The sequence below is a fragment of the Equus quagga genome, chromosome 5 (genome assembly GCF_021613505.1).
Source record: "Equus quagga isolate Etosha38 chromosome 5, UCLA_HA_Equagga_1.0, whole genome shotgun sequence".
Lineage (NCBI taxonomy): Eukaryota > Metazoa > Chordata > Mammalia > Perissodactyla > Equidae > Equus > Equus quagga.
In genome coordinates this window covers 29,218,834-29,287,889 of record NC_060271.1, presented here as the reverse complement: position 1 = coordinate 29,287,889, position 69,056 = coordinate 29,218,834, and the positions used below count along the sequence as shown (strand labels likewise).

Genomic DNA, 69,056 nt, shown 5'->3' with positions numbered 1-69,056 from the left:
AAATTTGAGAACCACTGGCACAGAGGTTAAGAACACGGGCTCTGGAATCAGAGAGATGTTGAATTCTGGCTCTTGTACTTGCTCTGGGCATCTTTTAACTTTCTAAGCCCCAGTTTGCTCTTCTGTAAAATGGGACTAATAACAGAATCTTCCTCAGAAAGTTGTGGTTAGGCAACGGCACCTGGCATACAGCCCATGCTCAGTAAACTTTAGCCATTGCTTTTAAATAAACCACTTGCAGCCAACAAGTATGGGCGAAGGTTTCCCCTGGAGATCTGAGGGTAACGGCCCCTCCCTGTCTTTTCTAGACCAACAGCAGCCACGCCCTTTATTCTCTGGAGGTGCAGCTTCTGCAGGTTCTCCCTGGCTTCACCAATACTGACTTGACGATGCTGTGCTTAAGCTGCACGTATCCTCTGGTGGTGAACGTCAGCCAGAGCGACCCTTACCCAGTGGTCTCCTTCCCGTCAGTTCTGCTCTATCTCCCTCTCAGGCTGGGCCCTGTGGAAACTCCTGAGTTCCTAGTGCTACCTCAAATCCAGGCAAAAGTGGTCAAAACCCTCAGGATGTTGGCCTCCCCATGCTCACCCCACTAATCATAGGTACCTCTTAGACTGAGACTCAAAGCATTAGTGGAAGAAAAAAGATGTTTCTATGACACAATTCATTATGGATTGCTTATATAAATGGAGTAGGATGGCTTGGATGGCTTCAAGGGCGCTAGGTCTGGGGATCAGTGAGGTGGGCCCTCACTTTTTAGGAGGTCCCGGAGGCAGGTTAGCAGATTTGCTCCTCTCCTCCCCTTATTCTCTATGGCTACCAGTGCTCGTGACCTTGGGTGCAAGGCAGAAGGTGAGTGAGTGTCCCTCCCTCTAGGGTGTTGTGGTGAGGGTCTAACTCCTATCCCTTTCCAGATATATCACCATCCATGTTCCAGGCACTGGGGACACCATCGTCATCCTGGGCATCTTCACGGACCCTCAGCTCTCATCTCCACTTGGGAACAGACCAGCTCCCCTTGGCAAGCCTCTCTACGTGGTCCTCAGAGCCACAAGCAGTGATCCAGACAGATTTGCCCTTGTGGCCAATGAGGTCTTTGCCAGCTCCAACATCTCCAGGATGGGTACTGTTAAGGACACCTACCACTTTGTGAAGGAGAGGTAAGTATCTATAAGGCCTCAGTAACATCCTGCCAGTGCCATATTATCTTTTGGACTGTGGCTTGTGCCAGGTGCTTTTGTACCCATGTGCACGAATCCTGTCACTCTTCTCTGTATCTGTGGTACCTAAGCACTGGGAGAAGGTATGTGCTGGGTGAATGTTTATTGAATTAATGCAAGTATTATTATCACTCCCATTTTGCAGATGAGTAAATTAAGGTACAGGGGGATTAACACCTGTCCAAGATTACAGCCAATAAATGACATTCATTCCTTTTTTTCTTTCCTCAAACAATTATTGAGGGTCTACAATGATAAAAGTAAAAAACAAAAACTAACATTTCTGAGTGCTATACACTATGTTATACATTTGACATGCATTACATTTAATAGCTAATCACAGCTAATTCCGACATAGCATTTACTCCATGCATGGCACTGTTCGAATCACTTCACATATATTAACTCATTTAAGCCTCACAACACACTGTATGAGTGTTATATGTTTGTTCCCATTTTATAGATGGAGAAACTGAGGCTCAGTTCACATAGTTGGTAAGTGGCAAACCTTGCTAAGTGCCGGAGACATAGAAATAAGTAAGACTAAGTCCTTACCCTCAACAGCTCACCGTCTAAGGAAGTAGCTGGGTCTCCTGACTTCTAGGTTGTATTTGATTAATGTTAACAATAAGTCTTCACAGAGCACAGTGAATCATTAATTGCCTCATTTATTTTTGAAAACAACCTTCTGAAGTATTATTTCCTCCACTTTATAGATGAGGGGATTAAAGAGGGGTTCAGAGAGTGTAAATGACTTAACCAGACACGCTGTTGATCTATTCATGGTCCAGAGTCCAGGTTCTGAAACACCACCAAATCTGCCCTAGCATGTAATTTCTCCTCTGTCAGGAGGAAATAGAACCTACTGATTAAGGGTATGGAGCCAGGCTGCTACCTGAAGAAACTTGGGCACCTGACTTAACCTCTCTGAGCCTCAGTTTCCTCATTTTTAAAAAAGAAAGGGTCCATCAAGGGGGAAACTAGAATGGACTTATTGATGGTGAACTTGAGCCCTGGAATAAAGGCCCTGGGGTAAAAAGGCCAAATGGGATTTGAAGAGTACAAGAGGCAGAGATCAGAGAGGTAATTCCCTAATACCTACAGGAGGCAGCATCTGTGTGGACAGGTAACTTGGTGGGAAAGTAATTTGCTGTCCCTTAGGTTTTTGCATTGGCTGGTTTCTGTTCCCGGAACCCACAACTCCCTGACACTCACATGGAAAACTCTCATCTCCTTTAAGTCGTTGCTAAAATGTCACCATTTCAATGAAGCCCACCCCACCCATGCTATTTAAAATTGCAAACTATGTTCCATTCATCCACTCTAGATCCCGATTCCTTTCTTCTATGTACTTATCACCTCCTAACTGTATACTGTATCACACAAGATCATTTATTTTTAAGTTAGTTATTGTCCGTCTCCCCTCACCCACAAGAGAATAGGAGGTTTTGCTCTGTTTTATTCACTCATGTTCCCTAATTCTCCTAAGCACCTAGAAAGGAGCCTATGTAACAGTAAGAATCTCTTTCTGCCCGTGGACCCTACACCACAGGACTATCCAAATATTACCAGTTATAGTGAAAGAGTTACATTTAGGTTATTGTCATCTCAAAAAAAGTTACTGTGACAATAGTGTGGACAGTTCAGACCCTTAGCTCTGAATCCTTTAGCTCAGAATTTTCCATGTCTGTCACGGTTTGCCATCAATCCCTACATTGCCACCGGTAACTGAGTTTTCCTTTTTCAATTTGGAACAGTGATTGCTAATAAGGAATCACTGATAAACTAGGCTCAGTCAAGAAATAAACTTTAGGGACCAGGCCGGTGGCCAAGTGGTTAAGTTCATGTGCTCTGGTTCAGTGGCCCAGGGTTTCATCAGTTCAGATCCTGGGCGTGGACATGGCACTGCTCATCAAGCCATCCTGCGGCAGCATCCCTCATGCCACAACGAGAAGGACCAACAACTAAAAATACACAACTATGTACTGGGGGGCTTTGGGAGAAAAAAAGGAAAAATAAAATCTTAAAAAAAAAAAGGAAACAAACTTTATTGAAAGGAAAGAGACTTAGAAAAAGAAAAAAATAAAATGAAAGTGAAGAAAAATAAAAGGTCATCTCACCATGAATTTACTAGCACCACACTGTCAAAATAATAATAGTGAGGAGGAGGAGGGGAAGGAGAAGAAAGGAAAAGAAAGAGGAAGAGAAAAGATGTTAAAAGAAAAAAAAAAGGAAGAGAAGAAAGGGGAAAGAAGGGAGGGAAAGTATTGTCTTCCTTCTAGGATTGATCTGAGGATGAAATGAAATAATGCAAGTAAAGTTCCCAGGGCGAAACCCAGCATCTACACCCATACAGGACAAGCAAAAAGGGGGAAATCACTGTTTGTCCATCCACACCGTGGCCCCGAGCCGGGGCTCCTAACAGTTGACGACGCTGCCTCTCCCCACATCTGCCCAGTCAGCAGCCAGCTGCTCCAGGGCCTGGGGGCCAACGGGGTCTCTCTAGAGGTGACGCCGGCCTTCAACCTGTTCCGCTTCTTGACCAGCGATACGCTCTACCTGCACGGCCGAGTGACTCTGAGCGACAAGCGGGCGGGGCGCCCGTGCCAGCCGGTGAGCGGGCAGCCCCGGGGGCCCACGCCCGTCGCCGCAGCCTGTGCCTGCCGGGCAGCTCCGGGGTGCCTCGCAGGCGAGCCACCTCCCGGCAATGCCGGCATCTTGGGGGCGGGACTAAGGCGGTACCTGGAGGACAGCGGTGCGGGGGATTGGCCTAACCTGCCGGGGGCGTGGCTTGTGGGGGTGAGGAGGCTGGGGTTGACCTAAAGGGCGGGATCTTGGTGAACGGCCTGCATCTACCTGGGGCCTCCTGCATAGGCCCGCCCGAGGTCGGGGGTCTTGTTACCCTTATGCTCGTGTCCCCACAGACCTGTAGTCAGAAGAGTCCGCCCGGGAGGAATCGAGCCTGGGAGATCCGAGCGCCGGAGGGCCTGGAGAACAGAGCCCTCTGGATGGTGTTCGGGCCCATCCGAATAAGCGGTAACTGGATCATTTGGGGGCCTCCCTGACTTGTCTTCCAGAGCCTCCCACTGACCTGCTCAGAGACCCCGACCCTTCACTGAGCCCCCTCCTCCCTTCATGCCCTCACATTCTTTCCTAAATCCAAGTCTCCTCCCCAAGCCCATATCCTCCTCGGCTCCCCCTTGGCTTTCCCTGGACTACCCCGTCTGCTCAGGAGAGGTCCCCTCCCCTCACCCGGTCCTTTTCTGACTTATTAAACTTCTGGTCTGAGTTGTCTCTGCTTCTCTCCTCCCAGTCTCACCTTTCCTGCCACACCAGCTCACTCTTCTCCCAGTCTGTTTGTCCCTTGTGACAGCCTGCCTTTGTAAATCCTCCTTGCTGGTCTGAACAGTCTCTCCCTTCTTTCTTCCATGACAGTCCTCCAAAACTCCAACCCTCACGGGAAAACCTATCTCCTTAGTAAGTCCATTCTTATTAGAGGCAGAAGGTTCGTCATCACACCCTTCTGAGTCCCAGCTTCAACAAGTGGTCAGCGCTTTTGCCCAATCTTGAAATGATGGGAGCATGCTGGCCTTGTCCTGTCAGGATGGCTCCTCAAGCTCAATTTTTCTTTCTATGTGGTTTTAGAGTCCAATGCCTCCAGCAGCAGGAGTTTGGCAGGTTGGTACACAGGATCGGTGTGATGAAGTTCTGGTGGTTGCTCCAGGGTCTGCAGGTGCACATTGGGTTCTGGCAGGTGCTGGTCTTGGATCCTGTCTCTGCTCAACTCTATGACTTAGGAGAAGTCAGTTACCCTCTCAGAGTCTCAGCTTCCTTGGCAGTACACGGCAGAGTTGTCATTGTGGAGTGGTTGTCAGTCATAGAGTTTTACACCTCATCAGAACCTGAGACTATCCAGAAATAAATTAGAGTAGGGACTGAAATTTCAAGATACAGGCCAGGCAGGTAACAGCAAGTGAGGGGGATTGAGTGGGGTCCACATTGAGCTAGAGAGTGCATTTCTTTTTTTTTTTTTTTAACATTTTATTTTATTTTATTTTTTCGAGGAAGATTAGCCCTGAGCTAACATCTGCCAATCCTCACCTTTTTGCTGAGGAAGACTGGCCCTGAGCTCACATCCGTGCCCATCTTCCTCTACTTTCTATGTGGGATGCCTACCAGAGCATGGCTTGTCAAGCGGTGCCATGTCTGCACCCGGGATCCAAACTGGCGTGGAACGTGTGCACTTAACCGCTGTGCCACTGGGCCAGCCCCTAGAGAGTGCATTTCATCTCTGTATCTCCATCTGCCTCGCCCCTAATCTAACGGAGGGACTGGCACAGTCAGTCCCAGGATAGCTTTGTTGAAGGAATGCAGGAATGGATTACTAAATAATCCCCCAAAGTGGAATATCTAAGCCTAAAAAGTTTCCCAGGCTCCCAGAGCCTCCTAATCCTGTTTTATAATGATTTCTTTCTTTCCTGCAGGAATCTGGATTCCTATATTTCTTCTGATGGTGATAGGCTGGATGCTGGGTTAAATCCTACCCAGACACCTCTCCCAACTCTAGCCCTTGGCCTCTAGTTTAGATGCCTGAGGGAAGGGTGGGTTGGAGGAAGAGTTAGGGAGAGGCAAGTAGTCTGTCCTCTTGTTAGGGACCAGAGAGGCTGGAGGTGAAGATGGAACCCATGTAGGACACAGCTACTGTCTGGAAGGAGTGTGGCCACTGAGCCTGGAGCTCTGCGTCCTCATCCCACCTTCTCTTCCCATCTCTGAAGCTCTTCCAAGGGATTGGGCCCCTTGATATGGTTGGGGGCAGGGCAGAAGGTATGGCCAATAAACAGGAGGGAATTCTCCTACTTTGTCTGACTCCTTTCCTGTGTAATCTGACTCCAAAGCTTCATTGCTTTGAGAAATGGGGTATGTGTGGGAGTGTATGTGTGAGAAGTCACTTTATTCTCTATGCGTTCAGTTCCCCCATAGGTAAAATGAAAGAGTTTGACCAGATGATCCCTGCTTCAACATGGGGACTCTGTGACTCTTGTTTCAGGGACAGTTCCTGGGCTTTGGCCAGCTGGTCCTAAGTCTCCTTCCTTCTGCAGAATGGGAAAGAGCTATTCAATTTCAGAATTAAGATTAAATGTATCCATATAATATTATCCTGACCATTAATTTTTTCTAATCTCATTAACTCCCCCCCTTCCTAGCAGAGGGTGGATTTAGGCAGCAGTGTTTTTGCTACTATCATTTATTCATTCAAAAAATGGGTTGGGGGGCTGGCTCCATGGTCAAGTGGTTAAGTTCGGGTGCTCCGCTTTACCAGCCCAGGGTTTCACCAGTTTGGATCCTGGGCGCAGACGTAGCACCGCTCATCAAGCCATGCTGAGGCAGCATCCCATAAAGCAGAAATGGAAGGACCTACAACTAGAAAATACAACTATGTACTGGGGGGCTTTGGGGAGAAGAAGAAAAAAAAGCTTGGGAACAGATGTTAGGTCAGGGCCAATCTTCACACACACACAAAAGGGTTGGAATCTACTATGTACCAGTTCCTGTGTTAGGCCGTGATGATTCAACAGTACACAAGACACAGTCTTTGACCATACTGAGAGGACAGTTGAGTGTAGGAAGTAGGTGGTATGGACCAGGAAGCAGGACAAGCTTTATAAACTGGCAGAGGTGGCACTTTCACAAAATCACAACAAGGCCCTGTGCCTCTTTTTGTTGTCTCATTTTTGAAATACTACTTTTTTTTTCCTGAAGAAGAGTCACCTTGAGCTAACATCGGTTGCCAATCTGCCTCTTTTTTTCCTCGAGGAAGATTAACCCTGAGCTAACATCTGTGCCAATCTTCCTTTATTTTGTATATGGGTTGCCACAACAGCATGGCTGACACCACGTAGGTCCACGCCCTGGGATCCAGGCCCACGAACCCAGGTGGCCAAGGCAGAGCATGCCGAACTTAACCACTAAGCCATGGGGCTGGCCCTGAAATACTACTTTTTATTGATATCTATGACCATTTTAGAAATCAATTTCTTGGGAAAATATGTTGGTACAAGCAACAAAATTAAAGTTAAATTTAACAGCCTTAATGTTTCATTTACAAAGTTTTCTTGTCATTTAATGGTTTAGCAGCTCCTGAAAAAAGTCAAATGTTAATCCATATTATTTTTTCATATACATCAAAGTCACACATTTATTAAATCAGCATACAATTAATTGCATTTCACTGATAATTCATACTAAATGTATAGGTCTGGACTGTTCAAAGAGTCGTGATGGCAAAGGCATTAACCCTTGCCTTTATTCAAAATATATCCTGAAGGATAAAGGACAAAATATTATTGATGATACAATGCTTAAATATCTCAAAAAGAAAACAGAAGGAAACAAAATTAAGTAAACAAGGAAGTTATTGAACTCACACAGCCTCTGTGCTGTAACAATAGATGTTTATAAAATAAGCTGCCAGACAACACTTAATGCATGTGAAAGCGGTACCTCTCATTATATGATTATAACTGAGATACAGTTAGTTTCTCGTTTCTTTGATGAAATTGGGGTGGGACATATCTGGCTAACTCTAGTCCTTTTTCATTCATGTCAGATGATACTTCCGTTGATATATTTTACTAAAATATGCAGCAAGTCTTTTTAAAATAATAAAGTAACTGAAGATTTAAGAATATCTCATATCTAGGGGCTGGCCCCGTGGCCGAGTGGCTAAGTTCGCGCGCTCCGCTGCAGGCGGCCCAGTGTTTCGTTGGTTCGAATCCTGGGCGTGGACATGGCACTACTCATCAAACCACGCTGAGGCAGCGTCCCACATGCCACAACTAGATGGACCCACAACGAAGAATATATGTACTGGGGGGCTTTGGGGAGAAAAAGGAAAAAAATAAAATCTTTAAAAAAAAAAAAAAGAATATCTCATATCTAAAAATTGATTGTATTTGAAATTAGTGCCAAAAGTCTTTGTTAAAATATAAATGAAGAGTCATTCACATTTGGAAATTGGCAGTATCATAATGGAGTTACTTTTAACATACAGATATCCATTGGAGAAAACTGTACAAACGTACTGTTTGCCGCTTGTAAATTTAAATCTCAGCACTTTCACTATGTTTCCAGTCAGATTTCTCTTTCATTCTCTGTATCAGCTCTTCAAATCCTCCCCATTCTTCTCAGTCCTGTTTATGCCCCTGTTCCCTCCCTCCTCACAGGTGCTTCTCCCAAAAGAAATAGAAGCCAGCAAGTGGATGTTTCCACCACCCACCAGTCTACTTCCTACCCGCCAGCCCACAAATTTAATCATTTAGACACCTATTCTTACCATTTATATTTTAACAAAGGCTTCTGGTCCCAATGTCAGAGAATACCCCCTAAATTCATCTATCATATGATACCTAGATTAGATTCAGTATCCATTAAATTTGCTGTTTTATGCCTTCTCTTTTCTTACCTTAAAATGTTATGAGATGGTGGGGGGTAGAACTTTGGGCACACCTCCAGAGTCTTTCCTCTAGAGTAAATTTGATCCAGTAATTAACTCTCTTTATATCCGGTTCTTCAAAGTTAAGAAATCACACAACTTTTTAATGCCTCTCCTTCCCAAGTCAGGTTTCCAAATGCCTGGCATTTCATTTCCTTTGGCTGATGGCTTTGTTCCTCCTTTTAAACAATTTCCCAGTCTGATTCTTAAGTATATATTAATGCAGAAAACTTAGTTCCTTTTCCGGGGGACCGAGTTTGAGTAGGGAGGCAAGACTGATCCGTTACTCTTCTACCTGAGTCCTGGTCACAGACTGACCACTGGCTCTAACCTGGCCCGAGCCCTAACCCTGACAAGGCAGTGACCCAGGCCACACCCTAACTCCTGGTCACAACTTGACCCATTCCTTCAGGTGGGAGAACTGATAGGTGATGGGGAACGGGAGGAAGGTGGGGCAGACTGGGAGGGATTCCCGAGTGACTTGCCCATGCCGCCAGCGTCTCCGTCTGCACAGGCCCGGCAAGCTGCTCCAGACCTGGGCGAGCAGGGCTCCGCCCAGAGGCGAGACCCGGTCAGCGGCCGTGGAGAAGGCTGCGAGAGACGGCGAGGCCATGCGCAGAGAGACCCGCCCGCTCTCGGCGCCGAAGGCAGCGTGCAGGGGCGGGACACCGGTGCGGCCCGACTCCTGATTGGTCGCAGGCGGGCAGAAAGGGGCGGGGCCTGGGCGGCGCGCGCTGCGAGGCGCGCGGCCTGGAGGGCGTGTAACGGCCGTTAGGCGAGCTGAGCGACGAAATCGCCGCTCGGGGCCAACGTGGAGGTCGCAGTCGGTGTGTCTGAGTGAGGCATTTCGCTGCCCGCTTTCATGCCCACGTAAGTCCTCCTTGCCTCGGGGTACCCCGTCGGACTGACAGACCCTGCCCCCCTTGGGGAGCCTTGGAGGAGCCTCAGGCGCTGACGACCTATCTCGGGGGGGCGTGGGGGGAGGGAGCGACGAGAGAGCGAAGCGCATGCGCAGAGCGACGCAGCCGTGCCCCCTCGGTCTCACGGTGTGGGCTTCCTGAAATAATGCTCCCTGCACGCCCGCTCGTGTCTCGGTCGCCTCCCGCCCTCACTGCCTTGCTTTTCCTTCCGACCCTCACTCCTCAGCGGTTGCTGGACGTGTGTGAAGGGGAGGCCTGTGCCGGGCGCCAGGGGCCGGCGGGAAGCACGGTCCCTGCCCTGGTGGAGCGCTGGATCCGGGGGAAAAGCAGACGCTCGGGGGCGCCTCCTCGGTCTCGCCCCGCATGTAGGGCGGAGAGGGACAAGGCGCGGACCAGGGCCCGGAGCAGCCCGGGAGCGCGGGGAGCCCCCCGAGGAAGGACGGGTGGAGACCGGAGCCCCTGTTAGGGCCCTCGGCTGGAGTTTCTGAGCTAGCCCCGTGTTTCTCCCCACGCGACATTTGACTGCGTCCGGAGATGTTTTGGGTTATCGCAACTCGGGGATTGCTCCCGGCCTCGCGTGGGTAGAAGTCAGGGGTGCTGCTAAACATCCTGCAGTGTGCAGGACGGCCCCACAACAAAGACTCACCTGACCCAAAGTGTCGGTAGTGCTGAGCTTGAGGAGCCCTGCTCCAGACAAGGAGGAACTGGGGCTCTGGATGGCCCGAAAGTTTACTGTGTTAAAGCCTGGTTGTTCCATAGAGGGTATTCAGTACCTACTTCATCACAGTAAACCGGGACGATCCGAACCCTGCTTGTGTTTTACACCAGTGTATTTCCACCACAGGGCACAGAGCCAGGAAAACAGGCACGCGGGCGTTAGATTTTGGTTGATGAACCGATTACTGTGTGCTAGGTGGGGATGAATGGTGGTACAAGGATGATTAAGGTAACCGAGCCTCATCACTTGCCCTTAGTTAGGCCTCGTCTGCCTTATGCAGGTCTCGTGGTGATGTATGTTCCAGGACTTGTTCTCTGTCAAGGCAACTTTGTGGCAAGGATTTGGCTTCTCTCTCTTTAGGTCTGATTTAATGAGTGATCAAGGCCATGAAAGTAGTGTGATGGCGTGAGACTCTTGATGTGTCTGTGTTAGCTGTCTGTGGGTTCCTTCAGATCCTCTCCTGTCTTGATGTGGTTCTCTCAACAGCTGCCGAGTGTGACATTCCACGCTAAGATTATAATTCTTCAAGGGGAGTATAATCAAAATCTAATTCTTGGGTAGCAATTTGCGAAATAGAGCCTGGGTGGTGACCAAGGGCAAAATGAAGAAATTATATGAGCTGTCCCTGCTACTGTTTTCGGGTTGCAGCTCTGGCTATGTCTGAGGCAGAAATTCCAACTTGTGGTGCCTTAGTAACTTCCTTTATTTCTCTGTCACACACAGAAAGCATGCTGGCTGGACTCATATAGCGTTAGAGCACAGTCCTGGCTTTGAAGCCCCTTCCTAGCTCTATGAGTTTCACCTCTCTAATCCTTTATTTTGTCATCTATGAAATGAGGACAGTAATAGTAACTGCCCTGCAGGTTTGATGTGAGCATTAAACACAAGACGTGATACCTGTAAAGTGTTTGTAGCACAGTGCTTGATGGTTAGTAAGAACGGAATACATGTTAAATTTGTTGAATGAATGAATATTTCTTTAGTTTAAAGGGCTTTGAAGATAGAAACCATCAATGTTAGGTGCTTTTTTTCTGTCTGCTTCCATGCATTCCTGTCTTTCTTGGCTGTATAATTGGTTGTTTATGTTTCTTGTACATTCATTTCTCTCACTTTTATTTCAAGAAATCTCTGTCTCCTACAAATGGTCCTAAAAATTTCCCCAGTAGCCCATCTACTTCTGAACTTAGTAGGAAAAAAGTAGGAGTTATTTATTCTTGACTGTTTTACTTTTTGTGGAATTTCTTTTTTTTAATTGAGATATAATTCACATACCATAAAATTCAGTTTTATGTGCATACAGTTCAGTGGTTTTAGTACATTCACAAGGTTGTGCAGCCATCACCACTGTCTGTTCTGAGGACATTTTGGTCACCCTGGAAAGAAGCCTTGTATCAATTAGCAGTCATTCGCCATTCCCCCACTGGCCTCCTCTTAGTTCCTTCCAATCCCTAATCTAAATGGCTTTGCCGTTTCTGGACATTTCGTATAAATGGAATTATATGTAGCCTTTTGTGTTTGGCTTCTTTCACTTACCATAATGTTTTAAATGTTCATCCATGTTGTAGCATGTATCAATACTGCATTCCTTTTTATTGCCCAATAATATTCCATCGTATGGATATACCACATTTAACTTATCTATTCATCAGTTGATGGACATTTGAGTTCTTTGTACTTTTTGTCTATTACGAATAATGCTGCTATGCAACATTCTTGTACAAGATTTTGTGTAGACTTATGTTTTTATTTCTCTTGAATATGTACCTAGGAGTGGAACTGCTGAGTCATAAGCATAATAAGGTAATTCTGTGTTTAACTGAGAGTTCTTTTGTCATCCTGTTTTCAACTCATCTGAATTTGGAAAGGTCTTAGAATCCAATGAGCCTACCATTTTGTTACACTTTTAAGAAAGGGTAAAGAAAAGGATTTTCATATCACTAATAGTCACTATTAGGTAGGTGATCTAATCCTTATGTGTCATCATTAACACACTGAATGATACTAACCGTAAATTGAAGCTTTTCTTACTGAATAAAGTATGTGAAGAGCTAGGATTTCATACTATTTCCACTGTAGATGCAGTGAATTAGTGAGAGTTTGGGTTGTTGTTACTAACAGAAAACTATAGATGTCAGTAAAGTACATTAGAGAAATAGTACCATATAGCCTTTTTTCCCCCTCCAAAGTTGAATTTCACTTCTAAGAATTGTGTTCTATTGATAGAGTTTGTCCCAAACTCTTTTGGGGCTCTTACAAATTCTGTTTCTAAATTCATACTTTATCTTCCAGGGACCTTACTGTGCCCCTTTTAATTGACATAATCTGCCAAGTAATAATAACGTTAATTGAGTACTTAATATGTGTCAGACACTGTTGTAAGTTAATTTTAAATGAATTAGCATGAATTAGGTTCTGTATTTATCTTCATTTTTATATGAAGGAACTGAAGCACAGAGATACATATTAAGAAATTTGCCCAAGGTTACACAGCTAATAAATTGCTAAGTCAGGCTTCAAACCCAAGCTGTCTGATCAAGAATCCATATTCTCAACCACTTCCCTGTAATGCCTCTCAAGTACTTTGCAAATATAAGATATTATTATTATATGCTATTAGTTACAGTTAATTAAAGCTTTTGCTTACACAGGTGGTAATCAGACTTCTGCTGAACTCTCAGCACCTACCATTAGAGTAAATATAATTGTTTTAAGGAGTGTGGAAATGAGAAGAAAACCTCATGTTCCCAGCTGGGGATTGGGGTTCTGCTTATGACCAAGAATTCTGTCCATCTTTATGCATCATATGACTGACTTTCATTACTAGAGAAATTGGAGAGTTCTTTTTATGTTAATCATAGTTGAAGCTATATTACTTCACTGTTGGTTTGGTTATTTAGTTCTTTCTCCACCCTACCCTCCCATCCTGTTCCCATGGCTAAGAAGATCCATAGCAAAATTGGTTAATTAAAAGTAATGTTATTTTTAATTTTTGTAACAATCAGAGGGGTTCGAGGACCATGTAGGAGCAGTATTGGGAATCTCTATTTGATTCTAGGTTTTCTTTCCTTGCTTTAGCAAGAGAAGTAGGGATGAGTATTGGGAGTTGCTTTGCCTTAAAAAATATCCTTAGACTAAGAACAGTTTAGTGGATACCAGGGGAAAGGTGGGGTGGGGGATGGGCACAAAGGGTGAAGTGGTGCACCTACAACATGACTGACAAACATTAATGTACAACTGAAATTTCACAAGATTGTAACCTATCATTAACTCAATTAAAAAAAAAAAAAAGATTCTTGAAAGCATAAAAAAAAAAATATCCTTAGGAGTAAAACATATAGAAGAGTACTTGAATACTCTGCGTCGTTTTGACAGTTTCGGTTGAATAGGAATGAGTTACAGGGAATTAAAAGATAGTGGAGAGATCTAATTGATTATTCCTTCTTTCTATAGTTGGCTCAGATAATTGTGTTGATGGCCATGCAAGAGAAATATCCAAGTGAGAGGATCTCTCATGCTACTTCACCAGGTGAGTAATCAAGATTTTCTGGGTTAAATTCTGACCTTTGTTCTGTTATTTCATAACAGAAATATCCTTTAAAGGAAATACTGAGCAAACAAGCATTCACTGAAATCCTGCTACTGAAGGAGCAAAAATAACATGGGGCTACATTGAACAGAAAAACAGGTCTCTCCCAGAGAACAACTCTCTGGTCCTACATGGATTCCAACAAGACCACATGATTGATTGGGAGGGGAGGACACATAAAAGATTGGAACAGAATGACTTGGGAACATAGTTCCATTTGAAATCAGAAAAACACAGCATAAATTATTGTGTTCTATGTTGTCTTTGTAGTCCTGTGGGTGGGTCAGTCATCTGCTAGCCCACAAAGATTGGAATTCTTCTTGGATGCCAACAGTCTCAGTTATGTTGTCACTAGAGACTCAGAAATTTATCTCTAGAATGGATTAAAAAGATTTTGAAAACTCAGTAATATATTAAGTGGCTATATTAAGTATATATATTAAATTTACATATGACTATATGCACACTCAATAGACATATTACGTAGATATGGTATATTCAAATAGAAAGTAGTGTTTTAGAAAAATAACTTTCTGAGTTCTGGGGTATTTGTGAAGAAAAGGGTACATTTTATTCAACCAGAGGTATGCTTTATTTAACTTTAGAATCCCACAGTGCCTTACAGCAGATGTTTGGTAGATATTTGTTGTATTCTCCTGGGCATACTGCCTTGCATATAGCAGGCACTTTGGTAAGCGTTTGTTGAATCACTTCAAGATTCATTCAGCAAATAATTTATTGAACATCTGCTGAGTGCCATGCATTGTCTTAGGGCTGCATTGTACAATTTCTTAGGACAATTATATGTATAATGCAAGTTTTTGGAATGTAGCAATTCCTGACAAAGCTCATTGCTTTTCTGATGGCTTTGTCTTTAGTAGTCTCTCACTCATTAAATAATGGTCTTAATATTTGATAAAGATGCTGCTGATAGGACATGTGATATAACACAAAAAAGTTGCACTTTCAAACTTGAATTTTGAAATAAGCATAAGCCTCTGTAATACCAAAACATGCTTTCATTTTAGTGAATATTTCTTTAGAATTGATGTGCGGAGTGGATGCATAGAAAAGAGATGGAAGAATGGAAGATTAGCAGTAGTAACGGAGTAGTTTCCAGTAGGAGGCCAAGAACATGGTAACATAGGCCCTCAATCAATTTTCAGTATTTTAGAAGGCCTGGCAAATTGTACACTGACTAGAGAGAGAACGCCATATAGACTCACCAAGAGGTCAGATTTCTTTGCTTCTGGCTAGAATTACACTAACTTAGTATAGTAACACTGGCTACTCTTATGCTGATCAGAAGCTCTGATTGTTGGCTATGTCTTCTATTAAAGATTATTATAGATTACTTTGTGTATATAGATTCTTTCAAATCAAGCAGTCCACTGTGACTCACACAATAAAAGGAGTTCTTGGGGAAAGTTAGGTTGCCTTCAGTAGAAAGCAGAAGTAAGGTTAGCAAAAAAAGGAGCAAAAGTAGAAAAAAGGAGGTTAAAAAGATGGGAGAAGCGCTAAATTTGGAAGAAGGGAATAAGGGGATTTATGTTCAAATATCATTTGCTTCCCACTAGATCAAAGAGTCTGTGGAACATTTTTTCTAATTTCAACGCAAACTCTGACATTTTAAATGAATGAGTAGCTGCCATTACCTTTTTGTTTGTTTACATGGATCATCAGTTACAATTTAGAAAAATCATAGTGCTTTTTAAAAAATAATTTGAATTTAAATGTTTGCTAGTATGTTAGTAAATCAGGTATTTATTGAAGACTTCCTACCTACTAGCCCTTGAACTGCAAGCTGATAAAGTCAAATAAATCTCATCAGCCTTGTTTTGTATTACCTGCTCAGTAATTTTAGTGATTTCTTTGCATTGCCCTCAAAATAAAGTCTTAAACTCTTCACATTGGCTTTCAAGACTCACCTTGATCTGAATTCACCCTGCTCATGACCTTGGTTCAGTCAAGCAATGATTTTCAACAGGGAATTGGACTGCCTCTTATCCTAGGGGGTATTTTCAGGTTTCACGGTGATGGTGGGATGGAGTGAGGGCTGCTACTGCCATTTAGTGGATGGGGACCAGGGATGCTAAACCATCCTGCAATGTATAGACTACACATTGAAGAATTGGCATGTCCAGTATGCCAAAAGCACTTGTTGAGAAACCCTGTAAGGGGAAAGAGTATAGACGTTTGAATCATAACAACCTGGGTTCAAATCTCAGTTCTATTCTCTGTGAAATAGGTGATAATACTTTTCAGTAGTAAGTAAATAAGATCATGTTTATAAAGTGCTGTGGCTTCTAGGTTTCAAAAAATGTAGCTGCTATTAAATATTACTGTTTTCTGTCCCAGTATTCCTGGATTCTTGGTAAGTCTTATTTCTATCTTTGAACATTCTCACCTCTCATGCTATTTCCATGTACAATTAACTAACTTAGAGTAGCTGAAATAGGCAGAGGAGAGAGAAAAGGGCAAGGTGCTGCTATTCTCTCATAGATTTAAGTGATTTTTTTTAAACAGTCTTGTGGGGTTACCTCAGCTGGTTCACACTAAAGGTGGGAAATGCCATTTGTTGCAGGTTCCAGTGTGATTCAGAAGGGCAGTTCCCTGGGGACAGAATGGCAGACCCCAGTTATCTCGGAGGCCTTTCGGAGCCGCTTCAGCCGTTGTTCCAGTGTAGCTGACAGTGGGGACACAGCCATTGGCACATCGTGCTCAGACATTGCGGAGGGTAAGTTTAGATTAATTACTTGATTACCAGTATGTGGTGTCATTTTCAGATTGTGTTCCAGGTGTATTGTCATTTCCGGAATATTTGTAAATCAATCCATTCAGTAAAGGAATCTGCTTGATCCTTCTTACCCCATGCTTCTCACTGCTGGTCCCTACCTCTCAATTCCTACTGTTTGTTCTATCTGAAACAACTTTCTAATAGATTTCTTGGCCTCAAGTCTTCCCCTCTACTGCCAGATTAATCTTTCTAAGAGCCTGATTTCATAGTTTTTATTTCCTGCAAATCCTCGATTATTTCCATTATTTGGAGGATAAAGTTCAGAGGCCTCAGTTCTTCTGTGATCTGGCCCTATCCCACCCACTCAAACATTTCTTACTGTCACCAGGTTTGTTGTCTTACTATGCCCTGAAAGTACAGAATTTTTCCTTTTATGCCTCAGCTGTTTCCTTCTTTAATCTGGGCCGATTTGTGCTGTTCCCACCTCCTCTTGCCCCTCCCAGCTACACGGGTCTTATTTTTCAAGATCTAGTGAAGAGTCTGACAAGACACTCCTCATCCCTTCCACCCATTACTGATCTTCCTTATTGCAGTCTTTTATCTTTATTATTTCTGCTACTTGTTTTTGCACTTAGCTAAATTAAGTAATAACTGCCAGGCAGTACTTTACAAGAGTATTTTGTTTTTTCATTTAGATGGTGAGTTCCTAGAGGGCAGAGGACCTAATGATAATAATTAATTACTATTTATTAAATACTTCATGATGGATTCGTGCTGAATTTTTCCATTAATGCCTTTAAGAACTCTGAAATATTTTATTTCCATTTTACAGATGAAAAAGCTGAATTTCAAAGTGATTAAATGAGTTGATTAAAAGTCACAAAACTAGTCACTTTAGTACTTTATCAGATGTCACACCCACTAGGATGGCTATAATCAAAAAGATAATGTAACGTGTTGGTGAGAATGTGGAGAAATTGGAACCTTTACACATTGCTGGTGGGAATATAAAATGTTGCAGTTGCTTTGGAAGGCAGTTTGGCAGTTCCTCAAAAGGTTAAACATGGAGTTACCTTATGACTCAGCAATTCTACTGCTAGGTACATACCCAAGAGAAATGAAAACAGATGTCCACACAGAAACTTAGCATAGCAGCGTTGTTCATAGTAGCCCCCAAAATGGAAACAATCCAGATGTCTATCAACTGATGAATGGATGAGTAAAATGTAGTATATATACACGATAGAATATTATTTGGCAATAAAAAGAAACGAAGTACTGATACATGCTATACAAAATGGATGAACTTTAAGAACATTTATGCTAAGTAAAAAAAAGCCAGACGCAGAAGACCACATATAGTATGATTCCACTTATATGAAATGTCCAGAAGAGGCCAGTCTATATAGAGAGAGAATGTAGATAGAGTTGTTGCGTAAGGCTAGGAAAGTTAAGGGAAATGGAGCGTGACTGCTAAAGGGCAAGAGGTTTCTTTTTAGGGTGATGAGAATGTTCTAAAATTGATTGTAGTGATGGTTACACAACTCTGTGAATATATTGAAAACCATTGCATTGTACACTTCAAGTGAGTGAATTGTATGATATGTGAATTATATCTCAGTAAAGCTGTTTAAAAACAAAAAGAATAGAAGTGCTTGGGAAAAAAAGAATGAAAAGAAAAAAAAAACATGTCTGCTAGTACTAACTCCTAGACACCTGCCATTTAATTCTAATAGTTTGATAGCTGTGTGTATATGGGCACAGTGCTTAGTATATGTTGAGTAGAATTGAATCAGATTTTGAGGTAGACAGGACTTTATTTTTTTATTTATTTATTTTTTGTGTGAGAAAGATTGTCGCTGAGCTAACATCTGTGCCAATCCTCCTCTACTTTATATGGGACGCCCGCCACAGCATAGGCTGACGAGCTGTGCTAGGTCTGTGCCCAGCATCCGAACCTGCCAACCCCGGGCCGCTGAAGCGGAGTGTATGAACTTAACCACTATGCCACCGGGCCAGCCCCTAGATAGGACTTTAAAAGTCACTTAATCCAGTTCCTTTTTGCTAGTGAGTAACAAAAATTCCCTTAGGGGTTAAGTAACCTGCCTAATGTCACACAATTAGTTATCAGATTTGGGTCTCCCGAGGGACAAGTGGCGTAATCAAAAGTGTTACTGTTAATTTAGTTATGCCTTGTTAAGGTTTTGTCTACATGTGCAGTCACGGGACCTTTTTCATTTTGACTAAATAAGTCTTTTTAAAATCAAACAATGGTCTAGATTTTTCCCCCTATTGAATTGACTGGCTGTGTTTAATTCTGTCGAAGTTTGACATAGAATTATGTGTGACTCTGTCTGCTTTTTATTCCTTTGGGGAAATATATGTATTTCCTTTGCAATGCATTCTTTTTAAATTGTAGTAGCCTTGATGTAGTGGCCAAAGCCATTTGTCTACAAGTTTCTTGCTAAAGGATCCAAGATGTCTTTTCTGCCTTCTTTGTTATATACCACTGTCTTAATTTTAATTTTTGCTCATTTTGTTCATGAATCGAGCTTGGTTTATTTGGAGCCCAGTTGACAAGAACACTTGTGACTGGTGTAAATGTCGTTCATTGGTGCATCTTTAATTGAATAGGCTTGCTTTTGATTCCATCCTTCGCTAAGTTGTTTTACCTGGATTCTCAAGGCACAGGGGTGTCAGGTGGTTACCAGAGAGCTCAGAAGGCTTTCACCTCTTTCCTAAGGACTGAAGTAGTCACTGGCTTAGTTCATACTCCCTTTCTCCATAAACCAGTAAGAGATGTAAACAGAAGCGATCAAGATTTAGCAATAGCTAAATCTACTGCTTACCAAGAAAGCAGGGTTGCTAGAAAGAATGAGTTGTTTTTTGGCAAGGTTAGGGGGCAGATGATATGGTTGAGGAGAGGAGAGATTTAGAAATATGTCCTTAAAGTGCCAAAACCCCAATGATTTTTGGGAATTGTAGACTTCTCTAAATAAAAATCATGTATCTCAACACTAAATTTTGAAAGCCTTTGAAAATTATAAAATATAGTGGCCCTTTTGAAAATGACTGTTGCTATTTTGTTTCACAATGTTCTGAAACACAAACCAGATGTAAAGGTGTTTAAACTTGACATTTTATAGCAATTTGTCAGAAACACATAGTTTCCTTAATATAAATAGATGAACCCAATAGACAAGTTACAAATGCTGACAAAGACCTCACTTTATTCTGTCATCCATAGATGAACCACACCCACTAGAGAATTAGGAAAACTATATTCTCCTGGGTCAGTTGATACCTTTTTTCTTGGCTTTGGTTTTGGCATTACTGCTCTGGGGATTATGGGCTCAAAACTGAATTCAGTGAATCTTGAGAGAGAATGGTGCTGTGGATGGAGAATGGAAGGAGGTGTTACTAAGTTCAGCATAGTAACTCCTTCATATGCCACAATCTTGCTGACTTCTGTTCCATAATTATACTTTGGGGGCAGGGATCCTTGGTGCCGTTTTGAAAGATTTCAAATAGAGAGCTTACTAGTCTTGGAAGTCTTCATCACCAGTAGTCTACCTTAACCCTGTTGACCAGTCCTATATTTAAGTTGTGGGACATCAGAAACTGTTTCCTTTGACTCTGAAATGTTCTTTTTCTTGGTCCTGAGAGGCTGATGCATGTTGTCAGAAATTACTGGGTTTTTTTGTTTTGTTTTTCATATGACCTTTTATATATCTCCAAGATCATCTAAGTATAGGAAATTAGATACTCTGCGTACATTATAAGGCATAACTTGGCTTGCCCATTTTTTTAAAGAGGTGCTTACAAACCCATTTGAGAAGATGGTAGCTGATCTATATCTATATAATTCTGGGAAAGGTTATAGTATCTGTCATTATCTGAGTATGTTCTATGTTGGTTGATGGAAAGAAAAAAGAGGAAGAAATTGGTAGTCAGCTCTTTTCCATGGTAGATGTACTTGGTTTGGAAGAGTACTGGATATAGTTGTAAAAAAAAGACATTTATATTCATTGTCCCCTTACTCAGTTTTTGGCTTGCTGAAGGTAACAGGTGTGTTTCTTTACGTTCCTATCTTGTTTGTTTGCAGCCCACCACCCCGGCACATTAGTTCTGTGACCTTGTCATCCTCTTCAGAGTAGTCCTCTTCCAACTTGAAAGTTGGAAATATGTAGAAATGTGAATCTTCTGTGGCAGGGCTAATCAGAGAGTTGTCTCCCAAGACTAGGCAGGAGCTAAAGGAAAGGTAAATCCAGTCTGAAGGAAAAGTGAAAAATCGCAGTTGGATACAAATAAGGGGGTAAGTGGAAGGCAATATATAAGATAGAGGATTTTAGTGTGTACCCACTTGAGAGTGCTCACTGTGCTAGAATGAAACCTGAGAGTTACTAAGAATAACTTCACATATCCAGGCAGTCAGGTCTGGAGTGTGGGAGAGAGAACAGACTCCTGATTCAGATGCTGTATTCCCTGCCCTGGATACAGAGCAGCACTATCCGGTTCGTCTTATTCTTTGGATAGTTTAGATTCATTGCTCACCTTCGCTGGGGAGCTTTTGGAGGTCACAGAGGATTCTGGCAGCCCTTGCGAAGGATATTTCTACTAAATTGGATTATAGTTTAGAGTTGCCCAGCTCCCAGAAGAGTAGGACCTAATCCATTTCCCCTAAGTAAGTGATTATTTTTTTAAAGTTGTTTTCGGCTTCGTTTGTTAACTGGCAAGATTTTTTATTCAAATACAAAGGACAAAGTGTAAGTTAAAAGTGAAGCCAGTGTTGCCTTTTTTGGTTTACCTTGTGAATGGCATTCGAGATCCTAGAACACATAACTCCCAATTAGGCTGCCATGTCTTTCTGCCTGGTACTTGTGATGATAGTGCCCTCTCTGCCTGGTCTCAGGACAGGCAGAGAACGTCTGGCATAGCAGCCAAACTCAAGAAAGCTTGCTGCTTCAATTTTGACTTATGGAAGACTGTTCTGTCCGCAGATTTTTGCAGCTCAAGTAGCAGCCCGTCTTTCCAGCCCATCAAAAGCCACGTAGCGATTCCCACAGCCCATGTGATGCCTTCTACTTTGGGGACCTCTCCTGCCAAGCCAAATTCTACACCTGCTGGACCCTCTTCCTCTAAACTCCCTTTGTCAGGGTTGAGTGAAAGTGTGGGGATGACAAGAAATGGAGACCTCGGTGCAATGAAACGTTCTGCAGGCTTGTCTAGAGATTTTATGTATCTTTGTGGTGCTGCCGGAGACAATGGAATCGAGCAGTCCTGGTTTCCAGCAGTGGGCCATGAAAGAGAAGAAGAAGTGAGGAAGTTTGATATTCCCAGTATGGAGTCTACACTCAATCAGTCGGCAATGATGGAGACACTTTATACAGATCCTCACTACCGAGTCCACTTCCACAACCCAAGAACCGACGCAAACAAGGAGTTATACAAAGTGTTGCCTGAGACCAAGAAGGCACCAGGCAGTGGGGCAGTATGTGAGCGGAATGGACCACACCCTAGCAGCAGTGGGGTGCTCCCTTTGGGCCTCCAGCCTGCTCCTGGGCTCTCCAACCCTCTACCCTCTCAGGTGTGGCAGCCAAATCCTGACCCTTGGCATCCCCGTGAGCGATCTTGTGAGCTCAGCACTTGTCGGCAGCAGCTGGAGTTGATCCGTTTACAGATGGAGCAAATGCAGGTACGGGCCCTTCTTCCTTGGATTTTGCAGGTTCTGTGCAGGTCTTAGAACTGTATATATCTTAGAATTGTCCTATAAGTTTTGACTCTCAAGAAAACATTTGTAAGAAAGAGGGAAGATATTTGTAGATTGGAAATGAAGCCTTATGAAAATGCCATAGAATCTGTTCATGGTCTAATTAAACAGCAGATAGGTTCTCCAAAGTAGAGGGTTACAAGGGAAAACTCAAAAAGGTGGGACACTAACACTCATTGTGTACTTGTGTACCAGTCACTAGGCTAGGTACTCTCATATACAAAATCTTACTTAATCTTTATAGCACTCTGATGAGTTAAATGTAGGAATTTACCAGCTTCTTAGAATAAGTAAACTGTTCAGGGTCACAAAGCTGGTAAGTGCCAGAGCTAGCGTTTGAAAAACCATCTTTGAACTCCTGTGTTTTTTCTCCTGTACCACTTTTGCATTTAAGAAAAAAGTCCTTGTGCTGCTTAAGAGTGGGAAGGAAAGAAGCAGGACATATTCTCCTTTCTTGGTTGGTAAGGACATCTTAGCTCCTGGTTTGTCTCTGTTGCCAGATAATGAAAGATAACTGACCTTTTCTTAGAAACTAGAGCCTTTCTGAGCAGGGAGTGTCCAGTTGGCAGAAATCTCCTGGCAGGTTCTTTCCAGTCATGCATCAGAGCTAAAATTATTTCATAAACATTAGGCCTTCTCATGCTGAGCCAAAGTGAGCCTTGACTGCAGACGCAACTGGGTATTGCTCAGGTTTTCAGGTGCCTATGAGTCAAGATCGGGCCCCTCTGAGCCTCCTTGTCTTTCAGCTCCAGAATGGAGCCATCTGCCATCATCCCGCTGCTTTTGCTCCTTCACTGTCCACATTAGAACCAGCACAGTGGATCAGCATCCTGAACAGTAATGAACACCTTCTGAAGGAAAAGGAGCTCCTCATTGACAAGTAAGAGGGCCAGGGGTGCCATTGTACCAGCCCCTGCTCTCCCAACCCCCACTGAGGGAACCGTGAGGTTTCCCTAGGGCTGCACATCCCCCTTTGTTTAGACCCACACCTTGCCTCATGGTAGAGCTAGGTTCATAAGCTGCCTAGTCCTGTAACTGACTAATGTGATAGGCCAGTTGTGTCTATCTGCAGGGGCTCTGGGTAGTGCCTGGAAGGGGCAGCCGGTTCTTTGCAGCTCGTCTTTCCTCATTTCTCCTCAGCATTGCCCTTTCTTCTTCCTTCAGCAAAACACTACTGTCCAGAATCCAAAGTCTTTGCTTATATGGTATGGATTGTACCCATCTGAGGAAGGTGGGGGCTCATATTGCAGGTGAGTTAGTGTCAGGACCCTGGACCTCATTCTACTGGCTTTTGCAGGCAGAGAAAACACATCTCTCAGCTGGAGCAGAAAGTACGAGAGAGTGAACTACAAGTCCACAATGCCCTTTTGGGCCACCCTGCCCCCTTTGGAGATGTCTGCTTGCTGAGGCTACAGGTAAGCATTGGCAGCCAGGATGGCATTCTCCTCGTCATAACTCAGTAGCTTCCCTGTGCTTGGTACTTTTAGGTATCCAGGATATAGGAAAGGGACTAAGTGATGTAAAGTGTCCTTATCCTCAAAGAGTAAACATTCTAATTGTAAAGTATCCCTTGTTCTGCCCTTGTAGGGGCAGAAAAGTCTTGAAGGTAGAATCAGGTGGAAGTCCAGATGCCTTGGTGTCAAGACATTCTTGGGAGAAAAGGAAGGCAGAGCAAAGTACTAAAGTAGTAAAGTCCTAGAGTTGGGTGATACTCTGAGAAGTCTTAATCTATTACCAGCCCTGGCCAAATGGAGGGAGAGGCAGAGGTAATGGGGGAGTTTTTAGAGCCATTCTCATGTGTATTCTTCCATGTCTAGGAGCAACTGAAGGAAACCAGATTTTCATTGGGGTCAGTTGCTCTAAAAGAAGCCTGCTTTGTTGACCAAGCTTCTGCAGTTTGGACTTTTCAGTGATGAGTATTAGACAGGGTATAGTACTGGCTTTGCCAGCTAGTGGGCCTCTTAAGACAGTGTTCCATCTTGTAGAATCAGTGTTAGAGTGAGAAGAGCCCTTAGATAAAATCTAATTCAGTCCTCTGATTTACTGATTGAGGCCCAAGAAAGAGGAAGAACTTGCCGATGATCATATAGAGAATGATTGGAGGAGAACCAAGCCTTGAGCCCAGGCCTTCTGATGTCTTGTCCTGTATTCCTTCCATTGTACTACAGCTCCTCAGGTATTGCTTTAAGGCAGTGGTTCTGAAATGTGAGTGTGCATCAGAATCACCTGGAGGGCTTGCTAAAACACAGATTATTGAGACTCGTCCCCAGAGTTTCTGATTCAGTGGGCCTGGGAGTTGGGCTCAAGAATTTGTATTTCTAACAAATTCCCAGGTGATGCTGAAGCATCCTAGGACTACAGTTTAAGAAGCACTGGCTGAAGAAATTCTTTAAGAAAGGTGATATTTGATCACGAAGTATGCTGGGGATAAGTAAAGTACATGGGACTCTAAGGGTGAGGAACAGTTATATATCCAGAATCTTTCTGCAGGAATTGCAGCGAGAGAACACTTTCTTACGTGCGCAGTTTGCACAGAAGACAGAAGCCTTGAGCAAAGAAAAGATCGAGCTTGAAAAGAAACTCTCTGCTTCAGAAGTTGAAGTCCAGCTCATCAGAGAGTCACTCAAAGTGGCGTTGCAGAAGCATTCAGAGGAGGGGAAGAAACAGGAAGAAAGGGTGAGCTAAGGAGCTGATAGCTCTCTAATTCACAAAGGAGTTGGCAGTCAGCCGCCTTCTACCAAACCCTAAACTCTTTCTGGCCCCCTTCTTGGAACCAGGAGGAGCCAATTGGTGAGACCCTACATTGACTTCTCATGCAGGACTGATCTACTAGAAATGGAACTCCTCCCTTCTGCTTCATCTCCACAAAACTACTGCAGACAGGGAAAGTTTATAATCCCTCACTGCCCCAGGTTGTGATGGGCTGCCAGCTGGCCTGGGTAGAAAACCAGCCTGAGCAGTCAAACCAGATGGTACTGTTGCAAGATGTTTGAACACCTGTGATAGATTTACATCATTCAGCCTGGTTTCTCCTCACTCTACCTAAAAAGGTAGAGAAGAATTCCATGTGTGCATCCAGTTTGGAAGTTGTTACATTTTTGCTAGTACTCTTAGAAATGCCTTAGGGTGAGATTAGTCATTATAGAAGGAGCTGATTTAAAATCTTGGTTTTGTTCACCACTTGCTCTAATGCAGATGTTCTTGGGGGGCCAATGTACTAATGTTTAGTTCTGGACCACTTGCATCAAAATCACTAGAGCAGTGCTTCTTAAACTTTAATGTGCTTGAGAAACATTTGGATATCTTGTTAAAAATGCAGATCCAAATTCAGTTATGGGAGGAGGGAGGGCCTGAGAGCCTGCATTTCTATCAAGCTCCCAGGTGCTGTTGGTGTCACTAATATAACAACGACTTAGACAGAGGCTTGTTAAAAAAGAAACTTTTAATCAAAATAATACATGTATCTGAGGTGAATAATTAAATACCAACATGTTTATAATAAAAATTAGTTCTGTGTACAGCCCCACTCCACAAAAGTATCCATCCTCAACTCTTCTCTTTCTCCTGATATATACCCCTATGTTTCAGAATAGTATTCTTTCCTTGCTCTTTTTGTTTCACTAATGCAGTATCTTCTCTCTCCGATGATACTGACTTTACCTTTTGGGATGTCTACATCTGCTTGTAGTATTGTTTCTTGTTTCCTTCAGGTGCTTTTTATTTTGTTTTGGTATCTTTCATGTTAGAGTCTTGGTGATCCCTGAATGAACGGGCACTCCTATTTAAGAATGAAGTATTTAGGGGCTGGCCCCATGGCCAAGTGGTTAAGTTCGCGTGCTCCGCTTCAGCAGCCCAGAGTTCACCGGTTCAGATCCTGGGCATGGACATGGCACCACTCATCAAGCCATGCTGAGGTGGCGTCCCACATGCCACAACTAGAAGGACCCACAACTAAAATAGACAACTATGTACCGGGGCGCTTTGGGGAGAAAAAGGAAAAAATAAAATCTTAAAAAAAAAAAAGAACAAAGTATTTAAAAGCTGAGTGGAAACTCCGGGTTCATGGTAGTTGCCTGGTAGACTTCACTGAAAGCTGATCAGACTTAGACTGTCCTTTCACTTGGGGACCTTCAAATATCAGTATCTAAATGTCTTATCTTACCCTCTCTAGAAAAGAATCTTCAGTCTGCTGCCTGGTGGGAAGGCTAGGGGAGAGAATGCTTTTGGCCTTTAGGTTCCCAACACTGACAAGATTAAGCTTAGAGTCCCACAGTTCTGTACTTAGATTTTTACTTATACTTATTTTCAACCTAGTGCTTTGCTCTCTCTCTTTGCTATGACGCATATCCCTGAGTCTGGTATCTCTCTCATTTTATTTCTCCAGAGAATAAATCTGCATTGTCCTGTTGGGGGAACCTAGGGTGAGGCTAGTATCCAGCTAACTTGCATATAGACGTCTAGTAAGTCTCCCTGTTTTTCAGGTCTATAGCTGATAATTGCTTCAGAGGTACCTGGTGCTTCAAGTACAGAGATTCTTGGGGATAGTGAAGGGCACATCATTTTTCAAATTGTCTGTAACGTCCACTGTGGATTATAATTCCTCTGCTCCAAGTCATTTATTCCCTGTCCACTTTTGTCTTCTGAAAACACCTTGAAATCTTTTGTATACTTTTTGTCTCCTCTCTGTTGACTTTTTTAGATTAACACTTATTTCTTTCCTATCATTTTAGAAATATTTTGGAAAGAAGAAAAAATAAACATCTGTGGTCAGTCCACCATCTTTTTAATTGAAAGTTGGTTATCAGCATTTTCACTAAGCTTCCCGAGTGATTCTGATGCATATTAAAATGTGAGAATCACTGGTTCAGAGCTTGAAGGGGACAGATTGTACCTGGGGTAAAGCTTTTGGGTGATTTTCAGGGATCTCTCTTAGTACTATCTTATCTTTGGATTAAATTAGGCCTGTGCCTCCTCTTTGGCATCAGTAGATCTACCTTACTTTTTCTCTGCTTTCTCTTGCTTCCTCCAGCTTCCTTGTTCATAAGCTAAAGAAAAGGCCATAATAGTGAAGAAAAAGTCTCCATTCAGCAAATTTTGATTGAATGCCTGCTCTGTGCCAAGCATTATGCTGTGTGTTGGGAAGATGATAATGAGCAAAATGGACACAAACTCTCCTCTCAAGGAGTTTACAGTCTCATTAGCCCTTCCAGATGATTACTTAGCTTTATATCATGTGTGGTATTCAGGGAAGAATGTATTACCTATTTAATCAGAATGGACCAGACTGGTTGTATGTCTATAGAGAAGTTGTATGTACTTCTGCAATTCAGTTCTGATGCACACCACCCAGGGTTAGTGTCAGACCGAACAGGTTTAAAGGCACAGTGCCCAATAAGACTGCAGTTATTTCAGATGCCAGCTGCAAGTTCTAGGTTCCCCAGCCCACCATCCTTGGCTGCAAATCCATGGGTTCTCATGACACCACGAAGTTCAATAATTTACCAGAACAACTCAGAACTCAGGAAAGTGCTATACTTAGGCTTTCAGTTTTATTATGAAGGATACAAATCAAGACAAGCCAAATGAAGAGACACATAGGGTGAGGTCTGGGAAGGTCCTAAAAGCAGAGTCTCTGTGCCTTCCTGTGGAATCAGGGCATGTCACCCTACTAGCACATGCATGTGTTCACCAACCACGAAGCTCCACTGAGCTTCAGTGTTGTTTTTATTGGGGTTTTGTTATGTAGGCATGACTGAACTCAATCTCCTGCCTTCCTCCCCTCCTCACTGAAAGTTGCGCTCAACTCCATTGGTCTTTCTAGTGACCAGCCCCCAATCTGAGTCATCTCACTAGCAGAAATGCATTCATGGTGGGCTCTGGCCCACTATGAATGACAAAGACACTCCTTTTCTATTATTTGGGAAATTCTAAGAGTTTAGAAGTTACCTCTCAGGAACCTGGGACAAAGACCTGACAAATTTATGTTATACAGAAATGCTACCAATTTTTAAAAACTGCCCTTTTTCCTTGCCATTGATTGGAAAGTTCAGGTGTGTTAACTTTGCAGTTGATGCTCTGATGTCAAATGGCACATTTTGATCAGCTTCCTACCTTCATTGCAGTAGAATAACACTTACAGTCCTAAAGGCAAAGACAGTGGTCACTTCAAAAAAAGTTGATGTTTAGGATTCTAGAGGAGTCAATGAAGACAGATTCTTGACATTTCTTTACCTAGGTCAAGGGTCGTGATAAACATATCAATAATTTGAAAAAGAAATGTCAAAAGGAATCAGAGCAGAACCGGGAGAAGCAGCAGCGTATTGAGACCTTGGAGCGTTACCTGGCTGACCTCCCCACCCTGGAAGACCATCAAAAGCAGAGCCAGCAGGTAGCAGCAATGTCTGGGCATACCTGGGGCAAGCAGGGAATGGCCAAGCAGGGGGACTTTCTCAGCCTGTGCTGTATGCAGTTACCCTGTGACTTCCTGAAAGGAAAATCCCAAAGGAGTCATGTATAGACTCACATCTGTCAAATTTGCAACTGGACTGCAAATTCTTTGAGATACCCAGACAAAGTCTTCTTTGGCTTGTTGACCTAAGCCTGGGATCCTGTCTCTCAGCTTAAGGATTCTGAGTTGAAGAGCACAGAGCTGCAGGAGAGAGTGACTGAGCTGGAGAGTTTGCTGGAGGAGACGCAAGCAGCCTGCAGAGAGAAGGAGGTTCAACTGGAAAGCCTGAGACAGAGAGAAGCAGAATTCTCCTCCATTAGACTTAGGTAAATACCCCTGTGGGATTGAGGGAAAGGGTGGATAGGTAGGTTTGGTCCTGGCTACCCTACTCGCTACTTATGTGACCCAAGGCAAATCACTTTACTTCTCTGAGCTTCGTTTTCTCAGGATTGTGAGTAATAGAAAAGCTGCTTATGAGCAGGAATATGTCCTTGAGATGGATTGTGGGGCTGTGTAGTGGTGCACTGGGGGTTTCTCATTGTATCCTTTGGAAGGATCCAACCCAGTGCCTGGCATAATATATTACTGGATAATAATCCTTGAGTATGTATGTGTTGAATGAACAGAAGCACTTTATAAACTGGGAGATGAGTTATCTGTATATTTGCAAAAGTAGATTCTGGTGCTGAGGTCTAGGGGTTATCCACATTTCAAAACTTGTAAGCTAAAGGCTGCCAGGAGCATCTCTTTCTCCTCAGCCCTAGGGATTGCTCTCCATTGTCATGATAGGTTCTGAGAACAAAACAAGATGCCATAATGTACTCTCAGGGTGTCTTGGGAGCCTCCTCCATATTAATAGCAGTTTCTGAAAATATAATGGCTGTTTCAACAGCCACTTGGACCAAATCCAGTTTCTAATGGGATGGATTGGATTTCTGATCCTGTGTTCAACCATAGTGACCCTGTTGTTTATTCTGAGCAGATCGGCCATGATGAAAGTGATTGTGGAGATCCGTTGGAGGAGACTGTTGGTTGGAGTCAGAAGTCAGGTTAGGGGACAAAGTTGACTTTGCCCCAGACTGTATGTGCCAAGAAAAAAGGAGATTTTTTTCTGTTTTCCAGAATTTCTACAATATACATGTATGGCTTTTATAATCTAAATACATGCAATGAATGTTTATTTTTAAATATCAAAACAGAATAAAAGAGCTTTGGGCAGGTAGAGACTTGGTGGCACATCATATAGATACTGGTCTCTAGCGAAGGACACTCACATACACTGAGCAGCTTCTGTGTGGCATGAGCTAAGACATTATCCCCAGCCATGACGTGGAAGGGCCTGAGTCTCTTGCCCCAAAACGTTCAGTAAATAGCAGAATCAGGAGTCAAAGCCACATTTCTCTGACTTCAGAGTTCTTAAAGAGACCACTGTCTTTCAGCCTGCAAGATAAGCAGAGTGTGGAGGAGGCCAGTGGAGAAGGTCCAGCCCAACAGGGAGAAGGTCCAAAAGTAGAAATGGAGTCCTGGCAGAAGGAATGCAGCTCGCTCCGAAAGGTGACTGAAGGTGTCCAGGCTGTAAGGGGGTAGACTAAGAGGAAAGAGAAGATTGTATATTGGGAAGGAATCATGAATTTCTGGCCCTGGGCCACCTAGGGTCTGCTACCCTGAGTTTTTTTCTCTTTTCTGAGAAGTAACCCCTGCACAATAAGTTTGCATTTTAGATATTCATCCTTATGACAGGCAAGCAAAGTTAAGGGGGAACATGCCTCTGAATATCCAGACTAGATGCTCCAAAATGGTGTACTGAAGCTTGGTATACTTCCTTCATGGCTCAGACCCCATGTAAGAACCTCTTGCATTGGGCAGGTGAGCTGGCCCTAATTCAGCAGAGGAGAAGGAGCAAGGACCTGCTGGTGAGACTGATCACAGGCTGGCAAAAATGAAGACCCAGAAATGGTTCAGAGAATACCCAAGGTCTCAAAGGACAGGAAACTGGGCCTGTTTAGCTTCTCTTCTAGGACAGTCAGTGTGACCAAAGCTATAAGTAACAACAACCATCGCAGCCCTGGATAGAGCAGGCTTCATTAAAGTGAATTTTTAGTCATGTTGTTTACTAAAGAACCAGAATGTACAGTGGCTGTATATAAAGCTGATTCTGCTGGCCTACAGTCATCGGGGTGAGGGTCTCCGCCCTTCCACCCCAGTAGTGGTCATTGGGTCCACACTGCATTCCTGTTTAACTCTTTGTGACTGGAGCACAAGAGTGTGAAGCTAGTTAGCCAGGATAGGGAATTTGAGTTATAGTTCTGTAGGTAGAGCTAACTTGCCTTCACCCTGGTCTCTATTGACTGTCTGTAGCCAGTGGGGCTAATAGCCAGACCACTGATCCTAGCGCAGCGTCTTGCCCTATGGCTTTACCATCAGCCTATGCTTACAGCCTTTCTTGGTGACTTTGCCTTTCAGATTGTGGAGAAGCAACAGCAGAAGATGGATCAATTGCGTTCACAAGTACAGGTGATTTGGAGTCCTGGGACATGGTGGGCAGAACTTTAGTGATGAAATCTCTAGAATTCAGCCAACACTTTATTCTCTGCCATGCAATTTTCTTGGTGTTAGGAGTACAACAAGAATGAGACCTGATCAGTGCTTTTAGCCTACAGTCTTGTTGGGAAGGGCTTTCAGCACCGTACTGTGAGAGCAGTGTCCATGTTACCCTGAGAGAGCATGGAAGAGTCAGTGGGAGTCAGGGTCAAGGAAGGGTTTCTGGAGATCATGAGCCTTGAAGGAGGAGGAGGAGCCAGCCAGGCAAAGAAGAGGAGCTAGATAGGATGGTTTTGGAGTTCTAGATAGAAGGAACAGCACGGGTGGGAACATGGAGGCATGAAACAGGGTTTGAATCTGGAGCCGCAAGCAGTTTTTGTTGGAGTAAGGTGGTGAATGGAGATCTAGGCTATGGGAGGCTTTGTTTCTTCAACTAATGTAGCTTGTATTCTTTAGGGAAGTGATGAGAATCTACTATAGCATTTCATTGGGGTGTGATGTGGTCAGGTTTGCAACTCAGACTTGCTTGTGGAAGAAGATTCGCACTTGGAGTGAGGAAGGCTGGAGGCTAGTGGACGATTGCAGAAATCCTAGTGAGATGATGAAGGAACCTGGCATAAGGCAGCATAACAAGGAGGAGATGTGAGGGGATAGATGGAAGTGAATCTTAGGAGGTAAAATTGAGAGGAATCAGTGACTAATAAAGTGAAGGGAGTTGAAGAATAAGGAAAAATCAAAGATGACTCCTGGTTTCTATTTTAGGCCGGAGTGGGAGTGTCCCTAATTGAGTTCTCTGAGAAATTCTAGGTAAAGTAGGTTCACTTAGGTTCTCTTTGGATTCTAAAAGAGATTTTCACACCAAAATAGGTGAGATGCCCTCACTCTGAGTAGCAACTGACAGCTGAAGTCCTGCCTTTGCCATTTTGTGGGTCTGGCTCTGGCTGTTCGGTTCTCACCTGTTTCAAGTCCTGTAAGGAGATAGTCAAGCCTAGTGAGTGTTTTATATACCCATTTAGAATCCCAAGTTTTTAAGACTTTTTACTGGAGCTCAAAGTAGATTTCCTGGAACCCTGAGGTTCCACGAAAGTTGAAAAAGTGCAACATTTTAAATGGTACATTTACCCATGAAAGACTTCTTAGACAAATTAGAGTGTCATGAATTTACTGGAATTAGGTGGATTCAACATGGTTGCCTTGGGCATTTCATGGTGATGAGACGTTCTCCTTGGCAGTTACATTTTTTATTTATACAAAATGGGGAAATTCAGACATTTTTTTCATACTTTATTGGTTCAAGTCAGTTTCAGAATTGGGAGGAAATTGGAATGAATAGAGTGAGAGACAGGAGATAATAAACATAAATACCTCCTGCTCCCTGACCCTGACCACCCCTACACGCACATACACACACACTCTACACAGTGTTGTCAAGGCACTTAGCCGTGAGCTCCTCAAAGACAGGGACTGTTTGGTATTCTTTTCAGTATCCTCAGTGCCTGTCAAAGTAAGTGCTTAATAAATATTGAACTCAACTGAGTGGCATGTTCCCTGCCCTCGAGAAAGTTATGGTCTGGTGGAGGGAGGAATCGTGTGCCAGTCAACAAATGTACTCATGAGCTATGATGGGGCTAGAAGTAGCAGGGCAAGATTAATTGGATCTGATTTGCAGATTAAGGAAGGCTAAGGTGGGCCTTGAAGGTTTCCTTGGTGACAGGCAGAGCAGAAGAGGAGGCTGAGCAAAGGGGAAGAGGAGTGAGCAACAGCATTGGAGCTGGAGCCCTCAGGGATAACAGCCAGTCAATAATGCTGTGTGGTTGGAGTGGAAGCTGTGTGGAGGGTAAAAAGAGATATGGCTAGAAAAGTAGGTAGGGGCCAGACTGGCCTGGAATGCTCTGCTGAATAGCTGGCCTCTATTTGGAACATGGTCAGGGGCTATAGGAGGGTTTCAGTGGAAAGTCACAGATCAGGGCTGTTATACGATAATCTCTTAGCATCAGTGTTTGCATAGGCTGGGGCTTTACTATGTAATCCAGGCCAGAGGTGATATGGTCTGAACCAGACTTGTCACCCCTGCTGTGTTCTCCCACCACTGCTTGATGTGGGATTCAGAGCCTAGAGCAGGAAGTGGCTCAAGAAGAAGGAACAAGCCAGGCCCTGAAGGAGGAGGCCCAGCGGAGGGAGACAGCCCTGCAGCAGCTGCGCACAGCTGTGAAAGAGGTGAGTAACATGAACTAGGCTTCTTGGTACTGCCTCCACAAACCTGATTTCTCTGTGTACCCTCCCCATCCCTGCTCCCACAAGAACCCCCACAGTTGAGAGGTCCCTGCTGAGCTTTTTTTGGCAGAGGAATCAGAAGCAACATTGCACCATCCTTTGTATTAAAGGTCCTAAGCCTGTCTTAGAGTGGCCATAATTACCCAGGAGTGCTCTTTGGATGTGGAAAGTCATTCTCTCTCCTCTTGTCTTCCTGCAGCCACACATTAGTATGGTTGGGGAGGAGCGGTTCAAGAAGACTGAGGGTTTGGTTGTCCTCATGGAGTAAACAAAGCTGTCAGCAGGGGGCAACCAAGTTCGCTGGCCAAGTACCTAGGAAGGAGTCTCCCAGAGCTAGGACTGTCACGTGGCCCAGAGTGGGTGTAAAGGGCTGGGACTGGAGGAGGAACTCTCTTCAGTGTCTTTAAAAGAGAATAGAGGAAGGGAGGGAAGGAGAGTGGGTTAAGCTGTTCAGGGAGAGGTGGGAAGGAAAGAGACAGATGTACATGAATAGCTGGTCTATGTAGTAACTCCACTGAGGGGAAGCTTTGAAAAGGCAGGATACATTCCAGCTCTGTGTTTTCCAGGTCCCCAGTTTCTCCAGCCCCCTGTCTAGTGGCCACTACCTGTCATGTTGTCTTTCTTGCCCCCTTTATCTGTCTGATACACTCTAATCAGGCTGGCTGGTGGCCACTTTTGTCCGGGTGGCAAGGAGAGATTGAAACCAGTGTCTCCTCAGATTTCATGGTTCACGTTAAGCCTTCTCTAATAGCCTGGCTAACAGAGTTGGCTGAGGGACTGGCTTCAGATAGAGTTCTGAGGGGCGGGAGTATCTTCTCTGGTTCCTGAACAGAAACCTGAAGGCTGATGACTCAGTCTGCTGGGGAATGGTTTCCTCTCCAGTGCTGGAGCCCTGAGGGCCCAACCTACCTGCAGGAGAGACTAGGCCTGATATTGTTGGGGGTGGGTGGGGAACGTCGCCTGTGACTCATAGCCTCCCCACCATACACACATATATACACACTCATGCACAGATAGTCGGTCTTTCCCTGGGGCTGGGTTAATGTGCTTGTCTGTCTATTCAGCTTTCAGTGCAGAACCAGGACCTGATTGAGAAGAATCTGACGCTCCAGGAACACCTACGCCAGGCCCAACTAGGGTCTCCATCTTCACCAGATACTGCCCAGCTGGCATTTGAGCTGCATCAGGAGTTATCCAGTTGCCTTCAAGATCTGCAGGCAGTCTGTAGCATTGTGACCCAGAGGGCCCAGGGCCGTGATCCCAATCTCTCCCTACTCCTGGGCATTCACTGTGAGTCCTCAGGCCACTGCAGGACCCAGGAGAGAGTGGTTTTCATTCTCTTCACACCCCCATCCAACTCTCCCGTCTTTAGGGTAACGTGTGAACAGAGCTGTGTAGGCCTGGCCACTGCCCTCTTTGGAGTTCATGTGTTTTGCGAAGGATGTTCAGTAAATCTGTTTTGGAAACAGGCATCCTTGAGGGGTACCTGGGTGCAGGACAAACAAAAAGTGGCTCTTAGGCAGCAAGTTTTCAGCCCACTGTCCCCAGCTGCTTTTTTAAAAGTGTCATATCCCAAGATCATGGGCCCCAGGGTACTGCCTATCCGTACTGCCCCCTCCATGTGAAAGCGTCTCCTAGCACACTTACTAACATTCTCTCAATACTCTCCTCCCCAGCTGCACAGCACCCAGGGACTCAGCTAGATTTGCAGAAGCCGGATGTGATCAGGAGGAAACTAGAAGAGGTTCAACAGCTGCGCCGTGACATCGAGGACTTAAGGACCACCATGTCAGACAGATATGCACAGGACATGGGAGAAAACTGTGTCACACAGTGAGGAATGCTGGGGGTGGGATAGGCTGTATTCCTTCAGGGAGGATCTGGTTTGCTGAGAGCCCAGTCTGGCAGGTCCTGCCCTGACAGTCTCCTGCCTCCTGTCTGCTGCTGTTCCCAGAGAGGAGGTGAAGGGGAGGTAAGAGCCTACATCTGGGGCCAAGGGCTGATTAGGGAACTGTGCCTGCCCTGCTCCACACTGGCTTTGCCTTGTTGGGTTGCATTTGTTCTCTCATCTTGATTTACCCTTTGAGGGGGAGTTACTAATTAACTTTTGCAGGTCGACTGATAAGTCCTCACAGACTGTTCCCAGCTCCAGGCAGACATCAAAGGCAAACAGGCTGCTCACATCCCTTCTCCATCCTCTGGGATGGATCCACATTCATTCCCACTCCATGCCTTGGTCCTGCTGATGCCCAGAGTTCATTAGAGGGGCCTGGAAAGGCTGAGTACCAGTAACAGTGGCCATTTGAGAATTCTAAGGCCCCATATGCCAGCCTGCCTGGGAGCTGAGCTGGCTTTCTGGGTTTTCTTAGGCCCAGTTTCACTGCTGCTTCCTCAGGGCTCTTGTTCTCATAGACGCCTCAGGGTGATCTCTTCATTAGCAAAGCACTCACTAGAATGGGAGGCCTGGGGGTTATAGCCAGGGCTCCTTCATCTGTACTATCAAGTCTATCACAGGAAACCCTACTCTCCAGGTGCCCTGTCCCCTTAGGACCCTAGCCATGTGGTTAACACAGCCCCTTTGCCTTTGTTCTCAGGCTGTCCATGTAGCCCTTTTCTTGGGCTTTGAGTGCAAAGTCTTCTCTATGGTTCTGGGTTTGGGCAAGATTTTCCCCCAGAATACCACAGGGCATCTGTCAAGCTGCTCAACCCCTCCCCTTGGGCTCGGGCCGGCGCCCAGCCCTCTCATTTGTGCCTCTCTTGTGTTTGGAGATGGAGGTCCTTTCCCTTTCCTGCTCTGGGCTCTTTGAGAGTTCAGAGTACCCAGTACGGGCTGGCTTTAAGGTACAACAGCTTTTAGTGTTTTCAGTGGAGGAGGGCGTTGTTTGTTTCTTCGGGCCTGTGGACCCTCTGCTTTCTGGTTTCTCTTGCCTCCTCGATTGGGGAGCATCTCACAATTGTTTGTATCTGGTTGTTGGGGTGACTGCAGGCCTCCTCTGGATCTGGAACCAGGCCAAGCTGGGCTGTGTGGGGATGGGGAAGCCCAGAGTCAGCCACTACTCGATTCTTGCTAAGCTTAGGGCTATCAGGGCAGCATCCTGGACCTCACTCCTAGGCCTGAATGAGACTCCTTATTAAGTGTTTTTAAAGTTTGTGTTTTATTTATGGAGTGACTTATTCCTTCCATTCAGAACAGCCCCACCCAGCCATCCCCTCAGCCTCTGGGCTCCTGCCTCCTAAAAGCAGAGCTGCCTGGTTGGTCTCCACCCGAGTTGGGAGCCCAGCCACCATGCTCACGGGTATTTTTCCTCATAAAGTTTATAAGCAGTTATTTATATGAATCTTTGTTATGTCAACTGGTTTGTATTGCCTATTTTGATTACAAAATAAAACATTTAACAGACTCCTTAGTTTTCCATTGCTTTCCATCACCACCATCCCCTACTCCACCCCTCATTTTGGCTTGTTGGAGCCAAAACCCTGGGTGTTTAGCCAAGTTCCCCAGAGAGCTGCAAGAAGGGACCTTTCGCAGGTCCAGCCTCACGTCTACATCTCTACCACTTCCGCTCCCCTCTCATTCTATGAGGACAAATAAGATCTCTTCCCACACCGCTGTCTATTGGGCGAAACTGCCCTGAGTCATAGAGCAAGTTTGTCATTGGAAGGAGTTTCAGTAATCCTCTGAGAGAGGAAGTCTGCTGCCTCTGGATTGCTGTGAAGAAGTGGCTTCCCCAAGCACTGCAGGGCACTGTTTGCCCCAGGGAGCTAGGGCTGTCTTCCTGGACTACTCTCTGAGCCCTGGACCTGGGGGGACTTCCGAGGGGTGTCATATCCAACCCAAGACAGAGAGCTGAGTCTCTAAAGCTGAGCTGGTTGCTGGAGTCTGCTCCCTCCAACCCCCCTGAGTTTTTGCTGGGAGTAGGAGCAGTTTTGAAGTGCCATCTGCATCAGGGAGTTGGAACTGAGCTGGGGCCACTCCAAGACCAGCTGCTGTGGATCTTTAGCAAGGGCCCAGGCTCCCAGGAGTCCTGACACCAACCTCTGCACCCACCCTTTGCAGAGCTAGTAGCCTCTTAACCTTGCCTCCATCTGGCTCCTTGAGGGTGTGGCCCTGTCTTCAGCCACCACTCTTTCTTGTCTAAACCTGCCTATTTGAGTGGAGAGGAAGTGTGGGGAAAATCTCTTAAGCGGGGCTGTTCCTGTTTTGGTGTGCCTCCTGTCCTGTGGAGTTAGCCATGTGTGGGTGTCCCCCGAGGGTGTGGGGAGGGGTTCCGTGGAGCGAGGTTCGCTAGCTTGGGAACTTCAGGTTTGGAAACAGCATAAGCCTTCAAAGCCAAGCTGTGCTACGTGCTCTCGTGGCTCCGAGGTGGGTAGTGGAGTGCAGCAAACCCGGGCGAGGCTGAGGAGCAGGCTTTTGCCAAACCTTCGCCCCTGCCCTCCCGGCCTTTCCCGCCACGGGGTCTCTCGGCAGCCTCAAAGTGTGAGCCCCAGATCGGGGGAGGGCCGAAGGGGGAGGTACTGCGAGGGACTGGGGTCCTGGGCCCGTCCGGCCCCTGAGCGGGAGGGGGTCGGTGGCGCGCTGGGCGGGGTCGCTCAAGCCACGCCCCGGCCGCGCGCCTGCCCGCGCCGCCCATTGGTCCCGAGAGCAGTGACTCGCGGGCTGAGCAGGAAGGAAACCGCTCCCGAGCGCGGCGGCGTCGTCTCCAGGCCGTACAGCTGCCGCTCCCGCCTCCCGTCCGCCTATCGGCCCGTCTGTCCACCCGCAGCATGAGCGGCCTGCGCGTCTACAGCACGTCGGTCACCGGCTCCCGCGAAGTGAGTGCGCGCCCGGGGCCCGCGCTGCCGGAGAGCGCGGGCAGCCGAGTCCCGGTGCTCCGGACCCGTTGCCCGGGACCCGCCCCCAGGGCGAGGGCGAGGGCGAGGGCGGGGCGAGGGGGGCGACGAGGTGGGCACGGCCTCTTGGGTGGGGTCCAAGGGTGGGCTTCACATCCCCATCCTGAACCCCTTCACTGGGCATCCTGGGTCCTCAGCAGCATCAGCGCGCCCACGGGATGCCCACGCCCATCCTCCGTCACCCGGACATCCATTCTCTGCACCCCCACTACCAGCTGACCCTGACCACGGCCTGTCTCTCCTCCACCGTGTGTGTACTGAACCTGGGGCGGGGGTGGCCCCCTACCAGCCTCCACCCAGGCCTGCCCTGCTTTTCCTTCGCTGAGCTCCTGGCTCTCCCCATGCTGAACTTTATCCCACTTCCCTTCATTCTGACTCCTCTCCCCCATGGTTGGTGGTCCCACTCTCATCCTGCACCACCGAAAGCCTGACTCATCCTCCCAACTCCTAGTGGCCAGAACCTCCCCCAGGGTGTGGAGGGGGACAAGGGACAAAAGCTCCTGGCCACAGCCCTTTTCTCTCTGCCTAGGGTTCCCCCCATAAGTCCTCCAGCATGCTTGCTAACCCCTGCCTGCCCTCTGCCCCCAGATCAAGTCCCAGCAGAGCGAGGTGACACGCATCCTGGATGGGAAGCGCATCCAGTACCAGCTAGTGGACATCTCTCAGGACAACGCCCTGCGGGATGAGATGCGAGCCTTGGCAGGCAACCCTAAGGCCACCCCACCCCAGATTGTCAACGGGGACCAGTACTGTGGGGTATGGGCCCAGGGGTTGGGGGTGGGGGAGTGTTGTAGGAGGACCCCAGCCAGAGTCACACCTGAGACAAAGCACCAGCACTCAGGTGACCACCTCTTGCCTCCCTCCCCCAGGACTATGAGCTCTTCGTGGAGGCTGTGGAGCAAAACACCCTGCAGGAGTTCCTGAAACTGGCCTAAGCCAAGCTGGCCCCCTCGACTCCATCACCACATTCCCCCCAGGCATCACCCGCCCAGCCACGAAGGACCCTGTGACCAATTCCCTGTTATTCCTAACCTTCTGGCCTTGGAGCCCCTCCCCTAACCCAAGCCCCTTCTCCTCCCCTGTTGCCCCCTCTCCCCATTCAAAGGCCACATTCCTTACCCACTAGTCTCAGAAATTGTCTTAAGCAACAGCCCAAGTGCTGGCTGTCCTCAGCCAGGCCCTGGGGCTGCCACCCTGCCTGACACTGGCTGATGGGCACCTATGTTGGTTCCATTAGCCAGGGCTCTGCCAAAGGCCCCGCAATCCCCAACCTGGGACCACCCTAGAGACAATTAAATGTCCCATTCCATTAGCACCGTGTCTGTTTGGTGTGGTCTGGGCATCTTGAGTCCCTGCTTTGAGCAAGGCCGATAGTTGTGACTGTGCTGAGGCCGTGCTCCTGTGGGCAGGTGGGTCAAGCTGTTCTGCGTGGCGCATGTGTGTGTGATAGTGCATGTGTATGGATATATGGCTGGCACATGCATACCTGTGTGGACCAGTGGTTTCTGGTGACAGTGTGGGTGAGTCCCTCTCCAGTTCACATGCATGTGATGGTGTCCATGCCACGCCTATGCCTTGGTGTGTACTGCACATTTGCATGCCTGTAGTAATGTGGCTGTCTGCCTATGTTCCAGCAGATTGGTTAAGTGTGGGTGTGTCATGGGAGTGGGTACACAGCTGTAGTTCTTCCAGTTTGGGGACAGTGGGGACAGTGGCTTTGTGCATAGCATTGAGGAAGTGTCCCCATGTGCTTGTGGTTCTGTGCATATCTGCACACAGGGATCTGCTGGCTGCACAGTTGCACTCATGAGGCTCTGCTACCCCAGCTGAGGCTGAGGTGGGGCCCACCTTCCCTCCACTGGATTCACTTCCCTCCACTGGATCACCTTCCCTCCACTGGATCGGCTTAGCCCTTCTGGGGAAAAGGAGGAATCTAGAGGACAAAGATCCAGAGTCAGGCCAGCCAGCTGGGGATCAAGTTACGGAGGGGTGGGTCGGCACTGCCCACTCCCCCGGCCCAGCTGGGCTGCCCTGCCAAGAGAGACTCAGGGAGCAGCCGGTGTCTGTGTCCATGTTGGGGCAGGCGCTTTATTTGGAGCAGGGGCCGGGGGCAGGTGCTTTATTTGGAGCAGGGGCCGGGGGCAGGCGGTGGGGCCCGGGGCGCCCGCAGCAGCAGTGCTGCGTTGGGTACCAGGCCTGCAGCCTGCAGTGTGAGCGTGTCGTCGTGGTAGACTGTAGGTGGGAACGTACTGAAGATCTCGAAGGTGGTGGCGTCCACGGCCCTGGGGACCCGGAAGAATGGATCAGGCTGGGTCACGGGGCCAGAGACCCCTGCAGCCACCAGCCCACCCCATGCCCACCTGGCCTGTGCAAGCAGGGTGCGCACATCGCCGACAGTGTCCTCGGGCCGCATCATTAGGAGGAAAGCCTGCTCGCCATTCTCAGACTTGATGCGCAGCATGGAGAGCAGAGGCGCTGGTGAGTCGGGTGACTCTTGGCTCCTGCCGGCCCAGAGGCTGTCAGTGCCCACCCTCCCCCAAAGCCCAACCCCCAAGGTCCTCGCCTCTCCATTCTGCCCTCACCTCTCACGCTCAGCAGCCAAGGCAGGTGTCTCCACTACGATCTCCTGGATCCGGGCAGGCAAGGGGCAGCAATTCTGGAAGCCGTTGATGGAGAGTAGACAGAGCTCTGGGTCCTGCCTGAGTCACACCCTTCCCCTCAACCCTTAGAGGGGACTTATCCCTGGTCCGGGATGGATGAAACCAATGAGCCAAACGGGGAGGGGATGTTCTGTGTAAACTGGGGTCCAAGGAGAGGAAATGGAAGGGAAGCTTTGGGAGGTGGCCGCACTATTCCCCCCCAGAAGCCTTGAGGTTCCTCAGTCTAGTGGGGGAGACAGAACCCCACACAGACATGACCAGGCTGGACGCCTAACCCAGTATGAGTCTGGGAAGGGTTCCCTGGGGAAATGACACCTGAGCTATGACTAAGAAGTGAGAAGTCCTTAGAAATGGAATTGGGGGGGATAGTCCAGAGAGCATGGGCAAAGATCCCCAGGTCAGTGAGGGCTTCCAAGAGGAGGTGATACATTTGGGGAAATGTCAGCAGTTCCAGTGGCTGAAGCTAGGAATCAGGTTGGAGTGGGGGAAAAAAAGGTCAGAGGTGGGAAGAGGACCAGCAACAGATGGCCTTGGGTGCTGAGATAAGAGCTTGGCCTCACCCAAGATCCACTGGAGGGTTTCAACAGGGAAGGGCCAAGATGCAATTTACATTTTCAAAAGAGCACAGAGGCTGCTGGAGGAGGATGGCTGGTGGGGCAGGAGGCCAGTGAGGGGCCCTTGCGTTTGTCTGGGAGAGATGCTCTGGAGCCTAGGCTAAGGCGGTGGGCAGTGGGAATGGAGAGAAGGGATAGAGTCAGGAAAAGTTCTGGGGATCAACAGGTCAGACAGCATTTGGCAGTATGGGGTGAAATGTGCAGTCCTGGGAAACTGAGGTCTGGTACTTTTCAGAGGGAGTAGCAGCAGGACGGGGAGTGAGGAGAGAGGTTGAAGAGTTCTGGGAGGGCCAGAAAGGGGTATCCAGGACTGAACTGGATATTTGGGTCTGGACCTTGAGGGGTGGCCTGGGACTTGGGCTAACCCCCAGCCTAGACTCTGACTTTCCCCTTCTTCCAGCCACACCCCTGCCAACCCAGCTGCTCTCTGGGTCCCAGCCCAGAGCCCTCACCAGCTCCAGTTTCTGGGAAGCAGTGGAACAGCTCTGAGGGACTCATCTCTCCGTCTAGGCTCTCCTCAGGGGCCCCCAAGCCTGAGCCACTGCACTGGTAGGCTGGGCCAGGGTTGATGGTAAAGCCCCCTAAGAAGGCTGGGATAGCTAGGGCTGGCCTCACCTGCAGGGTGTCCCGGATGGGGCCCCGGATATCAATCACCTCGCCTTGCCGGATCACAAACTTGGGGAGTTTCTTCAGAAACTTCTCGGCAGTCATCTTGGAGCCTATAGGGAGGGCACTGGAAGCCTTGGCCTGGGGAAGGACTGTTAGTGATGGTGGAGGAGGCCACCTGGAGCTTGTCTTGCACAGCACCCCCACCACCTAGCTCAGCCTCAAGGATGAGCTCACCTGGGTGCTCCATCCTGTCCAAGGGCTTGCGAATCCTCTGCCGGCCCACCACGCGGCCCTCACCTGGGAACGGGTCCAGCCCATTCTCTGGGTAGACCTGATTGCGCAGGTCACTCACCTGGCAAGAAGGAAGGGAGACAGCGGCGGGCCCAGCTCTTCAGCCCTGGGCTGCACCCCACCCACCTTGCCCAAACAGAGGCCCCAGGAATAGGCCCAAGGGACGGTCTGGTGCAATCTCCATTTTACAGGTGAGGAAACTGAGGCCCTGGGAGAGAGCAGAGGAGCTACGGTTCATGCTGCTATTGCCCACCTGGGCCCTGCTCTTCCTGCAGGCACCCCTCATCATGCCAGCTGAAGCCACACTATTAACATCCTCCTCAGGAGCCCCTCTCAGGAGCCGACTGGGAGGGGAGGGATGGGGGTGTTAGGAGAGGGCAAAGCTTGTCTTGGCATGGACTGCCTCACACACCTCCAGTCATGACTCATGCTATTTTCCAAGACGTGGTGGCACACACTTCCTCACATGCCTTCACTGGGGAACTAATGCCACCCTCGGGGACACTGCCTCATGAATGCCCATCACAGCATCCTCATCTCACCTCCCACCCCCCACAGCAGGGGACCAGCTCCATCTCATGTCCCTTAGTCCCAACATTTTCCCCCCATAGCACTACCCTCCACTTCAACCAGATGGCTTCAGGAGCCTCTGGGGGAAGCCGGGCCACTTTTGCATAGACTCCTCAGGGACCCCAGGCTGTCAAGGTTTCCTGAATGCTGGGAAGGAGGGGCAGTGGTCACACACAGCTGAAGGCTGTGCCTTGAGAGTACCAGCAGGGGGCGCTGCCTGCTGCTCAGCCACAGGCCGTCTCGCCTGCTGATGTGGCAACTGTGGCCATGCAGTCTCCCCCCTCCCTTCTCGGCCTGGCTTCAGGCTCACCCTCCTCCCACAAGTCATCAGACTGGGGTCCCCTGAAATGAGACAGTGGCTTCCCGCCTCAGACTGAATGAAGCCTGAGGAAGCTGTTTATGCCCACCCCCCTCCAAAATCCCCACACAGAGTAGGTGGTTTGAGGAGCAGCCCGTCACCTGAAAAGGGACCCCATCAGGGTACAGCCGCTGGAGCTCTGAGGGGAAGAAGCCATCCAATATATCTCGGAGGCAGCGCTGCAGGGGGAGAGGGAGGGTGAGGCCTGGCTGGACCTGTGCAGTGCCCCCCACCTTGCTTCCTGTCTGGATGGCACGCCCTGGGCCCTGGCACACTCTGGAAATATTCAGAGCCCCAGGACTTGGGTGGGGGTGCTTCTGCAAGTTGCACATGAGCCTGGGTGCCCGTGGAGTAAGCTGGGCTGAGAGTGACCTGGGACCCACCATCTCCAACTAATGGTGAGAAGGGGTGGGGCAGCAGAGTGGCCTGAGTGTGTACAGGCCTGTCTTCCCTGCCCCCTACTCCTACCTGTGTGGAGGGATCACAGAAGGGCCGGAAGGGCCCATCGAACATCATGATGCCATTCCGGTAGAGCTTCAGTGGGATGGGCTCAAGGACATGGAACTGCACTCCACCGGGCACTGGTGTCACCTGCATGTCACTGTCTACCAGCTCACTGAGATCCTTCAGGCTGGCCAGCAGCCTATCAAAGTCCACCTCGGGGGGCACCAATGAGTCCCCTGGCAAAGAGGATAGATACCCATGAGCCTCTCTTCATGGCTGCCGTGTGCCCTAGCAGCCCTGGCTTCCACAGCAATCTTTTGTCGAGCGCTCACTTTGTGCTGGGTGTTTAATATGTATTATCCCATTCTCGCTTCATACCAACGCTATGCTGCAGGGGCTACAATCATCCCCATTTTTCAGATGAGGAAGCTGAGGGTTAGAGAAGGTCAGTGGCTTGTCTAGGGATGCACAATAAATGGCAAGAGCAGGATCTAATCTCAGGGCTGTCTGTGTCAGGCACTGGCTTAGAAGCTGAAAAGCATTGTACAGAGCTCCCAGCTCGGGATCAAAGTTGTCTGGGTTCAAATCCCAGCTCCTCCACCTCTACTTGTGTGACCTTGGTCAAGCCATTTAATGCTCTTCATCACAGCATCCTCTTCTAGAAGGGGATGATAATAGTGTCTGCCTCCCAGGATGGTTGTTATGGTCCAGGAGGATGACGAAGTAAGGGCCACCTGGCAACACGCACTCTGTCCATGTTAGTTATTGTTACCAACTCTACCTTGCACAAATGGACCTCAGGCCAACCCAGAGGCTATAAGGCAGGGGTTATTTATCTTCATTTTACACATGAGGAAACAGGCCCACAGAGATGATAAATGACTTGCCCCAGGCCACTTGGAAAGTTAGAAGAGGGTCTGACTACAGTCTGTTTTCCATCCATCTGCACCCTCAGGAGAGGGAGGCTGGGGTAGGGACAGATGGCTATTAGGGAAGATGTCGGGACAGCTGCTGGACAGAACAGATATGGGGCAGACCTTGGGCTGTGCAACTACTTCTGGGTCACAGACCCCTTTGAGAAGCTGACAGAAGCTTTGGCCTCCTCTTCCGAAAAATGTGTTGCACATACAGCTGTGCATAAGCTTCAGGGGGTGCAGATGGGGTGGGGGCAGCCGTGGCAGATGCCAGAGCAGAAAGGGCAGAGGGCAGGTGGGATGCTGGTGGGGGACAGGCTAGGGGTCTGTTCTCAGTCCTTGGAGGGACCTGGCCCCCAAGTAAGTCATCTACTAGGGTGTAACCCCACGAAACACCAGTGACTTTCTGGGTCTTCTCGGGAGCTGTTTTTCTCCAGGACAGCCAGGCTGCTGCAGGATGTGGGTCAGGACTCTGGGGACCCAAGTCCTTTCCCAACAGTGGTGCAGTGGCTGCTCTAAGTACAGATGTGGGCGGCCCTGTTTCCTGTTGTCTTCGCAGCTGCTGAAGCGATAGGCTCCAGCTGGCTTTTCCCTCGCCCCACATGTCGCACTGTTGTAGGGGCTGCACCTGCCCCCTCTCCTCCTGGGGTCCCCTGGAGATTCAAAAACTCACAGAACATCGTGGGCATCCCTGGTATGACAAGACACTGTTTTCTTTAACAACTGACTACTTTCAGAAAACATTGGTAACCCTAAAACAACAGAAAAGCTCTCATCTCAGCCAACACCTGCCCCATCCCTACATTCTTACAGATGGAGCAAGTGAGGCCTAGGAAGGCCGGATGACTTGGCCCAGGTCAACGCCACCTAGCAGAACCAGGAGGACCACTCAGATACACTGACTGCTAATCCAGCTGCCTCCTGCGGCAGGGCTTTTGCAGGGGCTGATGGGCATGGGGTGGTCCACAGGGGAAGGGGCAGGTGGAAGCCCAGGGGACAATGCCCAAAGACTGAAAGGGAAAAGAGAAGTTTGCAGAGAAAATCAGCCTGTAAGGCTCCCGGCCACTCGGGCTAGGGCTTGGAGAAGTGAAAGCAGGGCCGGCCGGGCAGGTATCAGGTGCAGCAGGTGGAAGCAAGATAAGGGGCCCAGGAGAAGGAAGGGTGGCGCTGGGCAAACAAGGGCTGAGAGAACAAGGCAGGAAGAGCCTGGCATCGCCACCACACAGAAAGGAGTGCTCAACAGAAGCCTGGCCCAGTGCAGCCAGGTCACATGGGGTGAGGAAGGTCAGAGGTCAAATGAGGTGTTCCTCTCTCGAGTCCCAGCTTTCCTTTCCATGGAGTGGGTAGATAATAGGAAACTCCACCCCGCCCACAAGGTCCAGCAGTGAACTGACAGTAGTGACACACGGGATTACTGCTCCCATTTTACAGAAGAGGAAATTGGGCCTTGAAAGGTGACATGCCCCAGGTCATGCAGCTTGCAGAGCCCAGGTGACTCCAACCGTGGTTCTCAGTGACCACACAGGCTGCCTCTCAGTGCTGGCTCTTCAGACACTGCTCACTGGGGTCCCTTTCCAAGGAGGGGTGCAGTGCAGGGAGATCATCTCTGAGGCCTCATCCGACCTCGAGAGCCCTGGATTTCATTAAAAAGGGGAGAAGGGAGGCATGGAACTCCTTGGCCAACTTCCGAGACCCTCAGAGCCTAGGGTCCCCAGCCTCCCCTCAATATGCTCCCTCTCTCATGCTCTGCAGCCATACTGCCAGGGCTTCTGCTTTCAAGCTGTGTGACTCTGGGCAAGTGGACCAACATCTCTGGACCTCGGCTTCGTCTTCTATAAAATGAGGACAATAACAGTTCCCACTTCACAGGATTGCTGTGAAGCTCAGAGGAACTGCCTGGCAGGTGGTGGCTATTGTCATTAACACCTGACACTCTTGCTCATCCCTGGGGTCTCTTCCTCTGAGAGGCCTTGCCAGGAGCCCTTCCCTCTGAGGCTGGGTCCCTGTTCCACTTGGATTCCTGGAGCCTTTGGACTCACTCCCTCTGCCCCATCACAGGCTGTTGTTATTTTCTGTTTGCTTGTCTTTCCAACCACACTGGTACTCCTTGAACGCAGCCTGGAGCATCCAGCACGTACTGGATCCATCTCTCCATCCCGCCATCCAGCAAATACGTCTGGAGCACCCATGCTCCACAAGGCCCTGAGAACCAAGGCTGTGCTCATGCCGAGAGTCCTGCTGTCCGCAGGCTCATACTTGAGTGAAGGAGCCAGGGTGACAAATGGTGACAATGGCATGTGGTAAGTGCCACTGTGGGGGCCACAGAGCCCAGAAGAGGGCCAGACTCTGCCACTATCAGCAGATGAGTGGTGGGCCCACCCTGGGCTGGGAGGACCACCTGTGGCTGTGAAATACCGAGGCAGTGGCCGAGGTGCCTCAGCACTTCCCTTCACCTCAGGCAAAGGCTGCGGGACAGGAAATGGACCCACTATTTCCACAGACCTGCAAGCCAGGCCCTGCTCGGGGGCTTTACCTACATTCACTCTGCTCCTCAGAGGGGCCGCGGGGAGAAAACAGGCCCTGAGTCTGGTCACTGCCAGGGCCACAACCAACTCTCTGGCCCCTGCTGTTGAGCATCGCGCCACCCGTCCCCACCTCCTCCTGTGCAGAGGATTGTCCCAAGGTGCCTTGTCAGGCCTGGGCACCACCCGCCAATGACGTGCACGCACATGTGCCCTGGCCTATGGGTCAAGCACTGTGCTGGGCACTCAGGGCATAACAGGGGCTCACGGTCACCGTTCATCTACCACCGTCAGCCCTCGGGAACGCTCCGCGGGCGCTGTGGCATTCAGTGCTCTCGGTGGCCTAGGGCTCAGTCACACCACCTCCTCATTTCACAGATGAGGACTTGGACTCAGAGAGGTGAAGAGGTTTGCCCACACAGGGTCTGATCTAATCCAGGCCCCCGCTCCTCAGCCAGAGCCTTGGACGCTTTCCCTCTAACACAGAGTCATGTGCCGGGTGGTGGGGTGGGCGGGTGGAGCGCGGTAGGGGGCAGCTCTAGGGTGGCCCAGTGCCTGGCATGAGCAGGCATTCCATGCCCACTGGCTGAAGCAGGTTGGTTTGAGCTGAGCTTCAAAGGAGGGGAGGGAAGGGGGCAAGGCACTTCTGGGGCCATAGCACAGGCCTGGGGTCGGGGGCAGGAGGAGCCCAGTCTGCCTGGAGTCTAGGCCAGGCCAGTTCCAGGGGCCCAAATGTGGCCCAGGGACAAGGGAAGCTGGCTACAGCCCATGGAGTCAGCGCAGCTTCCTGAGCAGGGGTGGGAAGAGGCCCCCACCCAGATGCAGGAGCCTGGGGCTTGGGAGGTCGGGAGGTAGGGGCCGGCAGGGGGAGCGGAGATGTAGAGGGAAGGCAGGAACTTGATGAGATGAGGAGCTCAGAGCGGGGAAAAGAAAGGAGTGAGGAGTTGACTGGAGCTGCCCTGAGGCTCAACACCTGGCCCCATGGTGGTGTGATCAGAGCAGGACTATCCCTTTCATGTGTCCGCACACCCTGAAGCACCCGGAACCCATCCTGTTTGATGCTCAATACCCTGGTGTGGAGGGGCAAATGATCCAGCCTGAGGCAAAGCCCTTGCAAGGCTTCCCCTCCAGTGAGGCCCCCTTCATGGGCCCAAGTGACCTTCCTCCCTAAGACAAGAGGCCCAGGCTCTAGAACATTGCAATCAGCCCCAGTCTGGCCCAACACAGGTGCCCTGGCTCCCCCGTCCACTGGCCTGCGGGGAGTACTATCCAACAGAAGGAGAGCCAGAGCACTGGGCCAGCCAGAAGCCAGCTTTGTGGACCCGAGGGCCTCTGGGGAGGAGCAGGCTGGCACCTGGGAGAAGGCAGTGGGGAGAGGATGGAGAGGAGCCAGGACAGAGGGGGGTCCCAGGAGGAAAAGCTGCTGGAAATGAAAAACATGTTGTTCATCTGTCAGAAGAGCTAAATTGAGGGCCCTAACATTGAAGGATCAAAAAGCAAAAGGAAGGGATGCACAGAGGGAGCGCACGGCGGGGGCTTTCATGAGGGCCTTTAGCTTCAGAGCCAGCCCACTCGGAGCATAAACAGCACAGAGCAGACTCGGGGCTGCTCTCTTTTTTGGGGAGAGGGATAGGAATCCACAGAGCCAGGTCTGGAAACCAGCTATCTGGCCTGACCACCTCCCCAAAGGAGCAGAGAGGCCCCCCGGCCAGGAGGAAGGCTGGCCTCCAAGTCAGCAGGGTCATGTAACACCTGAGCCCAGATCGCCATGGCAGGGCCCCAGGCGCAGTGCTGGCAGGCCTCTGGCCCTGGATGCCAGGAACAGCTGTTCTTACAGCTCTGGCAGTCCCCTGCCAGTACCTCCCCTCTCACCTGGGTGGGGGCTCCCTAGAGAACTCTTCCCACAGCATTCCATCTACGGCTCATTTAGTGTGATTAAGCTGTTGGCACGCCCAGGCCTGCATCGTCCTGGGCAGCAGAGCCAGGCCCCCACTGCCTCCCGGCACGGCCTGGTGCCACACAGCTCCCAGCTTTGGCATGTTTCAAATGGACTCAGCATCTTCCTCACAGCGAGCTCCCTAAGGTCATCCCTGACACTCCTCCCGTCCACTCCCTCCTGCACTATCAGTCTCCAAGGCCGTGGATTCTACCTCCTACATCTCTCTGCTCTGCCTCTTCTCACCATCCCCACCTGTATCTCCCTGATGCTGGACATCATCTCATCCTCCTGGATGACTCTAACCACCTCTCAAATGGGCTCTCAGCCTTAAGGCCTGCTTCCTTCACTCAACAGTCTTCAGACTTAAATGTCTCAGTTTACCCATCTGTAAAATGGAATAAGCCCTGGCCTATGTCAAGGCGATTTACAAAAATACTTTGAAAACTGCAAATGTTGGGGGATGGCCTGGTGGTGTAGTGGTTAAGTTTGCACACTCTGCTTTGGTGGCCCCAGGTTCGTGGGTTCAGATCCCGGGCGCAGACCTACATATCACTCATCAAGCCATGCTGTGGTGATGTCCCACATACAAGGTAGAGGGAGATTGGCACAGATGTTAGTTCAGGGCCAATCTTCCTCACCAAAAAAGAAGAAAGAAAACTGTAAATGTTGCATAAATGGGAAGTGATGTGTTTAGAACAAACAGTGAAGAAGTTGTGCCCTGAGGTTTAGGAGGATCTGGTCAAAGCTAAGTCTTGAACAGGAAGTAGTACTCTCAAGTTTTGAGTCTGGATTATCACTCAATAGGAAACCTATTAAATCAAGAGAGTGTGATCATCTTCCAAACAGTCCCCTCAGGAGCCATGATCATGTTCCCACAAGACCACCACTGCCTTCTGGAAAACAATGAGTGCGAATTTGTTGGGCTGATAACTTGCAGGGTCAGTGCTGGGTACTCTACATCTAACCCACTCGGGCCTCATAACTCTGTCAGGAAGAGCACAGCCCCATCTATGGATGAGGAACTGGAGGCCTGAGAAGGAAAGTCATGTGCCCAAGTCACACCTGGAAAAGGTGGTGGAGTGGGGATGAGCACCCAGGTTTGACTAGCTCCAGAGCCTACAGAAGTACCTTCTGGGCAAGAACTTCCCTTCTTTAAAGAGAACGGACCTGGCTTTCAGAAATGACCGGTTCTATGGGCCCAAATCTATAGGGCACAGCCCTAGATATTAGCAGTCGAGTTGAAAGTAAAAAGTGGTGAAGTCCCATAGAAGCAGGCAGACTTCCATGGCCTGGGTCGTAAAGGAACCTGGAAAGAGAGTCTACAGGGGGCGCCGAGCCCTGGAATTGAGGGGCAGCTTCCAAAGCAGAGGGATAGCTTTTAAAGGCAATGGCTTTTGGATGGATGATGTTTTGTAAACTATGGCGCCTGAGACAAATGAGGTCTTGTTACCTCCTGTTTCTCTGGGTCTCTGGAGGCTTTGAAAGATGAGCAAGCAGAAAGTCTGAGGCGAGACCAGAAGAAGAAAGTGGTGGCAGGTTAGGCTGTCGGCGATGGAGGCCAAGGCCTTCCCTCCCTGCCCCCATGTCAGAGGCAAGGTGTGGGATGTCTGAAGGCACCTTGTGCTTGGAGGGAAGGGCATGAACGAGACAGTCTCTGGACAGCTGCTGGCCAACAGGAAGCTGTTGGAGAATTCCCTTTGTAGGAAGGGCCAGGGGCAGACCCCCAATTCTACCTGGCTTCCAGAACTTCTTGGCCGTCATCCAGTCCTCCTCACCATCCTTGGAGCCTATCTTGTCCTCCGAGTCCTCCTGGTCCACGTGCTCACCCACCCACTGCAGGCCGTAGTCACCGAGGAAGCGCTGGGGGGAGAGGAGGGGGCGATGCTGGGGCCACCATCAGCTCAACCCCTTCCCAGGGAAAAGGTGACATCAGCCCAGTCCCCAGCCTCAGCCCAGAGCTAAGTGGGCAGAGGGGATGGGCCCAGGGATCTTGGCCACTTCCTGGCTGTGACCTTGGGAAGCCACTTAACCTCCTAAAACCTCAGGTGCCTCCTTGTAGAATGGAGATGACAGCACCTGCCCCATAAGCTTGAGGAGGACTCAGTAAGATAATGCATGTCAAGTACTCAGCACAGTGCCTGGCACAAGTAAGAACTCCCTGAAGGCAGCCATTACGGCGGTGGGGACCCAGTGGTCTGGCTTGAGTGTGAGGAGCAGAGACACCCAGCTCTGCGGACTGAGAGGACACGCCACCCACACAGAGCCTGCCTAGAGCTGGGCCTCACATCCCCTTGGCCACAGGAAAACTTCTGAGTTGTCTACACTTCCTGTTGCTGCTTCCTCAGTTCTCTCTCCTCAACCCACCACCCAGGCCTCTGTCCACAACTCACTGAAACTGCTCATGTGCTGCCACCAACAGCCTGCCTGGTGCCAAACCCAGTGGGCACACTTCTGTCTTCAGACCTTGCAACACATGTTGTTCCTTTTCAGTTTCAAATTTTCAACCGTCTAACTTAGATATCTAACAGGCATCTCAAAACAGCCATGACTCCCCGACCCCACCTCCCAAACCTCTTCCCCTCCAGGTCTTCCAGCCTAATTCAACGGCACCCCCGCCACCCAGGGCTCATCCATAACCCATTCCTCTCTCTGCCCTGCCACGACTCACAGGCCTGTGGGCACCACCTCCAAAGCGGTTGGAATCCATCCACTCTGCTCCGTCTCCTCTGCCGCCATCCTCTTTCAAGCCACGGTCACTCCCTCCTGGGCAACTCAAACTGTGCTTCCACCTGCCTTCCCCCATGCACTCCGCCAACTGAAACCTTCCCATGGTTTCCCATTCTCAAGGAACAGAATCCAATCCCACACGATGGGCAATGGGCGAGCCCCTGTGATGTGGTCGCTGTGGCTTCTTCAGCCTCTTCTCGCTCTCCCTCTTGCTCCATAACCACCCACCAGGAGCCAAGTTTACACGGGGAAGTGAAGCCTTTCATCTCTTCAGCCTTTCCGTGGTCCCCTCCTCATTCTCTAGATCTTTTACCCAACGTCACCGCACAGAGTGGCCCAATTCCCAACTACTCTCGATCGTGTCACCCATTTAAATAGTTCACGTACTCTCTGTACTTGTTTATGTCTCTGTCCCCTACAGACTGTCAGGCCCAGGAGGACAGGGACCACATCCATATCTCACGCCTGGCAGGGTGCCTGGCACACAGGAGATACTTTGTATGAGTTTATTAAATTAACGAAGCAATAAAAGCATGAATGCTGTGAACATGGGAGCCGCGATGCCCTCTGCCCTGAGGCTCTGGGTCGCAGCCCTCACCCACTGTGGGAGCTGCTCAGAGAAGCCCCATGGGCTGACAGCATTGCCAGCAGGCTGCTCAGGGAGCAGCTGTGTTTACCCTGAGCCCCAGGTATGAACAGGCCCAGGTGGGAAGTGCCCTCAGTTACAGCTGCAGCTTGGAAGTTTGCTTCTGTGGTCTTCAATTGGGTTGGGGCTTTGCCCCAACTCTGCATGGAGAGGGAGAGGTTAGAGCCCAGGAGGAGCTTCTGGTGGGACCAGTGAGAGAGTGCTGGGCACTGAGGAAGTGTGCTTGTCCAGGACCCTCCCTTTAGCATAGGGTCCCTCCAGTTCAAGCCTTGCCACAGGAATGGGTGAGTGAGTAGGGGCAAGAAAGATGACACTGGGTGAGTGAGATGCCAATTTCACAGGCAAGGGATGGCCATGGCCAATTCAGTAAGCACATACGGCCAGGCGCAGTGCTAGGTGCTGGGCGCACAGCAATGAGCAGGGAAAAGAGGCCCCTCCCTTGTGGAGTTTACAGTCCCCTAGGGAAAGAAGACGAGGCACTGAGAAAACACAGGACGGAGAACCTGCCCTGGTCAGAGGTCGGGAGGCCCCCAGCGAAGGGCCCCCACCTCGATCTGAGACTGAGGATGAGTGACAACCTGCCAGGGTAAGGTGGAAAAAAACATTTCAGGCAGAGGGAACAGCATGGGCCAAGGTTCTGAGGTGGGAAAGAGCTCTATCTGGTTAAAGAACCCGAGGCAGGTCTCCGTGGCTGGAGGGGAGAGTGGTTCAAGGGGAGACTGAAGAGGTAGGCAGGGGCTCGCCCAGGCCCGAAAGGAGAAGTGTGCTCTGGCACTGGACACCTCCAGGGCTCTTTAAACGCTGGGTTAGTCCTGAGTAGGGAACACAGGGCAGGCCCTGTGTGGGATGTGTGGCCGGGGCGGCCCAGAGAGAGGGGCTCTGACCCTGTTTCTGAGTGGCAGAGAGCTCTCAGCCGCTGCCTCGCTCACCTCCATTTCCCCGACCTGCCGCTGCAGCCGCGTGCACATCGTCTCCAGCTCCTCCTGCCGCTGCAGGGTCGCCTCACCTTCGGGGAGAGACAGGGAGGGGTTCCGCTGCCTCAGCAAGGAGGCTGCCAGGCCACCTTGGCCTTGACCAGTGCTCTGCCGGGAGGGTCATCTGAAGAAGCTGCCCCTTGAGAACTCAAGGGATCCCCTGAGAACTGCCTCTGGGCTGCTCCCCCTGACCTTGAGAGGGGATGTCCTGACTCTCAGGAGGCCACCCCCTGAGAGCAAGGTTCCTGAGGGGGCTGTGTTTCCTCTACACTTTCAATGGTGCACGCTGTGCTCAGGGCTGGGCTCAGGGGACTCAGTCCCATATAGGAGGGACCGTCCTGGGTGTGTCACTGCTCCGCTCTGGGCTCAGTGGTCCAGACCCCACCACAGGACTCAGAGTGATGCTCTCAGAGTCCTGATGCCCAGAGGTCACCAGCCCAAGGGAGGTGCAACAGGAGGGCCGGCCAGCCCACCAAGAGAGCCTCTTACCCTGGTTCTCCTGGAAGTTCTGCAGCAATTCCTCTAGGGCCCGTATCTTCCGATCCTGTGGCAGTGAGATATGGGGGTTGGGGTGTGGGGGAGACAGGCCTGGTGGTTCCCAGAGCCCCAAGGAGCCCCTTCCAGATGGGAAGAGCCAGAATTTTTGCCTCTGTGGGGCACTGGGGAGCTTAAAGCCCCCGCACCATCCCCCTTTGGCCAAGCCCCACTCCCATACCTCAGATGACCCTTGTAGTTCCCCCCTGAGGTGTGGGAAAGATGTGGAGCACCCTCTAGCATCCCAGTGCTCAGCAGCCACTGCTGCCACCAAGTGCAAGGACTACAGACCTTGCTCAGCTGTGAGAAGACCCCTAGCCTCTTAGGTCACAGGGACCCAGATCAGCCCCAGACCATAACTGGCCCTCAAACTCCATGTGTCAGTGGGGGAGATGGTTCTAGAACCCATCTGCCCTGGCCTATTACAGTAGTAGCCTCATTCGTCTCCCCAGCCCGGGCCCCACCACCCCTCAGACCAGACCCTGACCCTTCCCTGCTGGGGTCCCACCTTGGACAGCATCTCATTAGTCTGGGCCTTCACCTGCTGCTCCAGATCTCGCAACTGCTTCATCACGGTGGCCATTTTCTCCGGGTCGTGGGATACAGGGACTGCCAACCAGAAAAAGTCCTAGTGCCCCGGCTTAGAGCTGAGGCTGAGGTGAGGGGGAGAGGGATACCCAGGAGCGGAAATAAGAGTAATAACAACAGCTGCCACCTAGATAATAGGGACTGTCCTAAACACTTTCCTGTCTCAACTCATGCCATCCTCACACTGTGCCTCTGAGGAAATGAACTGCTTTAGGAAACTGAGGCACAGAGATTCAGTAATTTGTCCAAAGTGATGAGTAAGTGGTATAAGACAAGGATCACACAACCTCGAAGCACTGTCCAAAAGTTCACCCTCAGTCGAATCAAGCATCTAAATGTTACCCCCAGTTTACAGGAAATACAGCAGATAGAGGAACAAGTTAAGCAACACCTAGGGCAAGCAAGCAGAGAAATCCACAATGTCGGACGTTCCTTGGAACAAGTGGCCTGCATGCTTCAAAAAGTTGGCGTCACATTTTATTTTGTTTTATTTATTTATTTTGAGGACGATTAGCCCTGAGCTAACTGCTACCAATCCTCCACTTTTTGCTGAGGAAGACTGGCCCTGAGCTCACATCCGCGCCCATCTTCCTCTACTTTATATGTGGGACGCCTGCCACAGCATGCCTCGTCAAGTGGTGCCATGTCTGCACCTGGGATCCGAACAGGCGAACCCCGGGCCGCTGAAGCGGAACATGCACACTTAACCACTGCGCCACCGGCCCGGCCCCAAGCATCACATTTTAAAAAGGCAGGGACACTGTTCTACAGAGGCATAACAATCAAAGGCAGTGTACAACCCTCAATTAGAACCTGGATCAGGGAAAAAAAAAAATAGCTCTAAGAGATATTTTGGCAGACTGGGGAAATCTGAATGCGGAAGAGCTGCTGGGGAGTATTACTGAGTCATTCACAGGCTTAGGTGTGATAACTGTATTGTGGTCACGTATTTCCTTATTCTCAGAAGGTGCACACTGAAGTATTTAGAGGTGAAACATCATGATATCTGCAAGTGACTTCTAAATGGTTCATCCAAAAAACCCATTGACATTCATCCATATGTGGATATGGACAGAGAGATATGGACAGAGTGGATATGGACAGAGAGAAAGCAAAGGTGGCTAACTGTCACAAATTGTTGAATCTAGATGGAGGACTCATCGTCCTATTATTTCAAGTTTTCCGTATGCTGGAAATTTTTCAAAATAAAAAGTTTGAAAAAGGAAACGAGAGAGACAGGAAGCAACAGGCCCTCTCCTTCCCCTGGACGTTGCCCTTCCGATGTGTGACACAGGAACTCCAGCTGTCACTATGCAACCACGTGGGGCTGATGTGCCAAGGGTGGCTCAGGGGAAAGATGGAGAAACATGAGCTTTTGATGGTCTTTGAGTCGTTGGATTAGCAACCCTGAAGCTGCCTCCTCAGAACTTCTTGGTGTGTGGGATGGTAGGGCCTTAATGCTCGCGCTGGTTGAGTAAGGGTTTTCTTTGCCTTACAGTCAAAAGCTTAACGGATATGTAGACACTGGGGAACTGTCAGCACACAGCGTGCAGATGAGCTCACTGAGGCAGAGCGGAGAGAGGGAGAAAAAGTCAGGCAGGAGGAACATCTCACTGAAACGCTGGGAGGAAAAGAAGGAGCTGACAAAGAGAGCCGAGGGGAAAGAACCTGAGAGGAGGAAAACATCTGGGAGAGGAGTGTCATGGCAGCCAAGAGCCTGGGGTGATCTGAGAAGGAGGGAACAGTGACCACGTGGAATGCTGATGTGCGGAGAAGTGAGATAGATGCATGTGTCCTCTTGGTGACCTTGGTGGGGACAGACACTGGCTAAGAGTGAGTGAGGAGCAAACGGCAGGACAGAGGCAGAGAGAGCATGTGGACGGCTCTTGATGGGGAAGAGCTGGTTCTTGCAGTTACTATGGACAGTGTCCCCAGCTGGAGTGAGGAGATCCTGGCTTTATGATTGAAGGGCTGAGGGGCCAGGGTCTTCTGTGTCCTTTTCCACCTCAATTCCCCTACCTGTAAAACGGAGGGCTGTTCCATGGAGGATGGCCTCATGGAATCCTCACCTCAACATGCTGACCTAAGTGTTTCCATTCCCACTTCATAGAGGAGGAAATGGAGACGGAGACAGGAAGTCACTTACCCAAGATACTCTCGCCTCAGCCCCAGCTCCTCTGGACTCCCAGCTCAGACTCTGACCCTGCCCAGCACTCTGCACAGCTCGTCCCGCCCACCCACATCTCTCCTTGGCCCAGGGCTGCTCAATCCTCCGGCTCTGGGAAGCCGCCCCGATGAGCCCCACCCTACTTTAGGCACCTGATGACTGCAATGTCACCACAGCCCTTGGGGTTGGAGTGGGCCAGGGTAGGAGGGCTATCCAGGGGATTTGGGGCCTTGCCCAGAGCCCTGTGGAAGCAGATTTCTGGAGGCTGAGCTCCACCGTCAGGCCCTTCACTCCTCTCAGACCCTGAATCCTGGACCCACTGACATCACACTTGATAGTGATTCTAGCTGGGTCCACTCCAGAGGCTCCAGCCACAGCCTGGCCCGGGCTTGACCAGTCCTCCTGAGCTAAGGCTGGGGCCCCTGTGGCTTTATGCCAAACCAAGTCCTGGACAGGTTTAGGGGTGCAGGCACATGGCTGCAGTCAGCCAAGAGTGGGAGCAGCTGCGTCAGCCCCAGCAGGCAAGAGTGGGTGCCACGCCTCTCTGGACCCCATCCCTTCTCTGGGGCCCTCTCCTGCTGCTGGGCACCCAGACTCCTTCGGGCCTCTGCTCTCACCTTGCCTACTCACAGGGGCACCTATGCGGCCATAGCAGGAAGGAACAGAGATCGTTTCTTCAGAGCCATGTCCGTCATTCAGCATGTCCACCTCGTCTTCTGCAGACAGGGATGCCCAAGTCACTGCTCTGGGGCTGAGGCCAGAGGAAACTGGGATCCTGGGACCCAAGGAATTTTGGCATATGTACTCCATCTTCCCCCACCCCCAGCACAGGATAGAAAACTTGGGATGTTGGGGAGAAGGGATCCAACCAGAACAGGTGTCTTCTGGGAGTTCTTCCTGCCTGACTCCTGGTGAGACCTGAGTGGCTAATGGGAGCACCATGATGGGGGCAAGAGTGGAGTTGGGATGCAAAGGTCTGAGCCTGCAAGAGTCAGGGCAGCGATGCGAGGACAGGGAGAAAAGGCTAAAACGGGCTGAGGAGGCTGTCAGGGTAAGGAGGGCTGGGGTCTGGCCCCCTCGTGGGTTCTCAGCACCCAATGAGCAACCCCACGTGGGTGGAGGAATTCAGATGTTAGCAGTGACATCTCTGCTAAGGGTATGGGGCCTCCTAATCTGAGAGCTGCCAGGAGGAAGCCCTGTCCTCAGGGAGGGGTGGGGAGCTATAGATAACATTGTAGTTGGGCAGCTGCTCTGGCTGAGAGGGGCATTCATCATGGTCTTTCCATCTGCCCAACCACAAGGAGCCTTGGCAGATAGGAGATGAGGAGGACATGAGGACAGAGCCCACACTTACCATCTCCATAGATTTTTACCGCTCGCCTCCTGGGAACCCGGGCAGGAAGGAGAAGGAAGACAGACAAGTTAGGACCCCCTGGAATGTCACCAGGAGAAAGGGTCTGGGCACCAAGCCCCAGCGGAGCGTAAAGGAGATGGAGGCTGGGCCTCTGCCTCCTGAGGACATCCTCCCCGAATCCCACCCTGGCACTGGGCAAGCCAAGGGACAGGCTTCGTGGTGTCTGACTCATCCCAATGGAGAAAGGTGGGGAAGAGCTGAAGGGCAGAGTCTTGGGGGGAAGACTACAAGAGTCCCCATGCCCAAGAGCCCAGCCCCAGCTCTGTTTTGAAATGGCTGTGGCACCCCAGGCCTGTCACTTAACCTCTCTGGATACCCTTGGCCTTCCAATGACTCAAAGTGGTATTCAGAAGAGCAAAGAGAGAGGTGAAAAATGCTTTTGAAAAGATGAAAGTGCTGGACAGATGTAAACAATTCCCTTGAATGAGAGCCCAGCACACGGCCTGGCCCAGAATAGGTACACTGCCAGTGTTTGCAGAGTGGACACAGGAACCATGAGTAAAAACATGGAGGCTGAGCCATTCCTACAGGGCCCACAGCTAACTAGAGGGCACAACCCAGCGTGTGCTTACACACAACGAAGAGCCTCCCAGAAGAAGGTACAAAGAGAAAGATACGGTGATCAGGAAAAGCCACATAACTCCTTATTGTTTTCTCTAAGACATTAGCAGTTATTCTTCTAGTCCTTGGAGGGGCCAGGAGGAGGCGGGGCATGGACACAAAGACCTCGTGAGGCTGGCTCCTTACCCTGGACTCACAGGCTCCGACTGCAGGGGCACTCTCCGGGTCTTGCCAAGGGAGGCCAAAGGGGAGCTCATAGCTCTGCTTCTAGATTCTAGCTGTCAGGAACTCCCTGAGAAGAAAGAAGTAAGTCAGCCCTGGAGGACACTCCCTCAAGAAGTGGTCTGAAACCTCCTCTTCCCTGGCAAATTTTCCCAGGAGGGAGCACTGTCCAGTGAGCAGCACCCCTCACTTTTTCCCACTGCCCCTGCAGAAGTTTCTGGAGGCAGCTTGGCCTCAGGATCCCTGTGCTTGCTGTTTCACCTGCTCCTCTGGACATCCAGCTCTCTGCTCGGATCCTGGAGGCCTCTGGCCTGACAGTGCTTAGGAAAGGGCGGTGGGGAGATGGGCTCAGGGGAGGGAGGGGGGTAGAGATGGGCCAGAGCCTGAGACTTGCCCAAACTTAGAGCCTAGGCACAAGACTACCCAGGAGGCCTGGGGCTTTCGTCCATCTATCAAGGAGCTGCTCCACACAAAGCCCAGGGGTCCCCTCCTCTCCTACTAGAACCCAGGCGCCACCCCTAACATCTCAGAGCCAGAGAGGAGCTACCCAAAGACAGGATTCGACCAAGACATGGTCCCCATAGTGGGGACATCAAGAGCCCAGGCTGTGGACAGGTTCTGCCATCTACCAGTGTAACCCATGCCTCAGTTTCCTTTGGTGTAAAATGAGGATGGTATTATACCAGCCAGGCACGGTTACCCAGGGGACTCAGAGAGAACACTCATAAAGCACCTAGCCCAGTGCCACCCTCAAAGGAAGCACTTAAAAATGTGACTTGTTGGGGCGGGCCTGGTGGCTCAGCAGTTAAGTGCGCACGTTCAGTTTTGGCGGCCTGGTGTTCACCGGTTCGGATCCCAGGTGCAGACATGGCACCACTTGGCAAGCCATGCTGTGGTAGGTGTCCCACATACAAAGTAGAGGAAGATGGGCATGGATGTGAGCTCAGGGCCAGTCTTCCTCAGCAAAAAGAGGAGGATTGGCAGCAGATGTTAGCTCAGGGCTAATCTTCCTCCAAAAAACCCCAAAAAACAAAACAGGTGACTTGTGGCTATGTGGCTTTTGTTCTTATTGGCACATGGAAGGCACTCATCAATGTTGGTTTTCCTTCCTTCCCTCTTCCTTCTGGAAAGATGAGTGCACATCAGGGATGTAATTAAAGGTCATACTCCATTCAAAGAATTAAGCATCTTAGGTGGCTAATATCTAGAAATCTTGGAACCAAAGGACCTCCATCAGGGCCTGAAATCGTCTTTTGTTCCACTTTCGAAATGTGTGACCCTGGCCTCCAGCCTGTGCTGAAGCTGCCCAGCAAGGGGACAAGTGAGGCCTGGAGGCCACCTCCTCTGTCTTCATTCTGGAGTTTGAGACTCATGCCCGGCTCCTTCCTCAGGAGGAGTCCTCCAAGGACCAGGCCCGGAGTTTCCTTGCCCAACACCACCCAGCCTCCCACATCTGCGCTGCCCCCGCCGTCTTGTCTGGGCATCCTCATGGTTTGTGTGGCCAAGTGTGACAGCCCCCTCTTGGTTCCCTTCCCCAGTATCCACATGCTGCCAGAGGGATCTTTTTAAACACAAAGCTGACACGTCATTTTCCTCCTAAAAGTGCCCAATGACTCCTCTCACCCACAGGAAAAAAATTCAAAATTCCTTAACATGGATGATCTGGTCCCTGCCTGTGTCTCCTGACCTCACCCCCCACGGCCCCCCTCCTACACTTGAGCCACTCTGAACTGCCAGCTCGGCCTCAAATGCACCATGCCTTTGCGCACGTTGCTGCCGGCCTGGAACCCCCTCCTGGAATGGTCTCCCCACTCCTAACCACACCCTTCCTTTGGCTGAGTTAACTCTTTTTTTTTTTTTTCCTAGCTTTTTTGGTTGTTCTTTAGTTATATTTTGACTTTTTACTTTAAAATTATCATAGATTCACAGGAAATCAGGAAAATAGTACAGAGAGCTCTTGTGTATCCTTCACCCAGTTTCCCCCAATAGTTACGTTTTACGTCCCTATATGTGTGTGTCCTTCTACGCCATTTCATCCACTGTGTAGAGTCTGTGTAATGACCACTGTGGTCAAGATACAAAACTATTCCATCACTGCAAAGGCCCCCTCATGTTACTCCTTTGTCGTCACAGCCATGCTCCTCCTCCAGCATCCCTAACCCCTGACAACCACTACTCTGTTTTCCATCTCTATAATTTTCTTACTTTAAAAATGTTATATAAATGGAATCATACAGTATGTGAACTTTCTTTTTCAAAAAAAGCTTTATTGAGATATAGTTCACATACTTAATGCTGTTAAGTGTACTATTCAAGGGTTTTTAGCATATTCACAGAGGTGTGAAACCATCACCACAATCTCAGAATATTTTCATCGTGCTAAAAAGCCCCAGGCACTGTGCTTTTAGAGGCTAGAACTGTGCTGCATGAACTCCCACCAGACCTGATTATCCCTCCCTTCTCCAAAGGATTCGCATCACTATCTCATCACCATTCTTAAGACCCTCCAAAAGAAACTGGTTGAAAAGACAAAAATTAACAAGTGTTGGTGAGGATGTGGAGAAATTGGAACCTCTGTTGGGATGTAAAATGGTGCATCTGCTGTGGAAAAAGAGTCTGGTAGTTCCTCAAAAGATTAAACAGTGATGTTATGGCCCAGTAGTTCTACTCCTGGGTATATATCCAAGAGAAATGAAAACTTGTATCCACAGGAAAACTTGTATACAGTTCATAGCAGCATTATTCCTAATAGCCGAAAAGTGGAAACAACCCAAATGTCCATCAACCAACGAATGGACTAGCAAATGTGGTATAAACATCTCCTTATAATGGAATGTTATTTGGCAACAAAAAAGAAATAAATACATGCCACAATGTGAATGGACTTTGAAAACATTATGCTAAGGGAAAGAAGTTAGTCACAAAAGACTATGTATTGTTATGATTCCATTTATTTGAAATGTTCGGAATAGGCAAATCTATAGCGACAAAGTAGACTAGTGGTTGCCTAGGTTGGGAGGGGTAGCTGGGGGTAAATGGGGGTAATTGCTAAAGGGTACAGAGTTTCTTTTGAGGCTGATGAAAATGTTCTGCAATTGTGGTGATTGTGGTGATGGTTGCACAACTCTATGAATATAATAAAAACTATTGAAATTTACATTTTAAAGGGGTGAAGTATATAATATGTGAATTATATCTCTATAAACCTATTATAGAAAAAAGAAGGACCTGGTCCCCAAAACAAATCCAAATCTTCCCTCAAAATAAGCTCTTCCCACATCTCTCTTCTTAATGGGACCTCATCACCCAACCACAAATTTTTTCTCTCCTTCCTTCCCTCTTAACCCCATCAGTTGCCAAAGGCTGCAGGATAGACTCTGCATTTTCTCTCACAGATAGCCCCTCCTTTCCATGCCCACTGTTGGCCATCCTAGAGGAGCTCTCACTGCGCTTCTTTGGCCCCCAACTGACTTCCCTGCTTCCAGTCTCAGTCCAAGCCAATCCGACATACTGTCTCCAGATCACTTTTCCCATGGATTAGAGGAGACCCCTGAGGGCGTATCTTCCCATCAGTCTGGGGACTCCTGAGGGCGGCGCTGTGTCCCCTCCTCCCTCAGACCAGGGGTCCCTGAGGACAGAGCCATGTTTTCTCCCTTCACTTTGGGGGCTTCCAGGGGCGGACTGTGTCTTCCCCCTCAGGTTGGAGGTGACTCAAGATTAGACTGTCTCCCTGCCTTCAGATTCGGGCTTTGAGGGGAAAGCTGTGTCCTATGCCTCTACGTCTGTAGGACCCAAGTCAGAACTGTGCTTGATCGACAACATCCTTCACACCTACGCGACCTATTCGTCCCCCCAGGCCCCCGTGCTCTCCAGCACCGACAGGGCCCGGACGACTGCATGCCTTCACTCCGTAAATCCGCAGCTGGAACGCTCACGGCGCGACTTCTATCACCACCTAACCCCGTCCGGGGAGCCGCGTCGCCTCCTCCCGCCTCCACGCGTAGCCATGGTAGGCGGGGGGCCCGAATCCGCTCCCGGGACGCGGGGGGACTGTTAGGGGAGCCGGGCCGCGGGCTCGCGAGTCCTCGGGGTTCTCGGGGCCAGGGCCTCAGCCTGCGTATAGGACTCCGGGGGCAGAAAGACCTCGGCCAGGACTCACCACGCAAGGCCACGGAGCCGTCCCGCGGCGCCGCCATATTGTTGTCACGCAGTTTCCCAGGCGACCGGGATCTGTGCGCTTCTCATTGGCTAGTTCGAAGGGGCCCCTGAGTAACCAGCAGGCAGCGGAGGCGGGTACAGCCGTCCGTGCTCGAATTCTATTGGTCCACAGAGTCTAAACTCTTCGCGGGAGACTGCAAATCCCAGAATCCACCGCTCTGAGCAGACTCAGGGTCTGGGGAAATGGAGAGTTCATCCGTACCACCCCGAGGCGTAGAAAGCGAAGCTGGGATTAAATTCATGAAGCTGCTAGAAGCCTCTGGACCTGAATGTGTAATCCCAACGATGCCACTGTTTTGCTAAATTGATTTTGGGGAAAATAACTTCTGGGGTGGGGGTTTCTCAGCCTCTTCTTGATTCTATCCCGCGGTGTATATTTACTGCCTGACGATGGTGGAAAGGCTCTGGCTTGGGAGGAGGGAGGTCCTGAACAAGGCTCTTTCTGGGCCTGTTTTCCCACCTGTAGGATGAGGAAGTAGACCCCAGGCCTGGAGTCAGATGGCTCTAGAAGTCTCTATTCTTGAGAATGGACAGCGTTTGCTTTGCTTTTAAATGATTTCCCGAAAGACCCTTGTCAGTTACGACCTCTTTGGGGCTCAAGTGTTTATTGGGTCCTAGCAGCTCAGGAGGGAAAGGTAAATAATAAAGGAGAGATGAAATTGAGGACGAAGGAGTCAGTTTCTCTGGATTAGGATGAAATCATGCCTGTACCCACAAGGTTTAACATCGGAAACAAAGTAACCACTCTCTGAGCTTGCCTTGCAGAACAGCAGGAGGACCGCTGACAAGCAAGTAGCTTGCTGACAGCCCTCCTCCTGACTAAGCGTCTCGCAGGAGCCTTGAGAAGTTAAAATGACCCAGTGTAAACTTTAGAAGTCACAGACTAAATATCCACCACATGCAACACATAGAAAACCCCCCCCCCCCCCCCCCCCGGAATTTGCACATTCGACTCATAAAGAAATATGAAAGACAGTTGTGCCTGTGCAGAGGACTCTTAAAACTTCAGCCCCCAAGGCCACATGCTCCCTTTCTCTGTCTTGTTCTCACAATGTGCTTTGGAAAAACGCTTAGAACTGTACTAGAAAAGCTAATCTGTAACCAGTAGAAAAAAATAACTTGTTAGCAGAAAATTTATGTCCTCTGCCCAAACTGTTCCTTCTGTCCCAGATAAGGAAGTAACAGGTTTTCTTAGATTCCTCAGGACTGTTGCATTCAGCAGATCTGCTAAGCAGAAGTGGCCAACAGTCTGCGGTCATCCACCACCTGATACTCCTGAGGCCCCTCCCCAGCCCCATTTGCCTTATATAAGTCACTTCCAAATCAGTTCTCCTTAAGATGGTTTTTTTCTGGATGATAGTCCACCATCTTGTGATTTGCTAGCTCATCACTTAAATAAACTTTTCTCTCTCTTTCCACCCCTTTGCCTCTGGACTGATTGGCCTTTATCTTGCAGCAAGCAGATGGGGCCCTTGCTCAGTAACAGAGAGGTCCTCTAAGTCCAGGCATTCCTTCAGAATAAAAACCTGGCTATCTCTGCCACCCTCCCCCTCTTCTCCACCCATATCACAGCTGCCTTGGATCAAACCCTCACCATCTCTAGTTTGGCATGACATTTAGAACGTTTGGATTGAGTTCTGCCTTCCACCCTTCTCAGTGTTCCAGAAACTATCATGCTCTCTCCTATGTTCAGGCCTCTCCTTCCAGGGGGAACATCCTCCTTTGCCTTTTCCGCCTGGGAAAATCCCCCTCAGTCCTTCAAGAACTAGCTCAAATGTCCCGTCCTCCATGAATACTCCTCCCCCCAAGCAGAATTACGCTCTATATTCTAATAGCCCTGCTGCCATTATAGCATTTCTTATTCAGTTTTGTGATTGTTTCAGTATGCATCTCCCTCTTGGACTATGAACTCCTCAAGGGAAGGGACCCTCACTCATTCATCTTTCCTGACACACAGTAGGTGTCAATAAATTGCCTGAAATGAACTGAATGAACAGATGGATGAAAATTTACCTTTGACTGCTCTATGGTGCTATTGGATTGCAGCCCTCTTTTGTGGGAATGAAAGATGCAGGGCAGATCATACCATACTAAGGGCAGCAACCCCCTTTCTCTCCCTCCATCCCTGCTGTATCCCATTCTGTCACTGAGCTCAGGCACATGTTGAACACCTGCCCTATGTGGGACTGTGCTAGGGCCTGGGGCCAGTCATCAAAGAACACTGTGAAACTGGGACAGGGAGTGGTCTGAGGTGTTTTGCATGCCTATGTCCCACACAATCATTTCCCCAACACAATCATTTTCTCTGAGTGGTCTTCCCCAAACACTTACCTAGAATATGTCCTCCTCCCTTTTCTCTTCTCTCACATTACCCTATTGACTCCCTCATAGCATTTATTGAAATCTTAAATTATTATTATTTTTCGTTTCCTCCCATTCGAATGTCAGCTACATGAGAGCAGAGACCATGCCTTTTTGTTCATTTCTGTATCCTCAGTGCCTAGACCACACAGTAGGCACTTAATAAATACATTATGCCATAGTAATATTTTCTTACGGTCTTCCACTTCACTAATGCTTTCTTCATTTGTGTCTAATCTGAAGCTAAACCTATTCACTGAGTTCTTAATTTCTATTATTGTATTTTTAAGTTCTAGAATTTCCATTTGGTTCTTTTCTATAATTTCCAGTTCTTGATCTTGTCTTATATGTCTTTGAATATACTGAACATTGTTATTTGAAAGTTTGGTTGATAATTCCATTAGCTGGATCTTCTGTGTAACTGTTTCTATTATCTGTTGCTTCTCTTGGTTTTTTGGTCACGTTGTCTTCAGTTTCTGTGAGGGCTGTGCTGTTGTTTCCTGTTCACTGTTACTCCTCAGGTGTAATCTTTCATGGTTCCAACCCAAAGCCTAGTCGGGGGTGGGAGAGTTTACCAGGGCCCTCCTTTCTTAGCTGGTCTTGAACTACAGTTTTTCTCCCCCCAGACCCATAAATTTATAGAAAGCTCTGCTCAGTTTCTCAGCTGTCTCTTCTGGAAGTGGCAAATACTTTTAAGGGAAAAGCAGCCCCAAATGAAGGGCTCACTTCTCCCTTCCCCTTAATTATGGTCTATATTGGTAACTCTCCAATGGTTAGTCTGCTGTTGCCCCATAATAAGTATTTACTGTCTGAATGAATAGAGGCATACAAGGCTTGGAGGTGGGAGTGGTCACCTTATAGTCACTCACTCATTCGGCTGTCCCTGACACCTACTCTGTGCCATGTTCTGTGCTGTGCTCGGTTAGAGAGGCAACAAGACCTAGTACCCTTAGATTGTATTCTTAGCAGACACAATCTTTAGACAGAGGCCAACAGAAGGGGCTCCTGGAACACAGAGGAGCTTCCTCTCTTTGGAGGAGTTTCCTGGGGGAAGTGGAAAGTTTCCTAGGGGGAGGGGCTTCTGAGCTAAGTCTTGAAGAACAAATAAGAGTTGGCCAGATAAAATAATTGGAGAAGGGCTTTCCTTGCAGAGAAAACACATGGGGGTGTAAAACAGCCTGGGGCAGCTGGGGAGAAGTAAGTTGGGTGAGGGCAAGGGTGTGGTGTGTATGGCATGGGGGAGGGATGTTATGGAACCCAAAACAAGACGGGAGGAAGGCAAGGGCCTTCGGTGTCACACCAGGAGCTTGATCTTGATCCCTGGGGAGAGTTGCAGAGGGTGTGGACTGAGACTTCCCATCCTGCTGGTTAAGGTTCAGAAGTCACTTTTGGAGAAGGTGTGCAGTAGGACATTGAAGTCGAGAGAGAGACTATGTACAATCTCCAGCTCTGCCGTTAACCTGCCCTTCTCTGGCCCTCAGTTTTTCCATCTGTGAAATGGGGGTTCTCTGGGCACTTTAAGCTTTGTGACTAGTGTTCTGTCTATACAGAATGAAATTTCGTTCTGTCAAGATAGAATGACTGCTGAGAGGGCAGGAGAGGACAAGATGTGAAGCCCCACTTCTTCTCTGAAATTCTGAAGACTCCAGATGCCCCTTCATGCTCCAAGTCCTGAAGACTCTTAAAAACCCTTCCAGCAGCCTCAAGACCCCACCACCACTAGCAGCTCAGGCTCACACCACAGCAGAGGTGCGGGCTGTTGAAATGAAATTTCTGGGGCTTGTAAGAAAATTTTTACAAATAAGAGCCTGGCATTTAAGTATCCTCACATGCATCCCCAGAAGGGAGAAAGTACATCCCGGCTGGCTTTGGAACTTAGCCTGTCCAGCTGCCTCTTCGTAAGAGGGAAGAAGACTGCCCAGTGTGACACAGCCAATTTTCAGCAGAGCAATCTTGGACTTCAGCAGGGGCCTCCTGTCTCCTGGGCCAGTGCCCTTCCGGCACCTGCTGCCTCCCTGACTCCCACGAACCCCCAGAATCATCCACCCCCACAGATGCAGTGAAGGCAGCCAGGACTTGCGTCAAGGGTCAGGAGAGACCTCCGGTGAAGGAGTTGATGGGGTGGACAGTGATGGACAGTTGAGTACTCCTCCCACTTCCCACTCCCTCCTTCCCAAGAGCCTCAAGACGGCCGCCTCCTCCTCCCGGCTTTCTCTCACCAGTCTTGACTCTCAGTTCTTTCTTTTTCACCAGGGCTGGAGGCCCCTAAGGGCCCACTCAGGTTCTTCTGAAGGTTGCAACATGAGGCCTAGCCCATAAAAGTAGAAGGGAAGTGAGTTTAGACTAAGAATAAAATAGACTAAGAAAGGGAGAGTGGGAGAGGCTGGAGACAGAAGTGGGACAGGGAATCAAGACAGAATTGACTTCCAGGGCAGCCCGAAGTTACATACATGGCTGTGGCTTCAGACAGACCTGGATTCAAGTTCAAATGAGACTGGCTCCACCATTTACTGCCTTGGACGAGTCACTTAATATCTAAGCCTCAGTTTCTTTAAGAAAATGGGGATAATCATAAAACGTATTGCAGAGCCCCACTGAGAGAATAAAGTGAGAGAAAGTATAAAGAATGGAGCGCCATCCAAGCGGTTTGGTGATCCCTCTCACCCCCCACCCCTCACTGGGACTTCACAGCCACCCCCACCCCAAATCCCTTCCACTGCATTTTAGTTACCTGTTGCCCCGCCCCTAGCCCTATTCCCATCCATCCTACATTGATACAAACAACCCATCTCCTACTTTCTTTATCCAAATCACCAAATGCTAGGTCTTAATAAACTGCAGAAATAACCCCCTTTAGTCTTCTCACTTGAAATGGGGAAGCTGAGGCACAGAGGGAATGGGCGTGTCTAGAAGCTAGGTTTCTGGATTCCTAATGCAGTGTTAATTCATTTTCACAGAAATCTACCACCAACCCCTCACTAAATTTTAATGTTCCCCCAGCCTTCATTCTGAACACGTGGAGCCATCTACAGTCTTATATTGAAAGCTGAGTCTATCCCAGCCTTCTCCCCTTCAGCTCTATCCCTAGCCGCAATCTGTTTTTAATTACATTGCATTCAATCCTCTG

General features: G+C 48.9%; 3 protein-coding genes across 18 annotated transcripts; 2 read left to right on the top strand and 1 right to left on the bottom strand.

Annotated features, from left to right (window-relative positions):
* The first annotated feature begins 9,451 nt into the window (after positions 1-9,451).
* On the top strand, positions 9,452-37,106 carry CEP85 (centrosomal protein 85). Of its 3 annotated transcripts, XM_046662781.1 has the most exons (15): positions 9,490-9,582; positions 12,119-12,150; positions 13,801-13,876; positions 16,521-16,673; positions 21,674-22,368; positions 23,190-23,323; positions 23,741-23,858; positions 24,934-25,119; positions 28,679-28,831; positions 29,063-29,217; positions 30,331-30,445; positions 31,355-31,405; positions 33,542-33,649; positions 34,771-34,996; positions 35,383-37,106. In XM_046662781.1, the coding sequence occupies exons 3-15, from the start codon at positions 13,822-13,824 to the stop codon at positions 35,541-35,543; spliced, it is 2,310 nt and encodes a 769-aa protein (XP_046518737.1). In that variant the 5' UTR covers positions 9,490-9,582; positions 12,119-12,150; positions 13,801-13,821; the 3' UTR covers positions 35,544-37,106. The 3 variants fall into 3 exon arrangements, with proteins under 3 accessions (XP_046518736.1, XP_046518737.1, XP_046518738.1); XM_046662780.1 differs by lacking the exon at positions 12,119-12,150 and having other exon boundaries at positions 9,452-9,582; XM_046662782.1 differs by lacking the exons at positions 9,490-9,582; positions 12,119-12,150; positions 13,801-13,876; positions 16,521-16,673 and adding an exon at positions 21,159-21,357.
* Positions 37,107-38,357: 1,251 nt separating this feature from the next.
* On the top strand, positions 38,358-39,908 carry SH3BGRL3 (SH3 domain binding glutamate rich protein like 3). Its single transcript, XM_046662017.1, has 3 exons — positions 38,358-38,518; positions 39,185-39,352; positions 39,466-39,908. The coding sequence occupies exons 1-3, from the start codon at positions 38,471-38,473 to the stop codon at positions 39,529-39,531; spliced, it is 282 nt and encodes a 93-aa protein (XP_046517973.1). The 5' UTR covers positions 38,358-38,470; the 3' UTR covers positions 39,532-39,908.
* A 750-nt stretch (positions 39,909-40,658) lies between these two features.
* Positions 40,659-63,553, bottom strand: UBXN11 (UBX domain protein 11). 14 transcript variants are annotated; one of them, XM_046663410.1, is made up of 15 exons: positions 63,510-63,553; positions 59,315-59,420; positions 58,508-58,536; positions 57,771-57,869; positions 54,907-55,007; positions 54,354-54,408; positions 53,820-53,896; positions 51,251-51,377; positions 44,167-44,378; positions 43,800-43,877; positions 42,714-42,831; positions 42,486-42,628; positions 41,179-41,252; positions 40,957-41,097; positions 40,659-40,878 (listed from the first exon to the last, which is right to left on the bottom strand). In XM_046663410.1, exons 2-15 carry the CDS (start codon positions 59,383-59,385, stop codon positions 40,716-40,718), a joined length of 1,488 nt encoding a protein of 495 aa, XP_046519366.1. In that variant the 5' UTR covers positions 59,386-59,420; positions 63,510-63,553; the 3' UTR covers positions 40,659-40,715. The 14 variants fall into 14 exon arrangements, with proteins under 14 accessions (XP_046519366.1, XP_046519368.1, XP_046519367.1 ...); XM_046663412.1 differs by having other exon boundaries at positions 42,486-42,589; XM_046663411.1 differs by having other exon boundaries at positions 54,940-55,007.
* Positions 63,554-69,056: the final 5,503 nt, after the last annotated feature.

Coding starts and splice junctions, on each gene's coding strand:
- SH3BGRL3 (XM_046662017.1), top strand. CDS start 38,471: ATGAGCGGCCTGCGCGTCTACAGCACGTCGGTCACCGGCTCCCGCGAA. Junction 38,519..39,184: donor CGGTCACCGGCTCCCGCGAA/GTGAGTGCGCGC, acceptor CTCTGCCCCCAG/ATCAAGTCCCAGCAGAGCGA. Junction 39,353..39,465: donor ACGGGGACCAGTACTGTGGG/GTATGGGCCCAG, acceptor TCCCTCCCCCAG/GACTATGAGCTCTTCGTGGA.
- UBXN11 (XM_046663410.1), bottom strand. CDS start 59,385: ATGAGCTCCCCTTTGGCCTCCCTTGGCAAGACCCGGAGAGTGCCCCTG. Junction 53,897..54,353: donor GAACTTCCAGGAGAACCAGG/GTAAGAGGCTCT, acceptor CTCTCCCCGAAG/GTGAGGCGACCCTGCAGCGG. Junction 41,098..41,178: donor TTGGCTGCTGAGCGTGAGAG/GTGAGGGCAGAA, acceptor CTGGGCCGGCAG/GAGCCAAGAGTCACCCGACT.
- CEP85 (XM_046662780.1), top strand. CDS start 13,822: ATGGCCATGCAAGAGAAATATCCAAGTGAGAGGATCTCTCATGCTACT. Junction 16,674..21,673: donor GTGCTCAGACATTGCGGAGG/GTAAGTTTAGAT, acceptor TTCTGTCCGCAG/ATTTTTGCAGCTCAAGTAGC. Junction 23,324..23,740: donor AAGGAGCTCCTCATTGACAA/GTAAGAGGGCCA, acceptor TGGCTTTTGCAG/GCAGAGAAAACACATCTCTC.